Source organism: Solanum dulcamara, chromosome 11 (genome assembly GCF_947179165.1).
Source record: "Solanum dulcamara chromosome 11, daSolDulc1.2, whole genome shotgun sequence".
Taxonomy (NCBI): Eukaryota; Viridiplantae; Streptophyta; class Magnoliopsida; order Solanales; family Solanaceae; genus Solanum; species Solanum dulcamara.
In genome coordinates, this window is record NC_077247.1 from 18451571 (window position 1) to 18523659 (window position 72089).

Sequence of the window (72089 nt, forward strand, 5' to 3'; positions counted from 1 at the left end):
AATATAAATGATTGGGTATATTTTGAAGGTCTTACCCATGAAGGGTGTAGTTTAGTTTGGTATGAAAGGCAAATTGAGCCCTAAGTATTTAGGGCCTTATAGAATCTTGAAATATGTTGACAAGGTTGTTTATGAGTTGAATTGGCTTTGGAAATGGCCATTTTCATCTGGTGTTCCATGTGTCTATGTTGAGAAAATGTGTGGGTGATCCTAGCTGCATTATTTCATTCGAATAAATGAATATTGATAAAAACTTGACCTATGAAGAAGTCCCGATTCAAATTTTGGACCGGCATGTTAAGAAATTGAGGAACAAGGAGGATTCCTCCGTCAAAGTCCTCTGGAGGAATCAACAAGTTGAAAGAGCTACATGGGAATCAGAAGTGGATATTATGAAGCGATACCCTCATCTATTTTACTCTACCCAAGCCTAAGGTAGTACGTTATTCAAACTCAAATGTTAAAAGCTCCTACGTTTTAGTTATTCCTAATTCTTAATATGCATGCATGTTCATGAAGTTGAATGCATGCATGTTCATGAAGTAAAACTTTAAAGTCATGTTTTATGCTAAGTTTAAATATCTCATGTTTTATGTATTTGAAGTGTCATTGTACTCATATTGAGTTTCTATTCCTCATGCCATGTCATTTTCTATGCTAATAATTCTCATTCGAGGGTAAATATTCCCAAGGAAGATATATTGCAAGATCCCACAAATTCAAAAAGTCCTAAAACAAGGAATAAAGGATAAAATCTTAGAAAAATGCAGAAAACTAGAACCAGGTGATGACCATAGAAGGCCATCATGGGCCGTGGTATGTACCACGCCTCATGGTGAGCCACCGTGGTAGAGGTTTTGAAACCCAAAATATAGGGAAGGGACCTCAATGAGAGACCACATACTGCGGTGAGCACCACGGATCATAGTACCCTTTATGGTGACCCCTCTCCTAAGGCCTCAGAAAAGATATTCCAATGCAAGGACCATGAGTGACCACCATGGGTGGTTGAGCTCTTCATGGATCATGATATGTTTCATGGTGTTCACTCCTGTAGGTCCTGTACCACGGCCACAGTTCACGGATTGTGAAAGTCTCCATGAAGGAAGCTCAGAGACTTTCCTACAAACCCCAAGATTTCCTCCTCCAAGTCATTTACCATGGGACACCTCCATGAGCCATAGTAAACACCATGAGCCTTTATGGGTGTTCGTGAAGCCCAGTTTGACCAATTTTAAAAAGGGTATTTTAGTTTTTTCGTGTATTTTAACACCAATATATTTCCTTATTTCTTTCCCAATGACCTTTTTGGTGTCCTTCCCAAAAGAAAAGTTGATTTTGGTATCAATCTTCTTCCCGATACCCAATCTATCTCTATTACTTCTTTTCAAATAGCCCTGGTGGAATTAAAGGAGTTAAAATAACAATTGAAAGACTTGTTAAGAACAAGAAATACAATCTTCTCCCTGAGCTATCAGTTGAACAAGGTGACCATTAAGAACAAGTATCTGATTCCTAGGATAGATGATCTATTTGATCAGCTACAAAGGGAATGTCATTTCTCCAAGATAGATCCTCGGTTCAACTATCATCAACTGATGGTAAGGGAGTGTGGCATTCCAAAGATGGCATTTTGAAATAGGTATGGTCACTTTGAGTTTGTAGTGATGTAATTTGAGTTGACGAATGCGGTGGCGGTGTTGATGGACTTAATGAATATGGTGTTCAAACCCTACCTTGATAATTTTGTGGTGGTCTTCATTATGACATCTTGATATACTATCGGGGTGGAGAAGAGCATAAGGACCATTTGAGGGTTGTGCTTCAAACTTTGATGGATAGGCAATTATTTGCAAAATTTAGTAAGTGTGAATTTTTGTTGAAAGAGATGGCATTTCTTGGTCACATAGTATCTGATGATGGGATCAAGGTTGATCCAAAGAATATGGAGGTGGTCAATAATTGGCCTAGACTATTGTCTCCTTTAAACATTAGGAGCTTCTTGAGTCTAGTTAGATAGTATAGAAAGTTCGTTGAAGGGTTCTCTACTATTTCATCACCTATGATGAAATTGACTCAAAAGAAGGCAAAGTTCCTATGGATGGATGAGTGAGAAAGGAGTTTTCAAACTTTTAAAGATCAACTTACCTCCGTTTCTATTTTGACTCTACTGGAAGGGTTAAAAGGGCTCATAGTTTATTGTGATGCTTCGAAAATTGGTATGGGTTATGTCTTGATGAACAACGATAAGGTTATAGCCTATGCTTCTAGGATATTGAATATGCACAAAAGTAACTACCCTACCCATGATCTTGAGTTGGTGTCCATTGTATTTACTCTAAAGATTTGGTGGTATTTCCTCTGTGGGGTAGATATGGATGCGTTCACTTATCACAAGAGTCTCCACTATGTGTTCACCCAAAAGGACCTCAATCTATGGAAAATGAGGTTGTTAGAACTCTTCAAAGACTATCACAAGAGTGTACAATATCATCCAGGTAAACCCAATATGGTTGTTGATATACTTAGTAGATATCTATGGGGAGTGTGGCTCATGTTGGTGAAGGAAAAAGGGAATTGGTAAACGGTGTCCACCGGTTGGCTAGATTAGGGGTGAGGTTGAGTGATTATGATGATGGTGGTATGATTATTCATAACAGGTCCAAATCATCTTTGGTGGTGGATGTTAATTCAAAATACGACCTTGACCCCAATATTAGTGGATTTATAAAAATTGTGAAAGAAAAGAAAACAAAGGCCTTTTCACAAGGGGGTAGAGTACTACACTACCAAGGCTAGTTATGTGTTCCAGATGTGGATTGCCTAAGGGGTTTGATCTTGAAGGAGGCTCATAATTCTTCACACTCTATTCATCCCGGTTCAACAAAAAAGTGTCGAAACATAAAAGAGCTTTATTGGTGGAGTGGCATGAAAAAGGACATAGCATTGTTTGTGGCTGAATATCCCAAAAGCCAACAAGTTAAGCCAGAACATCAAAGGCTGGGTGGCCTACCCCAAGACATTGAAATTCCCACTTGGAAGTGGGAAGATGTGAATATGGACTTTGTAGTGGGTTTGCCTCTTACTCAGAAGCATTATGATTTGATTTGAGTGATTGTTTATAGAATGACAAAGTCAGCTCACGTTCTACCAGGCAAGACATCTTATAGTGCCGAGGATTATGCTAAGTTGTGTATTCGGGAGTTTGAGAGGTTTCATGGTGTGCTATTGTCGATTATTGCTTAACGTGGTACCCAATTCACTTCTCATTTTTGGAGATCATTTTAAAGGGATCTTGGTACCAAGGTGAAGCTAAGTACTGCTTTTCATCCTCAAACTGATAGGTAAGAGTAACGGACAATTCAAATACTAGAGGATATGTAAAGGGCTTATGTGTTGGAGTTCAAAAAGAGTTGGAATGATCATCTACCGCTCATCGATTTAGCCTACAACAATAGATACCACTCAAGCATTAATATGGTACTATTTGAGGTATTGCATAAGAGGCGATGTAGATCTCTGGTTGGTTGGTTTGAAGTAGGTGAGATGACCTTGTTGGTATCGACGTGGTACTTGATGATTTGGAAAATGTGAGAGTCATTAGATGAAGGTTGAAGATGTCTCAAAGTCATGAAAATTCCTATTCCGATACTCAGAGAAGGGATCTTGAGTTAATATAAATGATTGGGTATATTTTGAAGGTCTTACCCATGAAGGGTGTAGTTCAGTTTGGTATGAAAGGCAAATTGAACCCTAAGTATTTAGGGCCTTATAGAATCTTGAAATATGTTGACAAGGTTGTTTATGAGTTGAATTGGCTTTGGAAATGGCCATGTTCATCCGGTGTTCCATGTGTCTATGTTGAGAAAATGTGTGGGTGATCCTAACTGCATTATTTCATTGGAATAAATGAATATTGATAAAAACTTGACCTATGAAGAAGTCCCGATTCAAATTTTGGACCGGCATGTTAAGAAATTGAGGAACAAGGAGGATTCCTCCGTCAAAGTCCTCTAGAGGAATCAACAAGTTGAAAGAGCTACATGGGAATCAGAAGTGGATATTATGAAGCGATACCTTCATCTATTTTACTCTACCCAAGCCTAAGGTAGTACGTTATTCAAACTCAAATGTTAAAAGCTCCTACGTTTTAGTTATTCCTAATTCTTAATATGCATGCATGTTCATGAAGTTGAATGCATGCATGTTCATGAAGTAAAACTTTAAAGTCATGTTTTATGCTAAGTTTAAATATCTCATGTTTTATGTATTTGAAGTGTCATTGTACTCATATTGAGTTTCTATTCCTCATGCCGTGTCCTTTTCTATGCTAATAATTCTCATTCGAGGGTAAATATTCCCAAGGAAGATATATTGCAAGATCCCAGAAATTCTAAAAGTCCTAAAACAAGGAATAAAGGATAAAATCTTAGAAAAATGCAGAAAACAAGAACCAGGTGATGACCATAGAAGGCCATCATGGGCCATGGTACGTACCACGCCTCATGGTGAGCCACCGTGGTGGAGGTTTTGAAACCCAAAATATAGGGAAGGGACCTCAATGAGAGACCACATACTGCGGTGAGCACCACGGATCATAGTACCCTTTATGGTGACCCCTCCCCTAAGGCCTCAGAAAAGACATTCCAATGCAAGGACCATGAGTGACCACCATGGGTGGTTGAGCTCTTCATGGATCATGATATGTTTCATGGTGTTCACTCCTGTAGGTCCTGTACCACGGCCACAGTTCACGAATTGTGAAAGTCTCCATGGAGGAAGCTAAGAGACTTTTCTACAAACCTCAAGATTTCCTCCTCCAAGTCATTTACCATGGGACACCACCATGAGCCATGGTAAACACCATGAGCCTTTATGGGTGTCCGTGAAGCCCAGTTTGACCAATTTTAAAAAGGGTATTTTAGTCTTTTCATGTATTTTAACACCAATATATTTCCTTATTTCTTTCCCAATGACCTTTCTGGAGTCCTTCCCAAAAGAAAAGTTGATTTTGGTATCAATCTTCTCCCCGATACCCAATCTATCTCTATTACTTCTTTTCAAATAGCCCTGGTGGAATTAAAGGAGTTAAAATAACAATTAAAAGTCTTTTTAAGAACAAGAAATACAAACTTCTCCCCGAGCTGTCAGTTGAACAAGGTGACTATTAAGAACAAGTATCTGATTCCTAGGATAGATGATCTATTTGATCAGCTACAAAGGGAATGTCATTTCTCCAAGATAGATCCTCGGTTCGATTATCATCAACTAATGGTAAGAGAGTGTGGCATTCTAAAGATGGCATTTTGAAAAAGGTATGGTCACTTTGAGTTTATAGTGATGTAATTTGAGTTGACGAATGCGGTGGCGGTGTTGATGGACTTAATGAATATGGTGTTCAAACCCTACCTTGATAATTTTGAGGTGGTCTTCATTATGAAATCTTGATATACTATCGGGGTGAAGAAGAGCATAAGGACCATTTGAGGGTTGTGCTTCAAACTTTAATGGATAGGCAATTGTTTGCAAAATTTAGTAAGTGTGAATTTTTGTTGAAAGAGATGGCATTTCTTGGTCACATAGTATCTGATGATGGGATCAAGGTTGAACCAAAGAATATGGAGGTGGTCAAGAATTGGCCTAGACTATTGTCTCCTTTAAACATTAGGAGCTTCTTGAGTCTAGTTAGATAGTATAGAAAGTTCGTTGAAGGGTTCTCTACTATTTCATCACCTATGATGAAATTGACTCAAAAAAAGGCAAAGTTCCTATGGATGGATGAGTGTTAAAGGAGTTTTCAAACTTTTAAAGATCGACTTACCTCCGCTTCTATTTTGACTCTACTGAAAGGGTTAAAAGGGCTCATAGTTTATTGTGATGCTTCGAAAATTGGTATGGGTTATGTCTTGATGAACAACGATAAGGTTATAGCCCATGCTTCTAGGAAATTGAACATGCACAAAAGTAACTACCCTACCCATGATCTTGAGTTTTTGTCCATTGTATTTACTCTAAAGATTTGGTGGCATTTCCTCTGTAGGGTAGATGTGGATGCGTTCACTTATCACAAGAGTCTCCACTATGTGTTCACCCAAAAGGACCTCAATCTAAGGCAAAAGACGTGGTTAGAACTCCTCAAGGAGTATCACAAGAGTGTGCAATATCATCCATGTAAACCCAATGTGGTTGTTGATATACTTAGTAGATATTTATGGGTAGTATGGCTCATGTTGGTGAAGGAAAAAGGGAATTGGTAAACGGTTTCCACCGGTTGGCTAGATTAGGGGTGAGGTTGAGTGATTATGATGATGGTGGTATGATTATTCATAACAGGTCCAAATCATCTTTGGTGGTGGATGTTAATTCAAAATAAGACCTTGACCCCAATATTAGTGGATTTATAAAAATTGTGAAAGAAAAGAAAACAAAGGCCTTTTCACAAGGGGGGGCGGAGTACTACACTACCAAGGCTAGTTATTTGTTCCAGATGTGGATGGCCTAAGGGGTTTGATCTTGAAGGAGGCTCATAATTCTTCACACTCTATTCATCTCGGTTCAACAAAAAAGTGTCGAAACATAAAAAAGCTTTATTGGTGGAGTGGCATGAAAAAGGACATAGCATGGTTTGTGGCCAAATGTCCCAAAAGCCAACAAGTTAAGCCAGAACATCAAAGGCCGGGTGGCCTACCCCAAGACATTAAAATTCCCACTTGGAAGTGGGAAGATATGAATATAGACTTCGTAGTGGGTTTGCCTCTTACTCAGAAGCATCATGATTTGATTTGAGTGAATGTTGATAGAATGACAAATTTGGCTCAGTTTCTACTGGTCAAGACATCTTATAGTGTCCAGGATTATGCTAAGTTGTATATTCGGGAGTTTTGGAGGTTTCATGGTGTGCCATTATCGATTATTTTGTAACGTAGTACCGAATTCACTTCTCATTTTTGGGGATTATTTCAAAGGGATCTTGATACCAAGGTGAAGCTAAGTACTATATTTCATCCTCAAACTAATGGGCAAGATGAACGGACAATTCAAACACTAGAGGATTTGTTAAGGGCTTGTGTGTTGGATCTCAAAGGGAGTTGGAATGATCATCTACCACCCATCAAGTTATCCTGCAACAATAATTAGCACTAAGGCATTAATATGGCACTGTTTGAGGTGTTATATGGGATGCAATGTAGATCTCTAGTTAGTTGTTCTGATGTAGATGAGTTACCTTGTTGATATCGATGTGGTTCTTGATGATTTGGAAAAGGTGAGAGTCATAAGATGAAGGTTGAAGACGGCTCAAAGTCGTGAAAAATTCTATTCTTATACTAGAATAAGGGATCTTGAGTTTAATGTGGATGACTGGGTATATTTGAAGGTTTCACCCATGAAGGGCGTAGTTTGGTTTGGTATGAAAGGAAAATTGAGCCATAAGTATGTAGGGCTTTATAGAATCTTGAAACGTGTTGGCAAGGTTGCTTTTGAGTTGGAATTGAGTTGGGAAAGGGTCATGGTTCATCCGGTATTCCATGTGTCTATATTGAAAAAATATGTGGGTGATCCTAGCTCCATTGTTCCATTGGAATTAATGAATGTTGAAGAAAACTTGACCTATGAAGAGGTCCTGGTTCAAATTTTGGACCAGCATGTTAAGGGATTGATGAAAAAGGAAGTTCCCTCCGTTAAAGTCCTCTGGAGAAATCTACAAGTCGAAAGTACTACATGAGAAGCGGAAGGAGATATCATAAAGCATTACCCTCATCTATTTTACTCTACTCAAGCCTACGGTACTAAGTTATTCAAACTCAAATGTTAAAAGCTCCTAAGTTTCAGTTATTCCTAAGTCTTCATATGCATGCATGTTCATGAAGTTGAATTTTAAAGTCATGTTTTATGCTTTGTTTAAATATCTCATGTTTTATGTATTTCAATTATCATTGTATTCATGTTGGGTTTCTATTCCTCATGTCGTGTCATTTTCTATGCTCATAATTCTCATTCAAGGATCAATGTTCCCAAGAGAGAGATATTGTAATATCCTAGAAATTCAGAAAGTCCTAAAAAGAGGAACAAAGTATGAAATCTTAGAAAATGCAGAAAACTAGAACCAGGTAATGACCACAGAAGGCCATCATGGGCTGTGGTACATACCACGCCTCATGGTGAGCCACCATGGTGGAGGTTCTGAAACCCAAAATATAGGGAAGTGACCATTGTGAGAGATCACACACTGCGGTGAGCACCGCGGAACGTAGTTCCCTTTATGGTGAGCCCTCCCCTAATGCCATAGTAAAAACACTCCAAGGCAAGGACCATGAGTGACCACCATGGGTGGTGGAGCTCTTCACGGATCATGGTGTGTTCCGTGGTGGTCACTCATGTATGTCCTACACCATGGCCATGTTTCATGAACAATGATGTTCATCACAGGCCGGGAAAGTCTCCATGGAGGAAGCTCAGAGACTTTACTAGAAACCCCAAGATTTCATCCTCCAAGTCATTTACCAGGGGCCATGGTAAACACCATGAGCCGTGATGGGTGTCCGTGAAGCCCAGTCCAACCAGTTTTAAAAAGGATATTTTAGTCTTTTCCTATATTTTAACACCAAAGTGTGGTCATTTTTGGGATTGAATTGACTCTATCTAAAGGTCCATAAGCCTTTCCAAACTCATTTCCATCACTTATATTCTAAGAACTCAAAACCCTAACCTCTCAAGTTCTCCCAAGGTCTTCCTCTTCACCAAGAAATCTAGGGTTTTATTCCAAGAGCTTCAAGCCTCCATTTTCAAGCTTTCATTGGGATTTATTTCCCTAAGGTATGTGGGTCTCATTCATGGGTTCTTTCACCCATTAGGCCCAAGTATATTCCTAAACCTAGAAACACAATTTCAAGTGATGAATTTTATGGGTTATCATGTTTTGATTCAAAATGTATAGATTCTTGAATATTTAAGTTTATTTACCTATATTCACTTATATTGACTTTTGTTTACACGAAATGGATTATTTATCATGTTCATCTATGAAGGCATGGAAGTAGTTTTAAAGTGTATTGGTGGGTTGTTTTAAGTTATTTAAAATGATGAATTCCTTAACTCTCATGCATGCTAGGATTGATTTAAAAGACTAGAAAGTTGATTGATTTGAACCCACGTAGTTTCACTATATTTCAATGAAGTTTAAATTGAGAGCTTTGACTCCAAAATAAATGTTTATGAAAGAAAATATTTATGATCAAAAGAAGTCTTATGAAATGAAAGAATGACTGAATGATGATGAAAGGGCTTCTTAGACAAAGAATGGATTCTATGTGATAAGGACAATGCTCACATATTTTAATCAAAGAAAGGTTTTTAATGAGTTATTATACCGAATAATATTTTGATGATATAAAGCTATATAAATGGTTATGTTTGTATTATATGAACTATTCCATGGGATTGACTTAGCACTGAATGGGGCATTGAGGTGGGATTAGGTAAGGGAATACTAGTAGAAACCTCTTGTCTCATTAACTATGGCTAACATAGTAGCCCTAGTTGATGGAGCTCTACCCGGAAAGTAGTTTCCCCATGACAACGTAGAAAGTTATTTTGGATTTCATATAATAGCTCACATGGTCTTAAATATCAGTTACGATCACTTTTCCACAAAATGAATCTTTCAAAGGTTATTCACATGATTGATTATGCATGCATTGCACTATATTTCATACTACATAAATGTTCTAATGTCTCCTTAATGTTCATGCATGCCTACATACTTAGTACATTCAAAGTACAAATGCATACTTCCAAAAGCCGCTAGTGATAAAGGAAAGCTGATCTATGATATCACCATGTAGGGACCAGCGTTGCTCCCCACTCACCTCCTCATGGCTAGTTTCATCATCGAAGGCTACTATTTTAGTGACTTCTTATATTTCGGGAACAACATCCCTTTTCTTTTCTAGTTCATGTTATGTAAACACCTTTAGATTCCTTTTGGGTACTTTTGACACTTATTATGAGGGTGAGCTATGGACATGTCTTAGACCCCGCCAATTCTATGATTTAGAAGTATTATTTGACATGTAAAAGCACAATGGACTATTTTGGTTCTCATTTAAATGTTTCCATTAGTCCCATTTTCCCCTTTTTATTTCCGTTTGTTCTTGAATATCATTACCTATGAAAATCTAAATGAATGTTAAGAGGCTTGGGGGAGGTACCTTGGGGTGTCTCATTCGTCATGTCACATCTTGTCCCTAGGCTTGGGACGTGACATTAATCTCTCTTTAATCAGTCTAACCTTTTCCATAGCCTCATGTACCAACTCGGGGCCTATCAAAGAAATTTCACCAACTTTGAACTAAAAATAGAAGACCTACATCTCCTACCATACAAAGTTTAAAATGGAGCTATTTGGATACTAGAATGGTAATTATTATTGTAGGAAAATTCAATCAATGGTAGATAATCGTCCACATTTATCTTTAAATCAATAACACACATCCTCAACATGTCTTCCAAAGTTTGAATTGTCCTTTCGTCTTGACCATCAGTTTGTGGGTGAAAAGAGGTACTTAGCTTAACTTTAGTACAAAGACCCTTTTGGAAAGACCTCCAAAACTAGGACGTAAATTACATACCTCAATCCGAAATGATAGACAAACTAATACCATGAAGCTTAACCAACTCACGAACATATATTCTCATATAATCCTCGGCCGAATAGGAAGTCTTAATAGGAAGAAAATGCTCCATCTTATCATTCATTAAACAGCAACGCAAATCAAATCATATTGCCTAAGAGTATGAGGCAAACCCGTAATGAAGTTCATATTCAAAGCTTCCCACTTCCAAGTAGGAATCTCAATATCTTGAGCTAAACCTCCCAGTTTTTTGATGTTCAACATTCACTTGTTGACAATTAAGCCATTTGGCTAAAAACTCTGCTATAGTCTTCTTCATGTCATTCCACCAATACAGTTCCCTCAGATCTCTATACATATTTGTAGAACCCGTATATACCGCAAACTATGAGCTTTGGATAATATTATTTCCCTTAATCAATCAATGTTGGGGACACACAAATAACATAGATATCTCAATACACCATCTCACCCTTATATGAAAACCTCAATGACTTTTTCAACAACTATTTTCTTCAACTCAACCAATGTAGGATCACTATTTTTCTTTGCCTTGACATCCGCCACAATAGACGATTCGGAACTATTTTGAACAAAAACACCACTATCCTATGAATCTACCACGAAAAGACCCAAGCAAGCTAGTATATGAACATCACGAACCAACTCCTTCTTACCATCTTCAACATGAGTAATACTTTTCATAGACAACCTACTAAGAGCGTCGGCAACCACTTTTGCCTTACCAGGATGGTATAACATGCTCATATCATAGTCTTTCAACAATTTAAGACACCTCATTTGATGAAGGTTCAAGTTTATTTGGTTGAACACATATCGCAAGCTCTTATGATAGGTGAATACATCAATATGGACACCATAAAAGGTAGTGTCTCTAAATCTTAAAGGCAAAACCCACATCGCTAAATCCAAGTCATGTGTCGGATAGTTCTTCTCATGCTCCTTGAGTTTCCTAGAAGTATAGGCTATCACTTTACCATTTTTCATTATAATGCAACCGATACCAACCCTTGAAGAATCTCAACAAATAACAAACCCATCAAAACCTTCCGACAAGGTCAACACCGAAGCGGAAGTAAGTCTATCCTTCAAATCTTAAAAACTTTCACATGCCTCGGACCATTAGAATTTCATCTTTTCTAAGTCAAAGTAGTCAAGGGTGATGCAATAGAAGATAATCTTTCCATAAATTATCTATAATAATCGGCTAAGACTAAGAAACTCTGAATATCAGAAGGAGACAAAGGTTTAGGCCAATTCTTAATCATTTTTTTCGTCTTAGGATAAACCATAATACCTTCATCGGAGACATTATGACCAAGAAATGTAACCGACCTCAAAAAAAGCTCACACTTGTTATACTTAGCAAACAATTAATGATTTTTAAGTACTTTCAACACAATCCTTAAATGATTGGCGTGATCTTCTTTACTATGCGAGTAAATCAAATATCATCAATGAACACAGTCACAAATATGTTCAAATATTGCTTGAACACCCTGTTCATCAAATCCATAAAAGCTACAGGGCATTCGTCAGCCCAAAAGACATAACTAAGAATTTGAAATGACCACACCAAGTTCTAAATGCCATTTTCAGAATGTCACATTCCCTTATTCAGAGTTAATGATAACCCGATCAAAGATCAATCTTTGAAAAGTAACTCACTCTTTGAAGTTGATCGAACAAGTCATCAATCCTCAGAGTGGGATACTTATTCTTAAAAGGGACCTTGTTCAATTTTTGATAAACAATGCAAGTGCAAAAAAAATGATCATTCTTCCTAACAAAGAGAATCGAAGCACCCCACGGAGAGATACCCGGTCTAATAAAATCCTTATCCAACAAATCTTTTAACTAATCCTTTAACTTTTTAAGTTCCTCCATGGCCATGGGGTAAGGAGGAATCAAAATATGTTGGGTATTAGAGAGAGATCAACACCAAGGTCTATTTCCCTTACGAGAGGGACACTTAGGAGATCATCGGAGAAAACTTTAAAAAACTCAATAACAACTAAAATTGACTCAAGAGTAGGAGTTTTAAAATTTGTATCCCTAACTTGGACTAGATGATAGATGCATCCCATGGAAATCATTTACCGAGCTTTAAGGATGAATTGACCCTTAAACATGGAATTACTACCTTTCCATTCTATGACTGGCTCATTAGGAAACTGAAACTTGACAACACGAGTTCTATAACATATGGAAGCATAATATGCTTGAAGCCAATCCATACCAAGAATAACATCGAAATCAATCATATTAAGCTCTACAAGTCACATGGGCTAACTTTATAGAAAACCAAAATTGTACAATCTCCATAGACTCTCTTATCTATAACTGAATCACCAATCGAAATATAAATCAAAAAGGGCTCTATCAATAATAAATCTCATGGAAAGATAGGGAGTAACAAAAGATAGAATAGCACCCAGATCTAGTAAAGCATAAATATCAAAGTCAAAGACTTTCAACATACATATCACCATATTGAGAGACTCCTCTAAATCCTACCTAGTATGAATAGCATAGAATCAATTTTAGTGATGACCACCATCGATACCTGTAGTAGCACCCTATTGAAAATGGGCAGCTCGTAGCCTGAGTCTGAGCCTGGGATTGATCTTTACCTCTATAATCCTTTGCTTGATGACCTAGTTTACCATACCTAAAGCATGCATTCAAACCTGCTAAGCATTCTCCCTTACGATTCTTTCCAAACCTTTTGTATGGAGGAATGAACTGACCAAATAGAACTCCCCCTTAAACTTTAGGGTTAAGATACCCTCTCTTTCTTGAACTTTGGAGACGGAGTTCTTGAAGAATTTTGGGTTGAATATTTTTGGTGAAATTGAGGGAGACCACCATTTTTGGAACTTACATGTAAGAAATCACCACTATTGGTTCTCTCTCTCTTGGACTCACTCTCCCTTAGATTTTCATCCTTAATTTATTTGGCATAGGTCTTGAGGCTTGAGATATCCATCTCTCTGATCAATATGGCAGTTTTGCACTCCTTGGACATCAAGTCCGAAACACCCAATACAAGCTTACTCATTCTGGCTCTTAAGTCGGATACCATGAACGGTGTATGCTATGATAATTAGGTGAACTTGAGGGCATACTCTATCACACTCATGCTAACTTATATCAAGTTTATGAACTCATGGATCTTCGGCTCCCTTATATCAAGAGGAAAGAAACGATCAAGAAACACCTCTTTGAACTCATTCTAATTGATAGGGTCTGCCTCACAAGCTTGTTCCACATTCCATTGATCAAACCAAATCCTAGAAATCCCTTTTAGTTGGTACGATGCCAAGTCGTCCATCTCTATTAGACTAATCCCCATAATCTCCACAATCTTATGAATGCTTTCAATAAATTCTTGTGGATCCTCATCAACCTTAGACCTATGAAACTCAGGGGGACTCATCCTTAAGAAATAATAAACCCTTATTGCTATCATACCCATATTTTAGTTTAGGGAGCAACTACCTCTTGATTGGCTTGAGTGACCATCGCTTGATCAAGTACTTGGAATGTGGCTAGGAATTCCGCATGAGAAACTTGCTCATCTAAGGTATTATTTGGAGATCGGTGCTCCTCTTTAATATTTCGTCAAATGGGGTTTTTTCTTGGAGGCATCGTTCTAAAATCAAAAAGAGAATTAATTAGAAGGAAATCCTTAGAGTTCAACACTATCGCACGGTAAGATTATAAAAGAAGTGGAATTTTCTAAAAATTTTCATAGCCTCTTATTCATAGATTTGGAGTGCTTCACATCTATGAACAAGAATCTACTTGATGCATCATGTTAGACTTCCTATGACACTCGAAACCTTGTGCTCTGATATCAAGTTTATGATGACCCAAGCTAGGCCCTAGGTATGACCCGGCGATTGAAATCATGAGGGACTCTAACCAAGCCTCTTAGAATAAATTGCATACATAAGGTAACTTAAAACATCAACTAAAAACATAAGTGGAAGGTAAGTCTCGGTAAGAGAAATGCTTAAAGCAATATGGAAGAACATTAGTTACTACAACTCAATAGACATCTAAAATTCTTCTACTTTAGTCTAGATGGAGGCATAAGACATGTTTCTAACTCACCCGTAGAAGAAAAAAATTTCTAGATCAAAAAGATTATAAACTCATAGCAGTTACACCTTCGAGACATGAAGATTCACCAATCAATTATAGCAATCAATGTAACTATAGCCACAAGAGGGAGGAGTGTGATCATTTTTGTAAGACCCCATAAGCCAAATATTTGAAACAAAGGAAAACTTTGGAGAATGGATGGGATTTGAGTTCTACTACTCAACCTACGAGTCATAGAAACTCCTATGGGCTATAGGAGTGACTCATAGGTCTTATATTGAGGCTAGAAATTGATTAAATGAAGAAATAATTCATGAGTCTAGGTTACAACTCGTAGAAAGTAAGATGAGTCGTAGAAATGACTCATCAAGGAACTTCAAAACTTAGGTGCTCCAGGGAATCTTAAACCCTATAGAACGACTTGGGTCTACAAATCGTAAGCTAGTTGAAGACTCGTAAGAATGAGTCGTAGATAAACTTCATAGACTCAGTACTTAGGGTTTTCTCAGACCCTATAGGATTATTCCCTTTTAAGATTTGTAGAAGGCCTGTGATTCATAAGAGGCATTCATACGGTCAGTTCTGGCATGTTTTAAGAAGGGCATTTTTGTCCTTTTCTATGTTTTATCAGTAAAGTGTGGTCATTTTGGGACTAAATCTACCTATCTAATATCCCTAAGCCTTCCCAAACCCCTTATTATCACAGTAACTCCCCTACACAAAACCCTTTCCTCTCAAGATTTTCTCTCAAGACTTCTTCTTTTATAAAGCTGATTTCTAGGGTTCCTCAAGATCAAGTTCTCCTTTTGATTTCAAGTCAAATCTATCAAGGTATGTGGGTCTTTATCCATGGGTTTTTCTACCCATGGAGCCTAAAACCCCTTTCAAACTAAGATTTTGATTTCAAGTAAGAATTTTTTATGGTTAACTCTACCTTCTACCTAATAGCATGAATCATGATTTAACCATTGATTATTGGTCTATTTTGATGTTATGTGACTTCAAATTCATGGATTGATGGATTACAAGTATTTATCTACTTAGTTCCTTAAAGGTTCTTGAGATCCATGGTACATTCTTTGAATCATAATTTTGAATTGATGAATTACATGGTATTTCTTCATGATTTTTAAATACGTACATGTTGAAAAGTTGATTTGGCATGAGCCCGGCTAGTTTTACTCTATTTTCATGAAATTCCATTTAAATATTTATGAAAGTTAATGTTTATGGTTATGGGAGTCTTTGAATGAAAGAATGAATACTGGTGTAAGGCCTTCTCAACCAAATAAATAGATTCTTTATTTGAAAGAACAATTCTTGCATACTGGAATCACTAAAGGTTTTTACGGAGCTATTCTACCTTAATGATGATTTGATGTCTCAAAATATATGTATGTTTACATTACTATGATACACTATTCTGTGGGATTTGAATTATCATCGAATGGGGCTTGAGGTGGGGCTCGTAAGGGAATCCTAGTAACAACCTCTTATTTTGTTAACTATGTGTCAATATAGGAGCCCTTGTAGGCTAGGCTAGTGGATCCACAAATAGCCATTAAATTTTAAAGAAATAAATATTGACGGAGTTCTGCTTGGCAAGTAGTCTCCCCTTCCAATGTAGGGGGTTACATTGGATTCCATGGTATAGCTCACATGATCTTAATGTCGGTTATAGTCATCTCCCACAAATGAATGTTTCAAATGCTATTTACTTAATTTTTTATGCATGCACTCACTAATGTATTTTACCTTACGAATGTCTTAATATTTCTATCATGTTGCATGGCCTCATACTTAGTATATTCAAAGTACCGACACATACTTTTGCCTACATGTTCTCATCATCTAGGGACCGGTGTTCCTCCTCGCTCTCCTTTACATTGCTAGTTGAGTTTTTTCTTAAAGGATACTTTTGGTGAGTTCCCATGTTTCGGGAATGAGAGCCCTTTACCTTTCCAGATTATGATATACCAAGAGCTTTAGACATTTATTAAGATATTTCATTCTATTTTGTTGAGGGTTATCTAAGGATATATCTTAGCCCCTACCAATTCTATGATTTAGAGGTAATATTGGACATATGTAAGTTGAATCTTGATTGTTATGGTTCTTATTATGATGTTTCCCTTAGTTCCTCTTTTCACTTATTTTTCATTACTTTGTTTATTTTCACTACCTATTAATGGCTAAATGAATGATAAGAAGCTTGGGTGAGGAACCTCTGATTTCTTTATTCGCCTTGTCACGTCTAGGCCCTAGGCTTGGGTTGTGAAAGTAGAACCCTACATTATAACACAAAGTAGGATAAAGTATGCGTAAGTACATGAAATGCACTAAGTATGCGAGAAGCATGCATGAATAATAATAATAGGACATGAGTAATATGAATGTGGAATGCATGATAAATATCTTTGAAAGCATGAGATCATAAAATCAATGTAAGGGATAATATCATAGCATATATCTTCGTGTGGGATAGGACCTGAAATAATACTTAAGACCATGTGAGCCATAACATGGAATCCGTTGTAACTCCCACATCAAGAAGAGAGAGGCTACTTGCCAAGATAGGCTTTGTTAGAACATCTTGACAATATGAGCTATATGTGGATACATTAGCTAATCCATAAAGGCAACCTATAGTGGCAACATTGTTAGGTACTATAGATTGTTACTATGATTCTCTAGGGTAACTACTTTGGATATCGGACCAAACCCTACCTAAAATTCCTCTCGGTGCTTAGTCATTATCCCAAAGGAATACATTAAAAAATTAACATGACATCATTCTAAAATAATCATAAGAGTTACTCATTACCTGAGTGATTTATAGGAATCCATGAAATGGTGAGAAAAGCCTTTGACCTCTTAAGCATGAATTGCAAGAAAAACCTTTGACAATTCTTAATAGATTGCTTGAACCATCATAGAAACATAATTCATTGTCATCTGAGCTTTTTATAAAATATATCATTAAAATTCATAATCATAATTTCATAAGTTCCACATTTACAATTTAAAATCATAGCTTAATGCATGGGTCCATATGATATAATTTGGAAATCATGTATTATAGTAAATTCATGCATGATAATGAAGGATAACATTGGTTAAAATCAAATAACTAGGATCCATAAAGAATAGACATGAAATTCTCATAAATTGGGTGAAATTGAATTGAGAAATTTGAGATCTTTTGGGACCCAATAGACGGATTGAATCCATTAGTGAATTTCCCACATTTGTCCAACGATGCCTCTGTTACTTTCAGATGAGCAGGGGATAAGACATGTTCCTAGATCACCCTCAATAAAATGAAACATAATAAAGTCTTTTAAATTAAGAAGAAATAATTCATAACTAGTCCCTAATAGATGAGGACTCACCAAACACTTTGCCGAATAGAAGCTCTACTAGCCATGTGTAATAGGAGCATGATTCTCAAACCCAACATTATGAGATAATGTAAGAAATAATATGTGTTAGTACATTTGAATGTACTATGTATATGGGCATGACATATAATATAAATCATAAGATGCAATGATAAATTAACGTTCATGGTAAAAAGGTACGTAATGTCATGAGAAAATCATAGTGATCAAAGTATTTTAAAAGACATAGTTGAAATCATTAAAGAACATAAGAGGATATACATATGTGGGATAGTACCATAACCGACAATAAGACCATGTGAGCTATAACATGGAATCTCAATGTCTCCCTATACAATGGAAGAAAGGGGAATCTACTTGCCAAGGTGGACTCTACCCCGCTAGACAGTTTATGTACATATGCTATATGTGTATCCACTAGCTAATCCATGAAGTAAACTTATGGTGGCATATAGTTTGTGCGACTTAAGGCTGCTACTAAGGTTTTGGCAGGGCCCGCGCCTTAAAGTCCTCTTAGTGCTAAGTCACATCCCACAGAATACATATCTTAGTAATCATACTTAGCATATATCATACCTTATTCATAAACTTCATAATTTATAGAATATCTCCTTTACATGTCATGCTTGCAATGTGAGTATTAGCCATTCAACATTACAATATCATACTTGCATAATTCATATCATAAGTTTCCTAGATCACCACATAGGGCCCTAGTCACCTTACTTCATAACTTACATGTAATTCATAACTTGAATGTAGTTGCAAATCCCTGATCATAATTCATACTTGAATTTAGAGTAAAACTCATATACATAGTCAATTTGAATGAAAACCTTGATAATACTTTGAAATCATTGAACTTCATAATCATACTTCATAATGTCAACATTAAAAACAACTTCATTCATAGGCAATCATAATTTAACATGAAATCATATAATTCATGTAGAAATATACTTATAGTGATCATTAATAACAATCAAAAACGTAATTGAAATAGCCCAATGCAATTCATCAAATTAGGGTTACAAACCCAACTAAATTCATGAGATTTTGAATGAAAACCTTAGGACTCCATGAGTGAAAAGAATCCATGGATCAATTCCCACATACCTTGGTAAAATCGACTTAGAATTGAACAGGAACCTTGATGAATTTGAAACCCTAGCTTGAAGTTTGGAGAAGAAGCTATGAGAGGATCTCTTAGTCTTGCCTTATGGAAAATTTGAAAAGTGAATTGAATAGGAGTAGAATTTGAAGAATTAGATATATATATATAGTTTTTGAACTTATCCATAAAAGTATCTAGTTTTATTGACCGAACTTGGGAAAAAATGAAAATAACCTTCATTAAAAACACGAATTTTATTTCTACGGATTTACTCTATGAGTCGCGGGAATTGTGATGACTTTTCATGATGACTCATCCTGCAGGTTTTGGAAAAATCTTGAAAATTAAGTCTCATAAGTCTGCATACATCTCATGTTTAGGAATCATCATCCCTCATACAAATTGTCTTGTCGAATCATAGAAGAGCTCATGAGTCTTAGTAGTTGCAAAGGTGCAGACCCTGCACTACAAGTGGTGTCTATGAAGCATAAACCTCTTTATGAGTCATCAAATGACTCGTAGTCCCACACACTTAACTTATTAAATTTTCAGCCTCACAATCAGTCCCACAAGTCACCTTTATGACTCGTAAGAATCTCTACGAGTCGTAGACTAGTTCATATACTGGAAAACTGATCAAATATTCCTTGAATTTCTCTTTGTTCGACTTCTCAACTTTCCAGGGTCTTACATAATGAGGGAAATTCAAAGGGTTTGGGTAGTTATATCTAAGGTCTTAGGCTTGAAATGACATAGTCAAGGAATTAAATAAGCCGGAAAGGACAAAAATTCCCTTACTAAATTGAAGGAAGGCAGTTGGGAAAGATAGGTCGTGCTCCCGTTCTCCCTTGCTACCTCACCAATCTTTCTTAGTTTTGGGGGAATTCCTCTAGTCCTTTTGTCGAGCTCGGCTTTGCTCGCCCTTCTAGCTTGGTGAATCGCTGAAGTTACCTTTTCCTCACAAATCTTCCATAACTTGGCAACTTCTCTAAATTTATTGGCGAGATCATCTAGCTCGTATAACATGTTTGGAAAATTGCCTAACCTCTCTCATCCTCACCAACCTTTCCTACTCCTGAGAATTCTTCTCCATTTCAAAATACTCAAAAATTCAATAAAGTTAGCAAGGGTACACAAAGGGGTTAAGTTCGGCTTTAGTAGTCTGATCACTCAATTTTTGTGGGGTTATGGCATTGAGGAGGGGGATATGGATTTTAAACTACCTTAGAATTCAAGGGACTTAAATGTTACAATATCTAAGTAGTCAAACACTCAGCATGGGTCTACACTTACAATTGCTAAGTGCAATGCTCGGAAAATATCTATCATAGCTTTATGTAAGGCATATCTATGCTAAAACTAAGTTATGGAGGACTCCCCCTACTAAGGCAGAGAAGGAGCAGCTCCTCCGTGATTATTAATTCAATGTGAATGCTCAAAAATAATACCACATTGGCCCAAACTTTGAAGAATCGTTAGATGATCATGTTCCTACTAAGGATAAGCATATACTGGGAGACTTTGATTAGGAATCTAATGTAGAGGAAGATGATGATGATGAATCTTGAACAGAGAATGAGTAGAAAATGAGTGATTTCATCTCTTACCCCTATGTTTTCAATGAATTATGATAATGATTTTCAAGTGATTTCAATAAAATCTTTATGAATGATTACCAAGGTTTATAAATGATATTTCAATGATGCTTTAAGCAAGAATTTATAGCGTGATAGGTAAATTCTTGCACAATGATGTTAAAGAGGTGATAAGGACAATTCTCACCAACTCATGGATTCTTATAAATCAATCATGTTAATGATCTATTCTATGACTTTCTTATGATGATGCATTGGTATCTATTATAACCTTTTCCAATTATGTTAATGACTATGTTTTCATGAAGTTTCATTGGGATAATGACTATGCCCCGAGAAGACTTTAAGGTGGGGTTCATTCCGATAGCCATTATAGCTACCCAAGGAAATCCTAGTAGCAACCTTTAGTCTATAATTATGTTTTCCGTGTAGGTTTAAAGTTCTAATATGATGTACCTAGTGAATCCACATGTAGCAAAGAGTTTGAGAAAGTACCATCAAGAAGTCTACAACTAAGCTATGGAGGACTCCCTCTATTGATGCAGAGAAGGAGCAACTTTGTCACGATTATCCATTAAGTGTGACTTAGAAATTATATACTGCATTGACTTAGACTTTGAAGATTTGTTAGATGATGATGTTCCTACTAAGGATAAGCATATACAGGGAGACTTTGATTAGGAATCTAGTGAAGAGGAAGAAGAAGATAATGAATCTTGAATAGAGCATGAGTAGACAAGGAGTGATTTCATCTCTTACCCCTATGTTTTCAATGAATTATGATAATGATTTTCAAGTGATTTCAATAAAATCTTTATGAATAATTGTCAAGTTTTATGAATGATGTTTCAATGGTGCTTTAAGCAAGAAGTTATAGTATGATAAGGCAAATTCTCGCACAATCATGTTAAAGAGATGATAAGGACAATTCTCCTCAACTCATGAATTCTTATAAGTAAATCATGTTAATGAGCTATTTTATGATTTTCTTATAATAATGGATTGGGCTATATTATAATATTTCCTAATGATATTAATGACTATGAACCAAGAAGACTTTAAGATGGGGTTCGGGAATCCTAGTAACAATCTTTAGTCCATAACTATGTTGCCCGTATAGATTTAATGTGCCAATATAATATAGCTAGTGGATCCGCATGTAGCAAATGTTAGATAAAGTACCATCAAGAAGTCTACAACTATGTTATGGAGGACTACCCCTACTGAGGCAGAAAAGGAGAAGCTCCACCATAATTATCCATTTAGTGTGAATGCTCAGAAATTATATACTACATTAGCCCAGACTTTAAAGATTCATTAGATGATGATGTTTCTACTAAGAATGAGCATATACATGGAAACCTCGATTAGGAATCCAGTAAAAAGGAAGAAGAAAATGATGAATCTTGAACAAAGCATGAGTAGACAAGGAGTGACTTCATCTCTTAACCGAATGTTTTTAATGAATTATGATAATGATTTTTAAGTGATTTCAATGAAAGCTTTATGAATGATTATCAAATTTTATGAATGATGTTTCAATGATGCTTTAAGCAAGAAGTTATAGTGTGATAAGGTAAATTCTCACACAATCATGTTAAAGAGATAATAAGGACAATTCTCCTCAACTCATGGATTCTTATAAATCAATCATGTTAATGAGCTATTCTATGATTTTCTTATGATGATTGATTGGTATCTATTATAACCTTTCCTAATGATGTTAATGACTATATTTTTATAAAGTTCCATTGGGATAATGACTATTCACCAAATGGACTTTAAGGTGGGGTTCGGTCTGATAGTCATTTTAGCTACCCAAGGAAATCCTAGTATCAACCTTTAGTCTCTAACTACGTTGCCCATGTAGGTTTAAAGTGACAATATGACGTAGCTAGTTGATCCACGTAATGCAAAGTGTTAGAGAAAGTGTCATAAAAAAGTCTACCAAAGAAAGGTAGCCTTCCCCTTCTCGATGTGGAGATCATCAGATTCCATGATATAGCTCACATGGTCTTATATGTCGGTTAAAGATCCTATCCCACATCAAAGTAAAGAAAATTATAAATTTCTCAGGATGATGTTTTGATGCATTGACCAATGATTATGATGTTTTAAGATTTTCATGGCTTTACGCATATGTAAACATATTGGTTATACATCTCATTATCCATATTGATTATGTCCTATGTTCATTTTTCATGCATATGTCATGACCCAACCCCAAAGGTCGCGATTGGGGTATGATCTGGACCCCCCGTATACATACCTATCTAATATAAGAATTATACACCAGAACCCGTATGGGTGATAACATATGTGCATACATATCGCCTCTTTCATTTACATCATGTCATGAAAAGGCATGCAAGCCGACAAGGCTGCCTTAACATAAGAACATTTGCAATATGTCGCATAGGCACAACTAAAAAAAACTTATAAACAACCCACATACATATGTTTACAGACCTCTAAGAATATCAACGGTAACATATGGAGGGACAGGGCCCCCGCCGTACCCATGAATAAACAAACATATACATCAAGGGTCAGTACCAAAATCTGGGCTCTAGTATAATGGAGCGCTCCCAAACCGCTGAGTGGAAACCCTAAGCTAGAGGATCTCCAAAGTAAGTACTTGTACTTGCGGGCATGAAATGCAACCCCCTCCCTCTAAAGAAAGGGGGATCAGTACGATATATGTACTAAGTATGTAAAGCATAACACATCATAACTGAGATCATAGTTAAAACTGGGATGTATGGGACAAGTATAATATTTAACAGAGTACTGTACCTGCACCTTACAATATAAGGTCATGTATACCATTATCACATCCGTGTTTGACCCTCTTGGGAATTCAGTGTTCAAATGCATCATTTTATGATCATAGGCATATGCATATTATTAGCGTTGTGGAACGTACAGCTCGATCCATATATATAACAAGTTAGTGCCGAGGAGCGTTCGGCCCAATCCATATATAGTATAATGATGCTGAGGAACGTACAGCCCAATCCATATATAATATAATGATGTCAAGGAATGTACGGCCCGATCTATATATAATATAATAATGCCGAGGAACGTACGGCCCAATCCTTATATAGTAAAATATGCTGAGGAACGTTTGGCCCGATCTATATATATTATAATGTATATACGTGCACGTAACACTTGGTATCAAATATCCCTCAACATATTATCATAAAGTATGTCCAAGAGACTCTAGGTCTAGGAGCTTACACATCCAATCATTATTCAGTATGTAGAAGGCTCGAGGGTCGTAGTTCAACTACTTTAAGACCCTTACCATTCAAAGGTGAGTACAAGTCATGAGTTATCCCAGAACCTACAAAGGGCATTACCTCTAACTCATATCATATATCGCTTCACTTACATTAAATTATTTCAAGAGAGGAAAGGGATAGGCTTCACGTGTACTACTTTTCGTCATGTCGACGACTTACACGGCCATAACTCAACTATCGCAAGAGTTCAAACATCGAGAAGTGAAAAAGATTTACTAACCACACTTGGGGTTATAGGAATGGAATTATTCCCACATTACATATAAAATCCACTTAAGACTAGGACATACCAAAAGAAAGAAAGAGATAAGCTTTGCATACATGTAGTAGCTCGATTGTAGTCCAGCTTGTTTTGTTTCTCCTTCAACCTATTTAACATAAGAGTAATATGAAAATTACTAACTTTCAACTTTCTAGCTTCCCAATCTAAACTCAAGTATCTATAGGAACCATTTCCTTGCTCGCCTACCTCGATTAGTCTGTTGGCTAGTTTTGAAGTTAAAGGAAATCGGGCAACATCTCCCCTATAACTTGCCCTATCCGAACTTCCAATTTTAATATCTAAACTTAGAATCCATATCAAAAACAAAAATCAGCATCCATACACCATAAAATCACTACCATATCACGTAATATAAGTTCCACACAACTCACCCAAAACTATGACGCCAAAGTAGGGTTTTAGCTCTTTATTTCGCAAAATCTTAACCATATGAAATGGAGTATTAAGAGGCTTCAACCAGTGTCATATATAATCATATTTAACCATGTTCCAGACCTGAAACATAGATAAACCACCTCCAAACACAACACCATGCTAACGACAACACTAGCCAAACTTTAACTTGCTAGAATAGCGTCAAAATAGTCTCTACATGACCTGCAACATCCTTCAGCTATAACGTGCATATTTTCATGTTTCCAACTCATCTTTATGCAACCACAACATTTATAAACACTTTCCTAAATGTGGGAGAAGAGAATCAAGCCATACCTTAACAAACGACTTCCCCAAACTTGCTGAAAATTGACTTTGGGAGCTTCTTATCGTGGCTGAAAAGTTGGTGGCTGCTCGTTGCACTCTTTCGCTGCCCCAACTATTAATTCACTTTTTTAACACCTTTATCTAGTTGAATAATACCTTATATAATTAATTGACAGAATGAAATCGGAGGACTCACCTTGGAGGAGCAAGCCGTAGCTCTCCTTTCTTCTTCTTCTAGTTTCCTCTCAAGTTTCTCTAAGTTAAAAGATGAGAAAATGAATTCCTTAGTCATCAAACTAGGCATATATACCCCACTTTTAGAGATGACACATGGCAGCCCCTAGGGGTGACACATGTCCAGCCAATCTTTGGCTACCACGTGGTGGCGTGGGGCCTACCCCAAGTAGGTGCATCACCTATTTACCCCAAGTAGGTGCATCACCTACTTTTCATCTACTTGCTTCTTTTTGTAAGTTCGAAACCTAGTTTTTTCTCTTTTTCGTGGGTTCGTAGTCTCATCTCACTTTACGAATCTATATAATCTTTGCTACCTAAGCTCGACGTATAATCAAGTAGCTTAATTTTGGTAAAACATCCAAGTTGGTAGCTTATGTGAGTAAGTAGGGTTCTACAATTTTTTACTTAGCCTCCAACTCCTTCTACATCCTTCCAAATCTATTTCCAATCATTTGGGATGGTCGCATCCTCCCTTCCTTAGGATTATTTAGTCACATTGTAGCTAGTAGGGGTCACATGACAATTTTCAAAAAGCTTAAGAACATGTCCCAAGGTATGAAAGTATGGGGTATAATAGCATACTTCACATATACATAGTATATTCCATGTACTAATGCGTATTATTTCCTACATTGTATCATAATTAGGGTCCGATAATCACGCTCATCCTCATATTCGTGACTAGAGCTTATTATATTTGTACTAGTGGTGAGTCCTCATGTTTTGAGGACAAAACTTTCAATTTTATCATTTTATGAATTTTTCTTATGTTGTCATGGGTAAGCTAGTAGATTATTTTATGCCCCCATCTAGTTAGTAGAGGCATCTCAAATGTTAGTTGAGTCTATGTTTTCTTTCCTTCACATTTGAGATCTATTCTCCTTTATTGAGACTTTCATGTTAAGACTTTATTTTCACATCTATGTCTTGATTTAATTGTTTTACTTTCCTTATTTATGCTCATGTGTGATATGCTAAGAGACTTGATTGGGGTCCTGTGAGATTCTAATCGACATGTCAAACCAAGGGTCTAGATTGGGTTGTGGTAGGTGCTTTAGCATATTCTCTGCTGCGTTATAGCTTGGTGTAGCTTTTAGTAGGACATATTTCGAGTGGTATACCTTATTCTAGTGCCTGAGACCTCAGAGGCTCATCGTAGTTGTCGGTTTGGTTTAGTTGTGCTCGTTGTGAGTTGTAGTGGTATATTTGGGCTAAGGCATCATTTTTAGAGATATTTCTCCCCCTATTTGAATCTAAACCATTACTCGATCACTTCCCTTTATGTTTAGAAGTAGGCTTGTGATTTGATAATGTCTAGTACTACTGTTGTTAGGCTAGAGATCGTATTCGAGGAGCGGTTAGATCCCAAGTTAGTTTCCTTTGCCTTGATAGTGTGGTAAGACTTGGTGTTACATTTTTATTTGCGTATGCCTTGTTTGGATACTGGTGAGGGCATGCTTTTATTGACTGAGCATTTTCACATATTTTGTGGTACAATTTCGATTCCTTCATGGATCTTTCTATAATATTTGAGGAGATGTTCTCATACTTTCACTATTTTTAAATCATGTTTTAATGGGAGTCGACCACTATGATTATTTGGGAATTGGTTTTGAGACTTATGAGGCATCGAGGACATTCTCCTTTTCTATTGAAAGTATTAGAGGCATTGAAGATGCACTCCATTTTAATTGATATCCGGCGCAATGCCGTCCTTTTTCTACTTTGACTGCATCTTGGATGTTTTTAGCCTGTGCTTAACTATCTGGCATCATATTTTTCTACATGGTCTTGGATATTCACTCTTAGTACCACAATGGGAATGCTATATGTTATGTATAAGATCTAGTCTGGGCCCAACCAGCGTATACAGACTTCGCGCATCCCCTATGGGCCCCTCTGACCAGTATACCACTAAAATGAATGAGGGAGATACATAGGTCCCACCTGTTAGGCCAAAGGCCGGGGTGGATCTATACACTAGTTTACTGATGATCTCTGAGAGCTACCGATGATGTTACTAGTTTTTACTATAAATGTGTACTCATTTTGCATTATCTATCACCAATATACTTGTTTGTTATTTCGTTTCCCCGGTTTTATGGCAGTTGTGGGTATGTTTGTCATTGTTTGTACCTTTCGGGGGTATTAGAGTCCGGTTGGTTATTGTTTGATTATACGTACACTCATCTTATCATGTATTTGTAGTTAGTCAACTGGGGATCTTAGTCTGGATTTGTTGTTAGTACTCCCTACTAGACCGAGTTATATTGGCGATTATATGATTAGCAGTGATATTCTGTTCTCCATTCTTGATTAATCAACTAATAAAGAGCCTACTATTTGTAAATAGATTGTTAGTTGTCACTTTCATGTGCGTTGCTTGACTCTATTTACAATTCTCTATATGTCCTATCTCTTCTTTTTTTTATTTCCTATCTACCTTGTGTTAGCTTCTAGTTAGTTACTTGGGCTGTATTTACTTTGTTATATGTTATTTATACTTGTTTTATCTACAGAGCTCAGATGGCCTATACCTACTAAATAATATTTGTTTGGTACTCAAACTACACTTATGCACCATGCAGATCATAGAATGGGTTATTGAGATTCATGGTAGGTTGTTTAAAGCATGATTTTTAATTGATGAATTACATGGTATTTTTCCATAATTTTTAAATACGTACATGTTGGAAAGTTGATTTAGCATGAGCCCACCTGGTTTTACTCTATTTTCATGAAAGTATGATTTTAAAGTTATGAACTCCATTTAAATGTTTGTGAAAGTTAATGTTTATGTTTATGGGAATATTTTAATGAAAGAATAAAGGTTAGTGTGAGGGATTCTCACCAAAATCAATAGATTCTTTATGCGAAAGGACAGTTCTTGCATACTTGAATCGCTAAAGATTTTTAATGAGCTATTTTACCTTAATGATAATTTGATTTCTCAAAATATATGTAAGTTTATGTTACTATGATATGCTATTCCATGGGATTTGAATTAGCACCGAATGGGGCTTGAGGTTGGGTTCAATAAGGGAATCCTAGTAGCAACCTCTTGTTTCATTAAATATATGCCAACATAGGAGCCATTGTAGGCTAGTGGATCCACAAATTACCATTAAATTTTAAAGAAATGAATGTTGATGGAGTTCTACTTGGAAAGTAGTCTCCCCTTCCAATGTAGGGGGTTATGTTGGATTCCATGTTATAGCTCACATAGTCTTAATGTCGGTTATAATCATCTCTCCATGAATGAATGTTTCAAATACTATTTACTTAATTGTTCATGCATGCACTTACTTATGTATTTTACCTTACAAATGTCTTAATGTTTCCATCATGTTGCATGCCTTCATACTTAGTACATTCAAAGCATTCAAAGTACTAACGCATAGTTTTGCCTACATGTTATCACCATGTAAGAACTCGTGTTACTCCTCGTTCTCTTCTACATAGATAATTGAGTTTTCACTTGAAGGCTAATTTTGGTGAGTTCCCATATTTTGAGAACGATACCCCTTTATCTTTCCATATTATGATATTTTGAGACCTTTAGACATTTATTATGATATTTCATTCTATTTTGTTGAGGGTAAGCTAGGGATATGTCTTAGCCCCTATCAATTCTATGATTTAGAAGTATTGTTGGACATATGTAAGTTGAAACTTGACTGTTATGGTTCTTATTATGATGTTCTCCTTAGTTCCTCTTTCCCCTTGTTTTTTGCTTATTTGATTATTTTTATTACTTATGAAAGGCTAAATAAATGCTAAGAGGCTTGGGTGAGGTACCTCTAGTTTCCTCATTCGCCTTGTCACGTCTAGGCCAACGGCTTAAGTCGTGACATTTAAACCCTATATTATGATATAAAGTAGTATAAAGTATGTGTTAGTACATGAAATGCATTAAGTATGCGAGAAGCATGCATGAACAATAATAATAGGACATGAGCAATATCAATGTAGAATTCATGACCAATATCTTTGAGAGCATGAATAAAACTTGAAATATTTAAAATATCGTAATCATATAATTAATGCATCATAAAATTAATGTAAGAGAAAATATCAAAGCATATTTCTTTTGTGGGATAGGACCTGAACCGACACTTAAGACCATGCGAGCCATAACATGAAATTCGATGTAACTCCCACATTGAGAAGACAGAGGCTACTTACTAAGGTAGACTTTGCTAGAACATCTTAACATCATGAGTTATATGTGGATCCATTAGCTAATCCATAAAGGCAACCTACGGTGGCAACATTTTTAGGGACTATAAGTTGCTACTAGGATTCCTTAGGGTAGCTTCTTTGGATATCGTACCAAACCTCACCTAAAAGTCTTCTCAGTGCTTAGTTATTATTCCAGAGAAATTCATTAAAAAATTAAATGATATCATCCTAAAATAATCATAAGAGTAGCTTATTACATAAGTGATTTATAAGAATCCATGAGTCGGTGAGCAAAGCCTTTCACCTCTTAAGCATGAGTTGCAAAAAACCTTTCACAATTCTTAATACATTGCTTGAAATATAATAGAAACATAATTCATTATCAGCTCAGCTTTCTATAAAATATATCATCAAAGTTCATAATCATAATTTCGTAAGTTCTACAATTACAATTTAAAATCATAGCTCAATGCATGGGTCCATGTAAAATAATTTGGAAATCATGTATTATAGTGAATTCATGTATGATAATGAAGGATAACATTGGTTAAAATCAAATAACAAGGATCCATAAAGAATTGTCATGAAACCCTCATAAATTGGGTTAAATTGAATTGAGAAATTTGAGATCTTTTGGGACCCAATGGATGGACTGAATCCATTGATGAATTTCCCACATACTTTGTGCAATAAAGCCTTAGTGAAAATACTATGGAGACTTGGAGCCTTAGAATCCTTGAACCCTAACTTGCTTTGAAGATGAAACCCTTGGGAGAAAGTTGTAGAGAGAAGAGTCTTACAATAGAGGATTGGGGAGTGAATGAGGGGAGTTCAAAGTATTTGGGTAGTTATATTCTTAGGTCTTAGGCTTAAATTGACGTAGTCGAAAAATTCCCTTACTTAAAACTAACGGAAGGTACTAGGGCAAGATAGGATGTGGTCGGCGAGTCGCCGTTCTTCCCTGCTACCTCACCAATCTTTCTTAGTTCTAGGGGAATTCCTCTAAACCTTCTGGCGAGCTCGACTTTGCTCGCACTTATTGCTCAGTGAATCACCAAAGTTACCTTTTACCCCCACAATATTCCACAACTTCCCAACTTCTCTAAACTTATTGGTGCCGACCTGCCTTGCTCCTAAGAACCCTTCTTCATTAGTTAGAGTGCTCAAAAATTCAATAAAGAGAGAAAGGGTAAACAAAGGGGTTAAGTTCGGCTTTGGTAGTCTAATCACTTATTTTTTGTTGGCTTATGGTGTTGAGGGGAAGGATATTAATTTTAGACTACCTCAAAAATCAAGGGACTTAAATGTGACAACATCTAAGCAGTCAAACACTCAGCATGGGTATACACTTACTATTTCCTAGCATAATGCTTGGATACATATCTATCATAGCTATATGTAAGATAAAGCTATGCTACAACTAATTTTTTTAGGACTCCCCATATGTAGGAAGAGAAGGAGCAGCTCCGCCATGATTATCCATTCAGTGTGAATGCTCAGAAATTATATCGCATTGGCCTAAACTTTGAAGATTCATTAGAAGATGATGTTTCGACTAAGGATGAGCATATACAGGCAGACTTTGATTAGGAATCCAGTGAAGAGGAAGAAGAAGATGATGAATCTTGAACAGATCACGAGTAGACAAGGAGTGATTTCATCTCTTGCCCCTATGTTTTCAATGAATTATGATAATAATTTTCAAGTGATTTCAATGAAAAATTTATGAGTGATTACCAAGGTTTATGAATGATGTTTCAATGATGCTTTAAGTAAGAATTTATAGTGTGATAAGGAAAATTCTCGTACAATCATGTTAAAGAGATAATAAGGACAATTCTCTTTAAATCATGGACTCTTATAAATCAATCATGTTAATGAGCTATTCTATGACTTTCTTATGATGATGGATTGGTATCTACTATAACATTTCCTAATGATATTAATGACTATGTTTTCATGAAGTTTCATTGGGATAATGACTATTCACCGAGTAGACTTTAAGGTGGGGTTCATTCCAATATCTATTGTAGCTACCGAGGGGAATCCTAGTAGAAACCTTTAGTCTCTAACTATGTTATCCATGTAGGTTTCAAGTGCATTTCATGAAATAGCCTAGGGCCTAGTAAAAACACGATGATCGAAACCTCAAAGGGCTCTAACCAAGCCTCTTGACATATCATTTAGCATTCATAAGGTAAATTAAATGCGGAAATAACATAGAAAGAGTCAAATCATGAATCATAAAGATGAAAGTAACTTGATGAAATAGACTTTATAACATTTGTCCAACTAGTGTCTCTACTAGCTAAGAAGGGCGGGGGCTAATACATGTCCCTTGCTCACTGTAAATTTAACAAAACATGACCAGCTTTTTTGAAGTAAGGAACAACAACTCACAAGTAGCCCTCGATAGATGAGGACTCAGCACAACTCCATCTATAAGGAAGCTCAACTAGCCACATGTATGAAAGTTATCTTCAACCCCTACATTATGAGACAATGTAGGAAATAAATATGTGTTAGTACATTTGAATGTACTAACTATGAGGGCATGACATGTAATATAAATCATAGGATGCAATGATCAAATAACGTACATGATAAAAAGGTTAAGAAGAGTCAAGAGAAAACCATAGTGATCAAAGCATTTTAAAAGCATGTTTGAAAATCATGAAAGAACATAAGAGAACATACATATGTGGGATAGAACCATAAATGAAAATAATACTATGCGATCTATAACATGAAATCTCGATGTCTCCCTATACAATAAAAGAAATAGGAATCTACTTGCCAAGGTAGACTCTACCCTGCTAGGCGAGTCATGTACATTTACTATATATGGATCCACTAGCTAATCCATAAAGGCAACCTACGATGGCACATAGTTTGAGAGATTTGAGACTGCTACTAAGGCTTTTGGTTGGGCCCTCACCTCGAAGTCTGCTCGATTCTAAGTCACATCCCATGGAATACATATTATAGTAACCATACTTAGCATATATTATACCTCATTCATAAACTTCATAATTCATAGAGTAACTCTTTTTCATGTCATACTTGTTATGTGAGTATTCGCATTTCAACATTATAATATCATACTTGCATAATTGATATCATGAGGTTCTTACGTCACCACATACGGCCCTAGTTACCATTCTTCATAACTTGCATGTAATTCATAACTTGAATGTTATTGCAAATCCTTGATCATAATTCATACTTGAATTTAGAGAAAAACTCATAGACATAGTCAATTTGAATAAAAACCTTGATAATACTTTGAAATCATTGAACTTCATAATCATACTTCATAATATCAACATTGGAAATAGCTTCATGCATGGGCATTTATAATTTAACTTGAAATCATATAATTCATGTAGAAACATACTTATAATGATCATTAACAACAATCAAAAATGTAATAGTAATAGCCTAATGCAATTCATCAAATTAGAGTTACAAACCCAATTAAATTCATGAGATTTTGAATGAAAACCTAGAGACTCCATGGGTGAAAGGGACCCATAGATCAATCTTAACAAACCTTGGTATGATTGACCTAGAATTGAAGAGGAACCTTGATGACTTTGAAACCCTAGCTTGAAGTTTGAAGAAGAAGCTTTGAGGGGATCTCTTATCTTGCCTTAGGGAAAATTTGAAGAGTAATTTGAATAGGAGGGGAATTCAAAGAAGAGAATATATATAGACTTTAAACTTGACCATAAAAGTGTCTAGGTTTATTGAACTGAACTTGGGAATAGACATGAATACCCTATATTAAAAAAGGAACTTTAGACTTATGGCATGGACTCTACGAGTCATAGAAATTGTGATGATTCATCAAGACTACTAGTCGTGCAGGTTTTGGAAAAACCCTAAAAATTTAGTTCTTTGAAATATTTGTATGAGTCGTGTCTCAGACTCATTCTCGAGTCTATGATTCATAATGTCCACTCATCCTGCAAGGTGAAAATATGCCAATTACTGAGCCTCTTGACTTTGACTATGATTTAGAGTTACGACTCATTATCGTGTAGACGACTGGTCATCATAGGAGTGTCCTGAAAAAATTTGAAGACTTACCTTTCTCCTTGGTTTTGACTTATCAACTTCTGGGGTCTTATAGTGCCAATATGATATTGCTAGTGAATTCACATATAGCAGAGAGTTAGAGAAAGTAACCATCAAGAAGTCTACCCTAGAAAGGTTTCCATCCCCTTCTCGGTGTGGGGATTATCGAATTCCATGTTATAATTGGATGGTCTTATATGTCGTTTAAAGGTCCTATCTCATATTAAAGTAAAAAAAAGGTATAAAGTTCTCATGATGATGTTTTGATGCATTGGCCAATGATTATGTTGTTTTAAGATTTTCATGGATTTACTCAAGTATAAAGATATTGGTCATGCATCTCATTACTCATATTGATTATGTCCTATATTTATTGTTCATGCATACTACGCACATACTTAGTGCATTCCATGTACTAACGTATATTTTTGCCTATATTGTATAATAATGTAGAATTCAACGATCACGCTCATCTTCTCATTCATGGCTAGAGCTTATTACATTTTTACTGATGGTGAGTCCTTATGTTTCGAGGATAATACTTTCAGCTTTATCATTTTATGATTTTTTTCTTAGATTGTCATGGGTGAACTAGAAGCTTGTCTTATGCCCCCATCTAGTTAGTAGAGGCATGTTGGATGTTAGATGAGTCTATGTTGTCTTTCTTTCACGTTTGTGATCTATTCTCCTTTATTGAGACTGTTATGCCCCATACTTTTGTACTTTGAAAAGCTTTCTTAAACTTCTTAAAAGTTGCCACATGACCAAGATTATCGATAATGTTATCAAATAATTCTAAGAAAGGGAGGATGTGATGCGCCATAAGTGTGAAGGTTGGAAATAGGGTTATAAGGATTTGAAAGGAGTTGGGGGCCAAATAATAAGTCGTGGAACTCGACTTACTTGCGTAAGCTACCAATTTGGAGGTGTTATATAATTAAGCTACAGGGGTACATGTTGAGCTTAAGTAGCAAGGAATGCATATGCTCTTAAAGTGAGATGAGATTATGAACTCACGAAAGAAAAATAAAGAGATGACGCGCCTACTCGATGCAAAAAGGTGATACACCTACTTCTAATAAGTAGGTGATGCACCTACTTGGACCAAGTAGGTGACTCACCTGCTTGGGATGGACCCCACACTGCCACGTGGAAGCATATGAGTGGTCGCATGGATGAGCTGGTGCCCTAAGGGGCTTCCACGTGCACCTCCTAAGGAGGTGTATATATGTATGTTATGCTGAAGTATATCTCATTTTCAGCTTCCTTAGCCAAAAAAAAAGAGAGAAAAATGTGTGAGAGGAAGAGGGCAGCCACGGCTTGGAGGAAAATAAGGTAAGCCCTCCGATTTCGTTCCGTGAATTAATTATTTAAGGTATTCCTCAACTAAGTGGGGGGTTTTAAAAATGTAAATTGATAGTTGGGGAAGCAAGATAGGGCTTCAAACAGCCACCAAAGCTCAGCCACGTCAAGGAGTTTCCAAAGTTAATTTTCAGTAAGTTTGGGAAGCCGTTTGTTAAGGTATGGCTTGATTCTATTCTCCCACATTTTGGTAAATGTTTAATCATGTTATGGGTGTGTAAATATGAGTTGGAAACGTTAAAATATGTACATTACTGCTGAAGAAGGTCGCAGGTCATGTAGGGACTGTTTTGGCGTATTCTATTTGGCTTAAAGTTTAACTAGTGTCGTTGTTATTGTGGTGTCGTATTTGGAGGTGGTTTGTAATGTTGCAGGGATGGAAACATGTTGAAATAGGGGTATAAGTTCTGCTGATTTCAGCAATGTTATGCTCCGTTTTGTGTGGTTAAGATTTTATGAAATAAAGATTGAAAACTATATTTTGGAGTCGTAGTTTTGAGTGGGCTGTTTGGGACTTGTTTGGTGTGATATTGAGGTGGTATAATTGTGTATTGTCTGATGGTTGTTGTTTTTGGTTGGCTGTACTAATTGAATATATAATTAGAAGTTCGGATAGGGCAAGTTATAGAGGAGATGCTGCCCGAATTCCGTTAACTTCTTAACTAACTAATAGACTAGTCGAGACTAGTCGAGAAAGGCGAATAAGGAATTAATTCATATAGGCGCTAGGTTGTGTATTTAGAAGATGGAAAGCTAATGTTTATTAATATTAGTATTACCTTCATGTTAAATAAGTCCAGAGGATGACGAGACAAGTCGGGTTAAAAGCAATCAATAAGAGGTATGTAAAACCTATCTCTTCTTTCTTTTGGCATGTCTTCAAGTTAAGTAAGGAATGATATGAGCTTGAGGGTAAATCTACTCATAAATGCCAAGCATAATTCACGGTCCTTATTTATTTCTTAATGAAATCACTCTTACCATAATTGAACTACAGCTTCTCAAACCTTCCAAATGTTAGGAAGTGATGAGTATGTAAAGCTACCCTTTCTTTTCTTTTGGCATGTCTTAGATGTAAGTATTATGTATGTGAAATTGGGAGTTATTCCATTCTTAAAGCTCCGAGTATGAGTTAAGACTCTTGTTCACTTCTTACTAAGTAGAACTCCTGTAATAAGTTGAGTCATTACCTTTCGAGTCTCCCATGTGATGAAAAGTAGTACATGTAAAGCTTGTCCTTTCCTACTTCTAGAAAGACTGGACTATAGGTAATATAGGACATGGATTTATAGATAACTCCATTTATAAGTTCTGGGTATAACTCATGACTTGTAGTCACTTTTGAATATTAAGGGTCTGAAAGTAGTTAAACTACTATTCTCGAGCCTTCTATATAGTGAATAGTAAGTGGAGATACCAACTTCTCTTCCTAAAGGCTCTACAAGGGTAAAAGTCTCTGATTACATAAACTATATGGCATTACCTTGATACATGCCTCTGATGCTTGAGACTTCACTTGATATGATTCTTACTGACCGTTAGAGGGTACTTAAGATGATTACTACCCTGATCTTCAAGTGATAGTTCGCTTGATTCTCTGTTGAGCCTGGAGGATGATTTAGTTGCATATAGTTACATGTTGCTTTGCTCACACATACTGTAATACATCTTTTACCGAGTCCCGAGCTGGCTATAATAAATATATACGATATATGGATCGGGTTGTCATTCCTCAGCATTATTATATGATATGTATGTATATGGATCGGGCCATTATTTCTCAGCATTATTATACTATATACGGATCGGGCCGTTATTCCTCAGCATGTATATGAGATACGGATCGGGCCATCATTCCTCGGCGTGTATATGAGATACGGATCGGGCTATCATTCCTCAGCATTATTATACGATATGTGGATCAGGCCATCATTCCTCGGCATGTACTTTCTATATACATGAATTGGGTTGTACGTTTCACAGCGCTAATAGTACATATAGGCCTATGATGATAGAATGATGTATTTGTAACACCGAGTCCCCTAGCGGGCCAAGTACAGTGTATGATGAGGGTATACATGACTTTATTTTATAAGATGTAGCAATAATTTATTAAAGGTTACACTTGTTCCCTGCATCCCTATTTCAGCTATAATCTCATTTATGCTATGTTATGTTTTATATACCTAGTACACATATCGTACAAACCTCCCTTTCTTTGGGGGGATGCATTTCATGCCCACAGATACAGATATTCATTTCAGGGATCCACCAGCTTAGGATTTCCACTCAGCTATGTCAGAAATGATCCACTGTTCTAGAGCCTAGCTTTTGGTGTTGATCTTCTAATGTATATGTTTGTTTATTCAGGGGTACGGCGGGGGCTCTGCCCTCCATATGTTGTTGTTACTATTCTTAGAGGTCTTTAGTCACGTGTATATGGGTTAAGTATAAGTTGTCTCAATTATGCCTATACGACGTGTTGTAAATATTTTTATGTTGTGGCATCCTTTTTGGCTCGTGTGCCCTTTCATGATATGGTACAAATGAAAGAGACTACATGTACATGAAAAAGTTTTAACCCATTGATGTTTTTGGGTGTAGTATCACATTACGCATAGTTCAATTTGGCTACATTTGACAGTTATGTATACGGGGGTCCAGGTCGAACCCCAGTCGTAGCCTACGGGGTTGGGTCGTGATAGAGACTTTCATGTTGAGACATTATTTCCATATCTATGTATTGATTTCATTGCCTTAGTTACCTTATTTATGCTCATATATGATATGTTAAGATGCTTTTTTAGGGTCATTCGAGATTTAAATTGCCATGTCATACCAAGGGTCTAGCTTGGTTTGCGACAGGTTCTTTAGGATATGCTCTATTGGGTTATAGCTCGGTGTAGCTTTCGATAGGACTTATTTTAAGTGGTATACCTTATTATAGTGCCTAAGACCTTAGAGTCTCGTTGTAGTCGTAGGTTTGGCTTAGTTGTGCTTGTTGTGAGATGTAGTGGTAAATTTCGGGTAAGGTATCGTTCCTAGAGATATTGCTCCCCCTATTTGATTTTGAGACATTACACGATCACTTCTCTTTATGTTTAGAGGTAGGCTTGTGATGCCATAATGTCTAGTATATTATTTTTAAGCTCGAGATCATATTCGAGGAGCGATTGGATCCCAAGTTAGTTTCCTTTGCGTTAATAGTGTGGTAAGACTTTTTGTTACCTTTTGGTTTGCGTATGCCTTGTTTAAATATTGGTGAGCATTCTTGCATTGACTGAGCATTTTCACATATTTTGTGGTACAATTCCAATTACTTTATGGATTTTTTACTATAGTTTTTGAGAATGTGTTCTCTCACTTTCACTATCTTTAAAACATGTTTTAATGTGAGTCATACTACCTGGATCATTTGGGCACTGGTTTTGAGATTTATAAGGCATCGAGGACATTCTCCTTATCTATTAGAAGTATTATAGGCATCGAAGATGCACTCCATTTTTATTGATATTTAGCATGACGTCGTCCATTTTTTATATTCTGCAACTGGGATGCTTTTAGCCTGTACTTGACTATCAGGCATCGCTCTTTTCTACATCAGCTTGGACATTAACTCTCGATACAACAATGGGAATGTTATATGTTATGTATAAGACCTAGTTCACGCCCATCCAGTATATACAGACTTTGTGCATCCCCTATGGGCCTCTCTAACCAGTGTAACACTGAACTAGATAATAGAGATACATGGGTCCCACCTGCTAGGCTGAGGGTTGGGATGGGTCTATACACTAGTTTATTGATAATCTCTGAGAGCCACAGATGATGTTATTGGTTTTTAATATAAATATTCACTCATTCGCATCGCCTATCACAAATAAACTTATTTGTTATTTGGTCCTTGATTTTATGGCAGCCAGGGGTCTTTTCGTCATTATTTGTACCTTTTGGGGGTATCGACGTCCGGTTGGTTATTATTTTTTTATACTTACACTCATATTATGGTGTATCTATAGTTGGTCAATAATGAGTCTTAGTCTAGATTTGTTGTTAGTACCCCCTGCTAAATCGAGTTAGATTGGCACTTTGATGATTATAAGATTAGGATAGTCGGTTCTCCGTTCTTGATTAGTATACTCCTATAGAGCCTACTATTTGTAAATAATTTATTGGCTGTACTTTTAGGTGTGTACCTTGACTCTATTTCCTATTCTCTATATGTCCTATCTCTTTGCTCTTATTTCTTGTATACCTTGAGTTAGCTCCTAATTAGTTACTAGGGTAGTATTTACCTTGTTATATGTTATCTACACTTGTTTTCTATATGGAGCTCAATTGCCTTTTGCCTACTAAGTACCATTCATTTGGCACTCATGCTACACTCCTACACCATATAGATCATAGTATGGGTTATCATTGATGATTTGGACCTGGTATGGAGCAGCTTGTATTTGGAGATTTGCTGAGTTCCTGGCGTCAAGAGTTGCTGATTTTCATCTATTTTGGGATAGGCCTTGTCTTTACTTGCTTTTGAAGACTATTTGTATCTATTTTGTAGTTGTATAAGCCTTGTACTCTTATTTTTTTATCAGATGCTCAAATATTGATTGATGTCAGGTGTTAGGGATGGTTCCTTATGGATGTATGGTCGACTTGTTTGTTTTTTTTTACTATCTTTTGCTTGATAGATCATTACTTCTGGCTTCGGGCTATGGGTTAGGCTTACCTACCGGGGGTTGAGGTAGGTGTCATCATGATCTGAGAAGTCGAGTCATGACAAGTTGGTATTAGAGCCATAGGTTGTCCAGCATCGTTGGTATAAGCGCAATGCTTAGAAGATCCGGCGGATCGGGGTGGAGACGTCTATATCCTATCTTCGAGAGGCTATAAGGCATTTTTAAGAAATTCTATTCTTTGCTTCTTATCAGATGTATTGCTTTGAATAACCTCAAAATTGATCATTGGGATCCATTCTCTCTTAGATGGATATCACAAGATTTCCGATGGACACATCAGAGAATCAGCGGGTTCTACCAAAGTTTTGACAGATGGTTCTCAGGCCAGAGATAGGTTGATGGTTCCCCTTCAAGGTTCGTTATCAGTATTAGAGTATGTCTTGGCATTCCTTGAGTGGGTCAGGCATAACCCCATATTGCTCATTATGGATCAGGATATGGGTCAAGAGTTCATCAAAGCATTATGGCATCGAAGCATATGTTAGCAGCTGGTTCTACCTTTCCCAAAATTGTTAGTCATGCCAAGGTCGTAGAGAACGCATGCCTTGAGGCTTACAGAGACAGTGGTAGGATGCCTCATCATCAGTGTAGCAATGGTAGCATTCTACTTCTAGACAGTTATTAGTTCAGTGAGGGTCATCTTCATTCTCGACCCATCGATCCTATGCTGGCAGTACCCCAAGTTCTAGGAGGTTCGAAGGCAGGTTATGGTGCCCGTAGTGGAAAGATTTTAGGTTTGGGTTCCCGAGGTTTGCATTTTGGAAATTCATGTCAGAGGACCCTTTCTGCTGTAGTAGGGTCTTCTCAACATGTGGCTTTTGGTGGAAAGTGTTATGAGTGTGGTATGTAGGGCCACTGTGTTAGAGATTGTCCAGTGATTAAACGTTTCTGGCAAAAGTCTCAGAGGTTTTAGGCTTGTGGTACCTCGATACAATCAGCTAGGAGTGTTCCATAGAGTGTCAGAGATTGTTCACGGATTATAAGAGGGAGCTAGAGCAGTTCATCACACTCCTCACGTCGAGCTTTAGCCCATAGAGGTTGGTTTTATTGCGGTGAGCTTGGGCACTGGTACAAGGAGTGCCCTAGGTGGGGGTTGATCATTCAAAAATTGCCAGTATTTATTACTCCCTAGGCTAGGGTGTTGAATGTTGTCGTATGTGTGGAGAGCTTAGGCACCAATCGAGATTGTGTCCCCTGTGTGTACCATGGTGCGGATTATTCAGCCAGGTCAGTTTCATGGGTCTACAACATATCGAGCCAGTAGTAGTGCCTCGGGGGTAGCAGTGGTAATATAGGTTCTCAATTTGAGGTTGGTCACGGTCTGCCCCATGCTTCTACAAGTCAGCAAAAGGCCGAGGATCCAGGTACCGATTGAATTTGTGCAAATTTATTATGATGTTATTATCACAACCCGACTGAGGGCCTAGTCATAACATGGCGATTGAAACCACGAAATACCCCAACAAAGCCTCTTGACATATCATAAGCATGCATAAGGTAAAGTAAAGAAAAAATTACATACGAAAGAGTCTAAATCAGAATCATAAAAGAGATATAAACTTGACTACATAAACTCTATAATATTTGTCTAACATGTGCCTCTACTACTCAAGAAAGACAGGGGCTAAGACATGTCCCTATCTCACCCTCAACACGAATATAACAAAAGTCTTTGGGATGAAATAAATGCATAACTCACCATCGATAGATAAGGACTCACCAATCTTTACCACATGGAAACTCTACTAGCCACGTGTGGATGGAATGTGATCCTCGACACCTATATTATGAGACAATGCAGGCAATAATATGCTTTAGTACGTTTGAATGTAATAATTCTATGGCATGCTATGCAATATGAATCATAAGATGCAATGATCAATTAACATACATGATAAAGAGGATAAGTAGAGTCATGGAAAGCCATAATGATCAAAATATTTAAAAGACATAGTTGAACTCATAAAAATACATAAATTGAGTATACATATGTGGGAAACAACCATAACCAATAATAAGAACATGTGAGCTATAACATGGAATTCCGATGTCTCCCCCATACAAAGGAAGATAGGAAAATTTACTTGCCAAGGTAGACTCTACCCAGCTAGGCGGTTCATGTACATACGCTATATGTGGATCCACTAGCTAGGCCAAAGGTCAATCCTATGGTGGCATATAGTTATGAGACAAGAGACTTTATATAAGGACCCCATAGGTCGAGCCCTCACCTCAAGTCATTATTCGGTGCTAAGTCAAATCCCATGAAATACAAAACATAGTAATCATACTTAATATTTATTCATATACTTGTTCATAAACTTCATAGTTCATAGATTAGCTCATTTTCATTTCATACTTGCAATGTGAGCATAAACCTTTCAACATCCAATATCATACTTGCATATTTCATTTCATTTGGTTCCTAGGTCACCAATTAAGGATTCTAAGTCATTCTTCTTCATAACTTGTATGTAATTCATAACTTGAACATAATTGTAATCCATGATCATTATTCATACTTGAATTTAGAGTAAAACTCAAGTACATAGTCAATTTGAGTGAAAACGTGAGAATACCTTGAAATCATTGAACTTCATTATCATACATCATGTAAATCACATTAAAAATAGCTTTGTGCATGGGCATTCATAATTCAACTTGAAATCATGAAATTTATGTAGAAACTTACTTATAATGTTTATTGATAACAAATAAAAATATAATTGAAACAATCCGATGCAATTCATCAAACTAAGGTTACAAACCCAATTGAAATTAATGAGATTTTGAATAAAATCCTTGGGACTCCATGGGTGAAAGGAACCCATGGATCAATCCCCATATACCCTGAATGAATTTGAACTTGAAATTGAGAAAGGAGAATTGTTCTTGAAGAAACCCTAGCCAAAACTGTGAAGAAGATGAAGATCTCTTGAGGAACCTTGGGAGAGAAGTCTTAAAAATGATCTTAGAGTTTATGAGGGAAAAGAGTAGACTTAGGTGTATTTAGGACAATTACGTAATGAATCTAGTCCCAAAAAATATCTACATACATTAATGAAAGTATAGAGAATGACTGAATTACCCTTCATTTAACTAAAAATAGGGACTACATGGAGGATATGTCATGTTCCATGATCCTCACTATGGCCTGTGGTGGTCATCTATGATGCTTGACTTGATCTTGAATCTTGGGGTTGCATAGAAGAGTTTCAAGGCTTCCTTCACAGAGGCCTTCACGGTATGTGGAGGTCATTATGGTCCGTGAATGATGGCGTGGTGCAGGACCTACTGGAGGGTCTGTAGAAGTGACCACCATAAAACCCACCACTATCTATGAAGGGAAACACGATCCGTGGTGGTGAGGCATGGTCCCTACCTTGGGAGAATATTCTGAGGGTCTTAGGAGAGGGGTCCCTACGGACGGCACCATAACTCGTGGTGCTCACCACATCCCATGGTCTCTTTTCTGTGGGACTGAGTTTCAAAACCACCACCATGATGGCTTACCACGATCCGTGGGGCTGACTATGACTTATGATGGCCTTCGTGGTTATCGCCTGGTGCCAAAAGATGCATTTTTCTTGGATTTCATATTTTATTCCTCGCTTTACGACTTTCCAAATACCGGGGTGGTCTTACAATATATCCCCCTATAAAACATTCGTCCTCGAATGGGACTCAATCTAGCATGAATGGAATAGGAAAAGAATATGACAACCCCACATGAATGCAAAACATCTCGATAATGCATAAAATATGAAATCTTTAATCTCAAAAAAAACATAACTTTGAAACTCATTTCATGAATATGAATGTATATGAAATCATGAGAACAACTAAAATACATAATTTGGGATGATTGGATCATGAAGAGACTAAATAGCTCAACTAGGCATGGAAGAAAAGAGATGATAATATCAAGACATCATATCAACTTTCGACTTCCCATGTAGCACCCTTAACATCTTCATTCCTCCTTAAAACTTTAACTGAAGATATAACTTCATTTGTCAACTTTCTAACTTTCCATTCCAAGATCTCAACTAGATCCTCTTCATATGAAAGACTCACTTTGATCTCAATGTTGTCCAAAGGCACAATGGAGCTAGGATCACCAACGAACTACCTCAACAAAGACACATGGAACACTGGATGCACCAATGCTAAATCAAAAGGCAAATCAAACTCATAAGCCACCTTTCCAATAACCCTCAAAATCTGATATGGGCCAACATAGTGGGGACTTAGCTTTCCTTTCTTACCAAATTACGTCACACCCTTCATGAGTGAAATTTTAAAGTAAACCCAATTGTTAACCTCAAATTCAAGTTCCCTTCTTCTCACATCTGAATAGGACTTTTGTCAGCTTTGGGCCATTTTCAATCTTTCTCTACCTCAAACCAATCGATAGAGGATCTACACCATCTATCATATGAAGCCTCAAATAGAGCCATCTTAATGCTAGAGTGATAACTATTATTATAAGAAAACTCTAGAAATGGCAAATAATCATCCTAATTTCCTTTAAAATCAATCACGCATGCTCTTAACATATCCTATAATGTCTGAATGGTAGCTAAGCCTGACCATTCTTTTGTGGGTGAAAATTTGTACTAAGCTTCACTTGGGTATCAAGACCCTTTGGGAAAGATCTCCAAAACTGAGTTGTAAACTGAGTACCTCCATTCGAAATGATAGACAATATAACACCATAGAGCTTAAACAACTCTCGGACATATAATCTAGCATAATCCTAAACTATATATAAAGTTCTAACTAGGAGAAAATGAGCTGACTTAGTCATTCAAACAACAACCACCCAAATAGAATCATATTGCCTACGAGTACGCGGCAAACCTGTAACAAAGTTCATATTCAATTCTTCACACTTCCAAGTAGGAATCTCAATGTCTTGAGCCAAACCTCCTAGTTTTTTATGCTCAACTTTCACTTGTTAGCAATTGGGACACTTAGCCATGTATTCCGAAATAGCCCTCTTCATACCATTCTACCAACACACTTCTCTCAAATCTCGATACATCTTTGTGGAACTGGGATGAATAGAGTACCGTGAACTATGGGCCTTGGACAATATCATATCTTTCAAACCATCAACTTTTCAAACACACAATCGACCTTTATATCTCGAAACACCATCTCTCCTTTAGGAGAAAGCCTCAATAGCTTTTTTGGCAACCGCTTTCTTTAATTCAACCAAAGAATGATCACTATCTATCTTTGCCTTTACATCCACCACAAGAGATGATTCAGAACCATTTTGACAATAACACCACCATATTTGGAATCGACCAATCGAATACCCAAACAGGCTAATCTATGCACATCCCAAATTAGCTCTTTCTTCTCATCCTCAATATGAGAAACAATGTTCATGGACAACCTACTAAGAGCATTGGCAACTACATTTGTCTTACCTGAATGGCATAGCCCACTCATGTCATAGTCCTTCAACATCTCTAGCCATCTCCTTTGTCGAAGGTTCAAGTCCGTTAGAGTGAAAACATATTGCAAACTCTTGTGATCGGTGAAAACATCCGCATGGACACCATAAAGATAGTGTTTCCATAACTTCAAAGCAAATACCACTGCCGCCAACTCCAATTCATGAGTTGGGTAATGCTTCTCATGTGCCTTGAGTTGCCTTGAAGCATAAGCTATCACTTTACCATTTTGAATTAGAACACAACCAATACCAACTCATGAAGTATCACAATACACAAAAAAACCCATTGGAACCTTTCAATAAAGTCAACACTAGAGTGGAGGTAAGCTTATCCTTCAACTCTTAGAAGCTTTTATCATAAGCTATGGATCATTGGAACTTTACCTTCTTTTGAGTCAAATTAGTCAAGGGTGATGCATTGGAAGAGAAAACTTCCACAAACCTTCTATAATAACCAACTCAGGCCAAGAAACTCCAAATATCAAAAGGAGTCAACAGTCTAGGCCAATTCTTAACCACCTCGGTCTTCTTTGGATCAACCATAATTCATTCTCCAGAAACAATGTGACCAAGGAAAGCAACTTCCCTTAACTAAAATTCACACTTATTAAACTTTGCATACAACTAATAGCCCTTGAGAATTTTCAACACAATCCTCAAATGATTGGCATGTTCTTCCTTACTTCGAGAATAGATCAAAATATTATTAATGAACACAATCACGAACATATCCAAATATTGCTTGACACCCTATTCATGAAATCCTAAAAGATGCAGGGGCATTTGTTAGTTCAAAAGACATAACCAAGAATTCAAACTGATCGTACCAAGTTCTAAAAGCTATCTTCAAAATGTCATATTTCCTTACTCAGAATTGATGATATCCCGATCAAAGATGAATCTTTGAAAAGTAGCTCGCTTCTTGAAGTTGATCAAACAAGTAATCAATCATCGGAATTGGTTACTTGTTTTTTATGGTAAACTTATTCAATTGCTGGTAGTCTATACACATTCGGAGTGACCCATCCTTTTTCTTAACAAACAACACAGGAGCACCCCAAGGTAAAATACTTGGCCTTATGAAACCCTTATCCAATAAATCCTTCAATTGCTCTTTTAACTCCTTAATTTCTGCTGGAGCCATACGGTAAGGAGGAATAGAAATAGGTTAAATCTCTAGAAGGAGATCTATGCCAAAGTTAATTTCCTTTTTAGGAGGAATGTCGGGAAACTCATTAACTATAGGGACTGACTCAAGTGTAGGAGCTCCAGAATCAACATCCCTAACTCTTACTATGTGGTAAATTTACCCCTTTGAAATCATTTTTTGAGCCTTAAGACATGAGATGAATTGACCCTTAACCACCGAATCATTATCCTTCCATTCAAGAATAGGCTCATTAGGAAATTGAAACTTAACCCTATGGGTCCTATAATCAATTGATGCATAAGAATCATGTAACCAATTCATACCTAGAACAATGTCAAAATCGGTCATTTCAAGTTCACAAGATCACAAGGGATAAGTTTATGCAAGACCGACATGGGACAACTTCTATAAACTCTCTTCACTAACACAGAATCATCAATAGAAGTATAAACCAAAAGAGGTTCTAACAAGACTTCGAGGAACATATCAAATCTTATAGGAAGATAAGGAGTAACGAAAGAAAAGTTGGCACTCGGATCAAGCAATGCATAAACATCAAATTTAAAGACCCATAACATACCCGTGACCATATTGGGTTTCTCATCCATATTTTGCCTAGCATGAAAACCATAGAATCGGTTGTTGCATTGGCCAACCTTTGGTAAATCTTGGACACCTTGTTGGACTTTCCCTTCATGAGCTACTTGTCCTTAAGGATGACCTTCTCTATCTTGGGCACTCAGATTGCTTATAGCCCACCTTGCTACTGTCATGACCCAACCCCGTAAGCCGTGACTGGGGTCCGATTTGGACCCCTCATACACGTATCTATTACATGTGTTCACATTGAATCGTAAATAAGATAATATCATGCAATAGAGCCCCACTGGGCGATAATATTTTCATAAACCTGTAGCCGTTTTCGTTTGTGTCATAACATGATAGGGCACGCAAGCCGATAAGGGTGCCATAACATAATCACGTATATCATAGCTCAGGTAGACCCTACTGAATCAAACTGACATACACAACCCATATATACATGTCTGCAGACCTCTAAAAATATAAATGACAACATATGGCAGGACAAGGCCCCCACCGTACCCCCAAATGGACAAAACAATGTTATACATCAGTGGACAGTATTAAAAACTAGGCCCCGATTCAATGGAACCTCTTCTAGCTGAGCTACGTGGAATTCTAAGCTGACGGACTCCCAAAACTTGTATCTGTACCTGTGGGCATAAATGTAGCCCCCTAAGAAAGGGGGTCAGTATGACATATGTACTGAGTATGTCAAACGTAACATAGTACAACTGGAGGTATATCCAAAATAGAGAAGCAGTGGAACCAATTATCAAATCAGAAATATGTACCAGTACTCTGTGAATCACAAAATATGCATGCTCAAATTTTCAATATAGCCGGCCCCGTCAGGGGTCCGGTGAATCATATGTGTAGTATCAGTATCAGGCTCCGTGCTATCGCCACCTTATTACAACACATTATTATCATATATATACATACGTACCCGGCCCTCTAGTGAAGGGCTCGGTGGACAATGCAGTGAATTGCACGAATCTGATAACCGGCCCGGCACTCGAAGAAAAAGGGTTACAGTATACATGAGTAGAGTAGTGAGAAACCAAACACAGTTTAAATCATTATCCAAGACTCAACTATATAAGAGGACTAAGTTATTGTTTCAGAATTCGAGTAATAGTATAGTCATTCTGGCTGCCCTCTAAATGCAATTAGGGGCTACATTGATTATATCTCGAGGTTTCTAGACATATACCAAAGTAAGACTATTCACTTAAGAATTCCAGAGTATTTGTCTTTGAATAGTTTTATGACTAGGAGTTTGTACAATCATATCTCTTTAACATATAAAAGTTTCCAGGGAAATAGTGTAACTACCATAGAGTTCAACATCCAGTAGTAAATAAGAGATACTTAAGAATGGAATTACCCCGGATCTCGTATCACATTCAGCTTACAACTAGGACATGCCAATAGAAGAAAGAGAATGAGCTTTACTTACCTATGCCAAAATATGTCAAGAGAAAGCTTTACATACCTTGTCTGAATTATTCCTTATCCTGTTTGCCTCGCCATCTTTTGAACCTATTCAACATGAAAGTAATATGAATATCAACCCCTCTTAAATTTCCATCACCCTAGGTTACAACTTAGTATTAATGGAATCTATTTCCTTAGTCGTTTCCCCAACTAGTTCTATTATTTGCTAAGGCATCGCTGAAAATTGGGCAGCACCTCCCCTATAATGTGCCCTATCCAAATTTTCCAACCATGTACTTAACACATGCATCCAACCAAAAATACAACCAGCATCTCATATATATATAACATGGCAACATTACATAATATAAACTCCAAATGACTCGCCCGAAGTTACGATACCAAAAGAGGGTTTCTAGTTTCTATTTTGTGAAACCTTTAACCGTACGAAGAGGGGGTCATGTGGCTCTAACCATAATATTCCCCACCTTATTTATAGAACTCTTAGACCCTGCAACACGCCATAACACAACCAGCAGCATCCCCCACGCGGACAACACCTTACTTCGACAACTATTTAACTATAGCGATTCCAAATTCGTTTATTTCGAACGCCGAACTTTTCAAACATTTTCCCCAACTTCCAGAAGCCCCTAAGGTGTTTAATACACCCTAATTTAACATCATAAACTTCTAATTAGAGGGTAAGAACTTACCTTTCCCGAAATTGGCTAAAACTCACCGAAATCGCGCCTCGGAATATTTTTTTAGCGTGCTGAATCGTCGTGGCAGCTTGCTGTCCGTTTTTTGGCTGCACCAAACTCTAATTTTATTCTACTAATACTTTCATATCATCGTGTTATACACGATATAATTAATTTACGGAACGAAATTGGGACTTACCTTATTTTTCTCCCAAGCCGTCGCAATTTTCTCCTTAGCTCTAGGGTTTGTTTTCTCTTATTTTGGCTGAAATTTGAGGAACAAACTGAAGTATATGATTCATATACATACATATATGTGTCTGTAGGGTGTGACACGTGTCAGCCCAAGAGGTGACACATGTCCATCCCCTATTGGGCCACCGTATCTATATGCTGAAGGAGGGGCTGCCACATGGCAGTGGGGCCCACCTTCCCCAAGCAGGTGGGTCGCCTACTTAACCCCAAGAAGGTGGGTCACCTGATTGCTTAGGTTCTGCCATGTGTCACCCTCCCATTGCCTGTCTTGTGCAATTTTTTTTCCTCCTCGTGGGTTCATAAACTCGTTCGTAATCTCGTCTCACTTTAAGAGCCTATGAAATCCTTGCTACGTAAGCTTGGTATGTAATCAAGTAACTCACGTATGTAAGACTTCTAAATTGGTAGTTTACGTAGATAAGTTGAGTCCTACGACTCGTTACTTGGCCTCTAACTCCTTTCGACTTCTCTTGACCCTATTTCCAACCTTCCCTACCATGGGGTGTCACATTCTCCCTTCTTAGAGTTGTTCAATAGGGTCGTAACTTAAGTGGATCACATACTAGCTTCGAAGTAACTTAAGGAACCTTCCAAGTTCAAAAATGTGGGGTGTAACAGCCACGTCCATAGAAAGCACTCGTTCCTATCAAACACCTTCTTCCATGATTCTTTCCACACTTAGAAAACTTTGGAAAAGTGGGGCTACTAGCACTTACACCTCTACCTTGACCCTTAAGGTATGGCACCATATTCTTATCAAACTTCATTCTCGAACCTTGTCCTTGTTGAGAATGGCTACTAATACCACCGGTCCTAGTATTTGAGAACCCACATTCATACTAGGCCCTCTTAGAGTCTCACATCCTTATCTTCTTGAGTTTCTCTCCTTCAATTTTCTCAGCAAAAATTATGAGCCAAAATATGTCTATTTCCTTAATAAGCATAGCGGTATGACATTCTTTTGTAACTAAGTCAATACCCCTGATATGAAATGGCTCATTTGGGCACGTGCATTGGCAACCAATGAAGGAGCATACTTGGATAGCTTGGTGAACTTAAGAGCATAATCCCTCATACCCATGTTGCCTTGTCTAAGATTGATGAACTCCAATACCTTTGCCTCCCTCATCTCAAGAGGAAATAAGCGATCAAGAAAAGCAAGCTTGAAGGCTTCCAAGTCAATGGTACCTTCATCCACTCTTTCTAACTTCCATTGAGTATACCAAACTTGAACAACACTCTTGAGCTGGTAAGTCGTCAACTCCTCTTCCTCTTCTGAAGTCACCCCTATAATACTCACTATCTTATAATCCTCATCAAGGAACTCTTGAGGATCCTCATCAAATTTCGAACTATGGAACTCGGGAGGGTTTATTTTTGCAAAGTTCCTCACTCTACAAACAAGAGTAGGAGCATTAAGAGGAACCACAACCCCTTGGTTAGCTACAACTTGGGCTAGCATGGTAATAGCAATCTGAAACTCCACATTAGACACTTGATCGGGTAGGGGACTATTGTCCTAGGGGACCAGTGTGGATGTGTCTTTATTAGCATTGACCCCTCTTTGCATAGGTGGTATTCTTGGAGGCATTTCTAAAAATCACAAAAGAAAAATCGTTAGGGAAAGAAAATCTTAAAGTGTACCCTATCACATGACATAGATCATGAAAGAAGTAAGGATTTCCTAAAACATCATATAGTCTCCTATTCATAAATATAGAGCACTTCGCACTCATGAATAAGACTCTAATTGATGTGGCATGTTGGACTCCCTAAGACACTTGAACTATATGTTCTGATACCAAGTTTGTCACAATCCAACCTAGAGCCTAGTCCTAACACGGTGATCAAAACCCCGAAGGGCCCTAACCAAGACTCTTGACATATCATAAGTATGCACGACATAAAGTAAAGTGGAAACTACATAGGAAAAAGTCTAAATCATGAATCATAAAAGATATATAAATTTAACTACATAGCCTCTATAACATTTGTCCAACATATGCCTCTACTACTCAGGAAGGATGAGGGATAAGACATGTCCCTATCTTACCCTCAACACGAATATAACAAAAGTCTTTAGAATAAAATAAGTGCATAACTCGCTCTTGATAGATAAGGAGTCAGTAATCTACACCCGATAGAAACTCTACTTACCATGTGAGAGTGGAATGTGATCCTCGACGCTTATATTATGAGACAATGTAGGCAAAAATATGCATTAGTACATTTGAATGTACTAAGTCTGTGGGCATGCCATGCAATATGAATCATAGGATGCAATGATCAATTAACGTACATGATAAAGAGGATAAGTAGAGTCATGAAAAAACCATAATGATCAAAATATTTAAGAGACATAGTTGAACTCATAAAAATACATAAATCAAGTATACATATATGGGATAGAACCATAACCGACGATAAGACCATATGGACTATAACATGAAATCTTGATATATCCTCATACAATAAAAGAAAGTGGAATCTAATTTCCAAGGTAGACTCTACCCCGCTAGGCGAGTCATGTACATACACTATATGTAGATCCACTAGCTAGGCCAAAGGGCAATCCTACGGTGGCACTTAGTTATGGGAGAAGAGATTTATATAAGGACCCTGTTGGTCGATCCCCCACCTCAAGTCATCATTTGGTGCTAAGTCAAATACCATAAAATATATAACATAGTAATCATACTTAACATATATTCATATACTTATTCATAAACCTCATAATTCATAGATTAGCTCATTTTCACATCATACTTGCCATGTGAGTATAAGCCTACTTGTTTATAAACCTCATAATTCATAGATTAACTCATTTTTATGTCATACTAGAAATGTGGGTATAATTCTTTCAACATCACAAAATCATACTTGCATAATTCATGTCATTGGGCTCCTCGGTGACTAATGGATCCTAAGTCACCTTTCTTCATAACTTGCATGTAATTCATAACTTGAACATAATTGTAATCTATGATCATAATTCATACTTGAATTTAGAGTAAAACTCGAATACATAGTCAATTTGAGTGAAAACATGAAAATACCTTGAAATCGTTGAATTTCATAATTATACTTCATGTAAATCATCATTGAAAATAGCTTCGTGCATGGGCATTCATAATTCAACTTGAAATCATAAAATTTATGTAGAAATATACTTATAATGGTTATTGATAATAAATAAAAACATAATTGAAATAACCCAATGCAAATCATCAAACTAGGGTTACAAACCCAATTGATATTAATGAGATTTTGAATAAAACCTTGGGATTTCATGGATTAAAAGAACTCATGAATCAATCCTCGCATATCTTGAATGAATTTGAACTTGATATTGAGAAAGGAGACTTGTTCTTGAAGAAATCCTAGCCAAAACTTTGTAGAAGATGAAGATATCTTGAGGAACCTTAGGAAAGAAGTCTTAAAAGTGATCTTAGAGTTTATGAGGGAAAAGAGTAGATTTAGGAGTATTTAGGATAATTACATAATGAATATAGTCCCAAAACCATTAATATATATTAATAAAATAATAGGAAATGACTGAATTACCCTTTATTTAACTGAAAACTTGGACTATATAGAGGATCTGTCATGATCTGTGATCCTCTCTACAGCCTCTAGTAGTCATCTATGATGCTTGACTTGATCTTAAATCTTGGGGCTACAGGGAAGAGTTTTAGGAATTCCTCTATGGAGGCCTTCACTGTCCATGAAGGTTATTATGGTCCATAAATAATAAGCATGGTGCATGGTCTACATGAGTGACCACCATGGAATCCACCACGGTCCATGAAGGGAAACACATCCCATGGTGGTGATACTTGGTCCCTGCCTCAAGAGAATTTTCTGAGGGTCTCAAGGGAGGGGTCACCATAGAGGGAACCACAGCTCGTAGTTCTCACCATGACCTGTGGTCCTTTGTCTTAGTCCCTTCCCTATAGGATTGAGTTTCAGAAAAACCACCACGGTGGCTCACGACAAGTGTAGTTCTGACTATAGCCCATGATAGCCTTCGTGGTCATCACCTGGTACCAAAAGCTGCATTTTTCTGGAATTTCATCTTTTGTTCCTTATTTTCTGACTTTCCAACTTCTGAGGTCTTACAATTATTCATTTTCTATATTATTTAGTTTTGGGGTTTTTATAATCGTACGTCCCTTTTTAACTTGTTATTTGTACCATGACTGTGGTAGCAGCCTTACTTGGACTTATGTGTATATGCTTCAGCATAGTAGTTTATTTCTTTTAGTAGTGGATCGAGTAGGTTGAGTTTTTTTATTTATAAGTGATGATTGAACAACTCCCTATTCCTTTTCCATGGTGGTTGTGTTATGAGTTTGTAGGCAGGCTAGTTAGTTGTTCTCTTTTGTCTCCCTTTCCAGTTGTTGTTATTTTGGTATTGATCCATATTAGGTAGGTGGCCAGAACAGATTTGTTAGTTCTTGGAGTGGTGGTGATGGTTGATCTAGTTGGCTTAGAAGGTCACCTTAGTTGTGTGTTGTTCCGCTATATTAGTGGTTTAATGGACCTTCTTACCTTTGTTCTTAGCTGGATTTGCTTTGATTAGTATTTCTCTTCTGCTATTTTGGTTTTCTTGGCTTAGACAGCTACCTTCATTGCATGGAATTATTTGGTTCGTAGTTGTAAGGTTGGTTGTTGAGCCAGTTTTTGAATGGAGGTGTAGCATCTTTGGAGTTATGATAGATCCTGATTGTTGAATTTTCCCTATATCTTATCATTATTTTTAGCTCTAAGGCTGCAAAGTTGAGGTTTGCAAAGTTGAGGTTTTCTCCCTTTAACCTACCTGGTTGGTTCCCTTATGGCAGTCTTAGTGTTTAGGTTTAATGGTAGTTGAGAAATTTGTGGTTGTTGGAGTTTTGAGAAATGTAGTATCATTTTTTGTGGTAATGCTAGTTGGTCGTCTCTTTCCTTTTGCCTTAGGCTTATTCTCAGTTGTGAGGTGGTGGTCCATTCGTTCAATCTTTTGAAGTTGTCTCTTTTTGAGGGTTTTGGTGCTTCGTTATGGCTAGTTGGGAATTCGGGAATTATGATCTCTTATTGTTCTTGTGACTGTTGTTGTTAGTTCTTTGCGGTTGTGTTGGTAGCTCTCGAGGCTTTGTTTTTCATTTGGAGTTGGATTAGTGGTGTTCATTTTTGTCTTTAGATGTATACTAAGCTGGAGGAAAGAAAGTTGTTTAAAGGGTTCACCTACAGGATGGGCTTAAAGTAATTCGTAAAATCTATAATTCTAAATTATTTTAGGATGCGAGGTTTGCTCTTGGCCTATTTGGTATCTTGCGGTGTTTATGAATTGGAATTGGTGTCCTTAGACTATTATTGAGAAGCTATCTATGTTTATATGCCTCCCACCAACTTGGTTACCCTTGGACTAGGATAGTTGGCTTAGATTTGACATGAAAAAGTGGTTTACGTGCATATAGTGTCGGCTTTTTGAAAGTTCCTATGGTAAAAATAATTCACTGGAGCTGGGCTCAGTATGGCCTTGTCGTTTGTTGGATAATCTGCCTTGGATTGGAGTGTTAGCTTTAAAAGATTGAGCTTTAGCTTGGATTGTTGGTTTTTGAAGTTGAGATTAAAATTTTGGGCTTTGCCCGGGTTGTTTTCCTTGTTTTGGTTATTATCATCCCTAGAGGTTCAGTTAAAGTATGTGACTTCTTTGTGGTTTATATTGTATGGTTCTGTAATAAAGTTTAGATTTAGTAGTATTCAGAAAGGCTAAGGACCGATAGAACACCATTGGTGGCTAGAAGAAGATGGACTTTAAGCAAAAGGCAAGTCTTTTGAATTATGAATTAAGTTGCATCTGCCATGGTCCTCTGTTTCTCATTTTGGTGGTTTCGGTGTAGTTTTGGTTTTCCTTAGATGAATTTAGTGTTTTAAAGTAAAGTACGGGTTAAACAAGTGAGAGTTGGAGCCTACAAAGGAATTGGGGTTTGAAATGAATTAGAGGATTTTCCTCTCAGCCTGAGTTCTATGATGGTGTTGTTTGACCCGAAAGGGTGTCTAAGGGTATGGCAGAGCATGCGAGTCTGGTACCCTCATCTTTTCGCATATGATAGTTCTTTTAGGAGTGTTGTAATGACCCTTTGGGTCATTTCCTCCATTTTATAGTCTTTTCAGCATTTAGAGCTTTCTTGAAGTGATTCAATTCATTTATGACTTTATGGAACTGACTGTTTGATCATTTTTTTATTCTTTAGGTTTTATGCTTGTTTTCCTATTTTGGAGATCTTAAAATTTAAATAGTCGACTTCGGTCGATACTATAGGAAAATGAACTCAAAATGGAATTTTAATAGTTCCATCAGCTTCGAAAGAGACATTCTAGGCTAGTAGCATGGTTGTCTCAAGTCTCGAGGCTTTTAGTTCGAGTTTGAACCATTAGACATTTTAGCCTTTAAGCTTTAGCCTACATTTGACTTTAGTCAACATTCTTTCTCAATATGCTTGGATTGGAATTCTGTTAGCGCGGTTAGGTTCAAAATGTTGAGTTTGGTTAAGAATGACCTTGCGTGTTGTTTTCGAGGCTCTAGTCTTATTTCTAGCTTCCTTATAGAATTGGTCGAAATGGGACATGGGTGTGAGACCCATTTTTTATAGAGACAATCTCAGATGGAAATTTTGGCTATGTCGTTGAGTCTGGAATATCGAATTTAGTAGGGTAGTATAGTTTGTTTGCATGTACGGAGTTCTGAACGAATCCTATGCACCCTATCGAATATTTCAAACTTGGCCAAAACCAGCTGATGCAACTCAACTGGTGCAAACCCAACTACCCTTCGTATTTTAGAAACCCATTCTTCTAGGCCTACCTGTTCGCAAGGTCCCATCTGCGATCCCGAGGGTCTAGTTGTAACACCCCCAATTATATAAGCTAATATTCACACTTCTATGGAACATTCCTTATGAACTAGAATATCTGTTCTCACAATTTAGGGAGTTGAAATTTTGCAATATTTGAAAATGTGCTTACCATAAATTGCGATTGTAATTTAAGGGATTGTATTGGGGTATTTATGTAATATACTAATTAGAATTACTCTTAAATTGATAAAAGGAGGTGATATATAAATATATGTGCATATATGTATGCATTTAGGCAACCCACTTTTCACTTTTTGGGCTACCATCCTTCTAGTAGGTTTTAAGTGATAAATATCACTTTAGTTCTCTCACGATTTCAGTTTCTTAAAGCTAAGGAAATACCTTGAACTCTCTCTCAATCATATTTTCTCTCAACATCACCATGAAAAGTTGTTTTTCCTACTAGAACACAAGACAATATTTCCCTCGTGGTAAGTAACTCAAACTCGTTTTTGACGTTAGTGATTCTTCGATATCTCATTGTGTATATCTTTATTTTTAGATAATAAATATGTTTAGAAAATCTAACATACATACCTAAAACTCTTATGCTTATGTTGGAATCTAATTATATTGTTATAGATTCGAAAAGGGGGCATAATAAAGGAAAAGTTATGTCTAGATTCTTGATTTAAAAATCTCCTATTTGCAATTGTTAGTGTTTTAATATATCTTTTTTTACAAGACGTATTTTTCAATGATTCTTGATTTTTTGCAAACTTAAGATATATATCTAAAACTTTCATGAAGGACATAAAGTCCAGCTTTACCATTTGTATTTTCAAAATTTAGTTACGACATGATGTACTAGGCTGGCCAGGTTTATTGAATTGGTAGCATAGTGTTGCTTACACATTCTAAGCTTATTTTTGATGATAAATCTTGTTTTATGTTAATATGATGGAGATGCTGGAAATTAAAAAAGGTATTTAATTGTATTTTCAAGGTTATTTATACTCGTGAACAAGTTGAGGAACTTGAGACATTGGTTGGTCTATGATTTGAACTCTTGAAGTTGTGTTGGACTGTTTGTATGATAAAAGGCTGAGGTTTATGTATAAACTTGTACTTTTACTCTTGGTACCTACTGGTATATTTGAAAACCTATCTTGGTGTGTTGATTATTTTTTGTTACTTTGTATTGTCGTGTTGGTATCTTTTGAGACTTGCAAGGCACTTGTTTAACTCACCCACTTGTATGGATTTCTCAATCACTCAAGATTCTTGCGAATTTATCCTTCTTATGGATGTGACATTGTCCCTATTTGCATGCTTCTTGATTCGGACCTTTTTCCATCTTGATTCTGTATTTTTGATTCGTCTTAAGTACGGAAGTTGTCCATTTTAAGTACGAACTAGAAAGCCATTTTTAACATGGTTCTTGATTCTCTTGATTATTGGGTATTTACCCTTTTTGATACGAGGCTCTGGTCCTTCTTCATACTTGATTATGTTTGGTGTGACGGCATGATGTACATATTGAGCGAAACTTGTTATTTAATCTCCTGTAAAGGTAGTTCTATGAATTCTTGACACTTAGACCTTTAAATATCGAACTTGATACTCTGGATGATATATCTTACTTGATTTATTTATTATGTTTCACTTTTCCTACTAATGACCTGAGAAAAGTAATTGGAGAATCTAAAGGCTTCAATCTTGTAGTTTTTACACCACTAAGCTTTATGCTTAGCAATATTTATTTCTATCATAGGAAATGTCCGAGGAAATGCTTGAAGTTGGCCATTGGAGATAAAGTTTTTGGAGCTTTAAGGAAGATCACATTTTCATATAGGCATATATATTTTGTAGTAGTTTTGGGACATTTATATGATGCATGGAGTGCTTGTGTATATGTATTTATTTTTTTGTGAGCGGATCCATTCATGACACCATGGTTTTTAACTTAAATTTGGTTGCTTGTTTTGTTTTGGGGCGTGTAAATTCAATTTTTGTTATGTACTAAACTTAATGTTTGATTTGGAATACTTGTATGAAGCATGAACTAGTTAGCTTTGGTATTCGTAAGTTGGTAATAGTTTATAACATGAACTGCAGTGGTATGGAATGATACATTGAAGTCTCGTAAGGTATTTTCATAAATTATTTTTAAAAGTCATTCCGTCATAAATCGAAACTTTTATTTCGTTATATTGAGATCAAATGAATTTTTAAATGGAAAAATCTTACACCTTTAACTATTTTGAATGGGTCAAATTTCACTACTATGTTATATAAACATGTCTTACGTTAATCTCTTTAAATGTTGTAGGTATTATATACGTTCTCTTTTTAAGTAGTAGCATCCTCCCAAGAAGGTTGCTACAAGTGTTGGTATCAGAGCCTAGGTTTGTGGTTCTAGGACTTTTGTTATGATTTGTTAGTATTCTTGCCTCCTTTTTTAAGGCTTGGGCTAATATTATTTGCTCACCTATATGGTACATAGTATCTTTCATACATGTAGATTGCATATGCATCATGTACATGTACCTAATGCAATGTGATCTTCCCTTTTGAAGGAATTAAGTTATGGCCTCTTTTTCTAATAGACCTATAGAAGCTGCTCGTGAAGGTACGGATAACTCTTATTCCCAACCTCGTGCACTAGAAAGGGTTGGCGAACATTCCTCCAATCAATATGTTCCCCGTACTAGTGGTTTTGAAGTGGGAAACCAACAAGGTGTAAGAGCTGTTCCACATCCTCACATTAGCCATAGTACTCAAGCTATGAATCCTCTTTTGCAATAGATGGCTGAATTCTTCCACCACATGGCCAAAATGATGCATGATCCAATGAGATAAACTTTGAAAAAATGAGGAAAATGGGTGGAGTTGAGTTTGAAGGCACTGTTGATCCCACTGATGCTGAACAATAGCTTGAGTGCATGGAGAGGTTGTTTGAGCAGTTGGAGTGTTCAGATGTTGCCAAATTCAAGAATGTTATCTTGCTATTACAAAAGGATGCCTACGATTGGTGGGAAAGTGTTACAAATGCCAAGGTAAAACCTCTGGTTCTTACATGGGATGATTTTGTTAAAGAATTTTGTATTAAGTATGTCCCGCTTGCTTATTTTGATGCTAAGAAAAAAGAGTTTGTAAATTTAACGCAACAGGGCATGTCTATTGATGAATATCAACAAATATTTCTTAGACTTTCTCATTATGTTTGTGGTATTATTAATGAGGAAAAAGATAAGTGCATGAGATTTGAAGACGGCTTATGTAAGACCCCAAATGTTGAAAAGTTAGAATGAAGGAGAAATCTCAAGAACAGGAACAAATTTTAGGTCTACGACCCACTTTACTATTCGTAGAAGTTGCTACAACTTATAGAAACTAGTCGTAGATGTAGTCCTTGGACTTGTTCAGGACAAGTCTCTAAAGGAGTTCCTATGACTCAACAGGATGAGTTGTCTTCCTATTGATGAGTCATAATGATGACGCATTTCAAAACTTCAGAGACTTACAAACTTGTAGGTTTTCAGGCTTGTAAGACGAGTCTAGATGATGAGTCATAGGCACAATGATTAGTCGTAATAATGACTCCTAGGTGCACTTCAGAAGCTCCTAAAATCTAAGAAATCAGGGCCAGCAGGAAAGATCAAGTCTAAAATTCATAGACGTGATTATGAGTCATAATGACAACTCATATAGAAAGTTTAGAAACCAAATTTCTAGGTTTACTCAGAGACCTTCACTACTACTCAAGTCTACGAAGCGTAGGCTGGAGGATGTGTCATCGGAGTTGATTCGTAGGTCCAAAATTCCAATTTTAATGCAGGGTAGTTATGTCATTTCCCAACTTCGGTTCAATGAACCTAGACATAATTATGGCTAAGTTCAAGCCTATATCTACCCAATCCTTTGAAATTCCCTCATTTTAAATCATTCTTCTAAAATTCTCTCAGGCAAGAATTCAATTCTCTCAAGGTTCCTCTCAAAATTTCAAACTAGGGTTTCAGATTTCACCAAGATTTCTTCTTCAATTCTAAGTGCATTCAATCAAGGTATGTGGGGATTGATTCATGGGTTCCTTTCACCCATGGAGTCCCAAAGTTTTCTCAAAGTATTCTTCAATTTTCAATGGTTTATGAACCCTAGTTTTGATGAATTGCATTGGATTATTCCAATTTGGTTTTAGATGATTATTAATGATTTTTATAAGCATGTATTCATATGAATTTCATGATTTTAAGTTGAATTATGAATGCTCATGCATAAAGCTATTTCCAAGTTATGATTATGAAGTTAAAGATGATTTTCATGAGTTGATTTTGAGTTTAATAATTTTTAAGGAAAGTTCTATGATTTAAAGATGAGATTATGATTTTAATGATGAAGTTATCATGATGATCAAGTTATGATCAAAGATAGTTATTATGGTGTGATAAGTACAATTATCACACAATCATGTTAAAGATAGTGATAAGTACAATTCTCACTAAAGTTATGGATTCCTATGAATCACTAAAGTTAATGAGTTATTCCTAATATGTTTTCTAAATATGGATTGATAGGTAGTTTACTTATTTCCCTATAATGTTTATGATCATGTTTTAATGAATTCCATTAGGATATTGACTAAGCACCGAGAGAACTTCTAGGTGGGATTTAATTCGGTAATCCAGTTAGTTATCCAAGGGAATCCTAGTAGCAACCTAAAGTCCCAAAATATGTTGCCCTCGTAGGATTGCCTTCATGGCCTACCTAGTAGATCCACATATAGCATAGTTGAGTTGAGTTGAGTATATGACGGAGTATACCCCGGCAAGGTAGCCTCCCCTTCTTGATGAGGGTTACATCAGATTCCATGTTATAGATCGCATGGTCTTAAGATGTCGGTTAAAGGTCTTATCCCACACAAGTTGAATTTTAAGCTATGAGATCTTACTACGAAGTTTATGATGCATTGATCATGAGTTTCATATGTTTTCAAATGTTTTTAAGCTTTGCTCATGTTCATTATGTTGGTCATGCATCTTATGTCATATTGCTCACGTCCCTTTTATTTGTTCATTTATTTCTCACATACTTACTACCTTCTATGTACTAATGCATATTTTTCCTACATTATCTCATAATGTAGGGGCGAATGTCAATCATCTGATCCGTGGCTAGCGTGCTTAGATATTAAAAAGTTGGTGAGTCCTCACTCTACCGAGGACATGACTTTCATTCTCATTATTTTTCTTAAATTCTCTTCATATGAATTGAGTGAGCTAGGAGCTTGTGTTAAGCCCTAATTAAATATTAAACTAGAGGCATGTTTAGACACTATGGCATGTAGTCCGGTTGGACATCTATTGAGTTTTCTATCCCTTAGACCTATTCCCTTGAGTTGTTACTTTTACTTACTTTGCTATGTTTCTTTAACTTATATATGTATTGTATGCTAAGATGGATTGGTTGGAATACTTTGTAATCCTGATCTCGGTGTCATGGCTTGGCCTTAGTTTAGGTCGTGATAGCTTGAACGATTCTATCAGGAAGAATGTGGAAATCTTGCAATGTGAGAACATTTGTAAATTAGTTTCTGCTTCTTTTATTTGGGAAAGACTTAATAAGGAAGAATCTAGTAGATATGAGAAAAGATTCTGAAAGTCGAGATCAGATTTTAGAGGTCCACCCAAAAAGGGAAGGTTTGATGAGTCTAAGGCTGGAAGTGTTAACAGGTTCGCTTAACATAAGCAAAACAAATTAGATTTACTCGCATTCCCACTAGTGCACAATTTGGAAAGAACCATTATGGTACTTGCAGGAGAGCTTCTAATGTATGTTTTAATTGTGAGAGTTTGTATCATAAAGTGAAGAATTGTCCTAGTCCTAATAATTTCCTTTCTTGTGCACTGAGGCCTCAGTTTAGAAATCTCCTACTAATCCTCCTCAAAACAATAGAGGTGTAAGACCTAAAAACACCCAAGCAGTAGAGGCAAGTGGAGTAAATTAAGATGGCGATTCAAGATCTACTATATTTGTAAATGCTCAAGCTGGACATGACGTGGTTGTCGGTAAATTTCACTTATTTGGCTTATATGTGTTTACACTATTTGATCCTGATTCTACACATTCCTATATTTTTTCATCATTTGTTCTACCTAAAAATATGAAATTGGCTAGACATAATTGTGGTGTGCTGGTTAAAAGTCCTTTGGGTTACCAAATTATTTTTAATCGAATTTACGAAGCTTATTCCTCGTGATTCAAAACTTAGTCTTTCCTATCGATTTGATTGAAATTATTATTGGGATGGATTGGCTTTATAAATATCATGTAGTAATGGATTATAGGTCAAAGCATGTGATTTTTAAGGATCCCACATTTTCACAGGACATTGTACAAAGTGAAAGATCATTGACATCTAGTATTATTCTTGTGACCATAGAAAAAATGATGATTCATCAAGGTTGTGGTGTATATCTTGCTCATATAATTGATACATGTTTGGAGGATCCTAGTCTTAAGGACATTCCTACTACTATGTTTGATTTTCCTAAAGTGTTCCCAAAAAATCTTTCGGGGTTGGCACTGGAAAGAGAAGTTGAATTTCTAATTGAGCTTATTCCTAGATGAATGGCTCCAGCAGAATTAAGAAAATTAAAAATTCAATTGAAAGAACTTCTTGAGAAAGGTTATATCCGTCCAATTTTTTCTCCTTGGGAGACCATGTGTTGTTTGTTAAGAAGAAAGATGGCACTCTTAGGCTTTGTATTTACTATAGTCAATTTAACGAACTAACAATCAAGAACATATATCCACTACCAAGGATCGATGATTTGTTTGAATAGCTAAAAGGTGCTAATTTATTCTTAAAGACTGATTTGAGGTTTGGGTATCACCAGTTGCGTGTTAGAGAGAAAGACGTTCCTAAAACTTCTTTTAGAACCAGGTATGGTCATTTTGAATTTTTTGTGACTCCATTCGGATTGACTAATTCTCCTGCAATATTTATGGATCTAACGAATCGAGTATATAATTCTTATATTGATCAATTTGTGGTGGTCTTTATAGATGATATTTTAATATATTTCAAGAGTAGTGAAGATCATGAAAAACATCTTCGAATTGTTTTACAAATTTTGAAGGAGAAAGAACTTTATGCTAAATTTCCAAGTGTGAATTATGGCTTAATGAAGTGTCTTTTCTGGGACATATTCTGTTAACCGAAGGTGTGAAGGTGTGAAGGTGGATCCTAGTAAAATTAAAGTCATTGTTTAATGGAAACCTCTCAAAAGTCCTACAGAGATAAGAAGTTTCTTGGACTTAGCAGGATATTTAGAAGGTTTGTGAATGGCTTCTCCATTATAGCCTCTCCTTTGACTAAAATCTTGAAAAAGGAAGTAAAGTTTACTTGGGATGACAAATTCCAAGAGAGCTTTGAAATGCTCAAATCCTTGTTGACACTAACTCATATACTTATCTACCAATGCCGGGGAAAGAGTACGTGATATATAGTGACGCTTCTCATTGTGGTTTGGAATGTATTTTGATGCAAGAAGGGAAAGTTATTTCGTATACCTCTCAGAAATTAAAGCCACATGAATTGAATTATCCTACTCATGATCTAGAACTTGTTTTTTTAGTGTTTTCCTTAAATATATGGAGGAATTTTTTGTACGAAGAAAAATGTCATATAGTCACTGATCATAAGAGCTTAAAGCACCTGGGTACTCAGAAAGAGCTGAACTTAAGATAACATAGATGGCTTGAACTCATCAAAGATTATGATTGCATAATTGACTATCATCCAGGTAAAGCCAATGTGGTTCAGATGCCTTAACTTGCAAAATCCTTTGCAAGCTTATCTCTGAATTCTTTGCGTTTTCTTCTTAAGTTAAGAGAATGAACATCTATTTTGCAGTTGATTCTTATGATTAGATTGTTTTTAATTTGCAAGTCAAGCCAATATTACTTGAACACATGAAAAAAGTGAAAAAGTAAGATGAAAGTTCGTAAAATTGACCAAAGAAGTTCAAAATGGGGAAAACTTGATTTTACATTAAAGGAGGATGGTGTCTTGTTTTACCAAAATAGGTTATGCGTTCCTAATAATGACAAATTAAGGAAATAAATCTTGAATGAAGCATATGTTTCACCATATGCAATGAATCGTGGAGGTAAGAAGATATACGAAACTATCAAAGAATACTATTGGTAGAATGGTATAAAGAAAGACATTGCGGAGTTCATTTCAAAATACTTGGTTTGTCAATAAATAAAGGCAAAACATTAGGTTCTAGTTGGTTTGCTACAACCCCTGTCGATACCGAAATGGAAATGGAAGAGAATAACTTTGGACTTTGTTTCTGGATGTCCTTGCACTCAAAAAAACCATGATGTAAAATGGGTGATAGTGGATAGACTAACAAAGAGTGCTTACTTCTTGGCAATCAAAACGGATAACCCACTTGAGCTTAGCAAAATTGTACATTAATGAGATTGTAAGACTGTATGGGATCCTTGTTTCTAGTGTATCTGACTGAGACCCAAGGTGTATATCTAGATTTTAAGGTAGTTTGTAAGAAGCCTTGGGTACTAAGTCCAAGTTTATCACTTCATTCTATTTCCAAACATACGGATAGTCGAAAAGAGTGATGCAAATTTTAGAGGATATGCTTCGAGCTTGCATTATTGAGTTTGAAGGTAGTTGGGACAAGCACTTGAATTTGATAGAGTTTGCTTACAATAATAGCTATCAAGAGAGTATTGGAATACCTCCCTATGAAGCCTTATATGGAAGAAAATGTTAGACCCCTCTTTGTTGGAGTGAAGTTGGTGAAAGAAAACTCATTGGTCCTGAAATTGTGCAACAAATGGAAGACAAGGTAAAAGTGAGTAGGGATCGTCTAAAGATTGCTTCTGATAGACAAAAATCATCTGCTAACCTTAAAAGGCGCGATATTGAGCATCAAGTTAACGATAAAGTATTCTTAAAGGTTTCTCCATGAAAAAAGAATATGAGATTTGGCAAAAAATAAAAACTTTGTCCTCAATTTATTGGACCTTATGAGATACTTGGAAGAGTAGGACTAGTTTCATATAATTTTTTGTAGCCTAAGTTGGACAGTATCCACAATGTCTTCCATGTTTCGATGCTCAAAAATTATTATTCTGATCCATCTCAGGTTCTTCCAGTTGAATATATTGAGATTAATACAGACTTGACATATAGCAAAGAACCTATCCTAATTTAAGCTCATGAAATAAAGCAACTTAGAAATAAGAGAATCACCTTAGTAAAGGTTCTTTGAAGGAATCATTCTGTAAAAGAAGCCATCTGGGAGCGAGAAGAAGACATAAGGATCCAATATCCACACTTGTGTTGGAACTAGCGTAAGGTAAATTTTAAGAAGAAATTTTGTAAGGGGGGAAGAGTTGTAACAGCCCCAATTATATAAGCTAATATTCACACTTCAATGGAACATTCCTTATCAACTAGAGTATATGTTACTAACAATTTAGAAACTTAAAATTTTGGTATTTTTGAAATGTGCTTACCAAAAATTGTGATTGTAATTTAAGGGATTGTATTGGGGTATTTATGTAATATACTAATAATAATTAATATTAAATTAATAAAAAGAAGTGATATATAAATATATATGTATGCATTTGGGTAGGCCACTTTTCACTCTTTGGGAAGCCAACCTTCTAGTAGGTTTTAAGTGATATATATCACTTTGGTAAGACTTTTTCTCACACCACCTCTCACAATTTTGATTTCTTAAAGCTAAGGAAACACCTTGAAATCCCTCTCAATCATATTCCTCACAACATCACCAAGAAAACTTAATTTTCCAGCTAGAACACAAGACTCTCTTGTGGTAAATAACCCAAACTAGTTTTTGAAACTCTGTAACTGTTAGTAATTCTTGAATACCTTATTGTGTAGACCTTTGTTTTTAAATAATAAATATATTTTAGAAAGACAAAATACATGCCTACATCTATTATGTTTATGTTAGAATCCAATTTTGTTGTTATAGATTCGAAAGAGGGGGCATAATAAAGTATAGCTTTTATCCATATTCATGATTTAAAAATTCCCTATGTGCAACTGTTAGTGTTTTGAATATATCTTTTTATAAAAAATGTATTTTGCGGTGATTCTTGATTGTTTATAAACTTAAGACACACATATATATACAACTTTCAGGAAGGACATAAAGTCCATCTTTTCCATTGGCATTTTCAAAATTTAGTTACGTGAGGTGCTAGGCTGGTCAGATTTACTATTTTGGTAGCATAGTATTGTTTACACATTCTAGGCTTATTATTAATGACAGATCTTATTTTTATGTCAATAGTATAGATATTCTAGAAATTAAGTAGGGAATTTAATTGTATTTCCAAGGTTGTATACACTCGTGTACAAGTTGAGAAACTTGAGACATTGGTTGGTCTACAGTTTGAACTCTTAAATTTGTGTTGGACTGTTTGTATGCTAAAAGCCTGAGGCTTGTGTATAAACTTATACTTGTATTCTTTTTACCTACTGGTATATTTTAAAGCATATCTTGGTACGTTGGTTATTTTTTGTTACTTTGTATTGTCATGTTGGTATCTTTTGTGACTTTCAAGACACTTGTTTAACTCGTCCACTTGTATGGATTGCTCGATCACTCAACATTCTTGTGGAATTTGTCCTTCGTATGGCTGTGACTTTGTCACTATTGGAATTCCTTTTGATTTGTACCTTTTTTTCATTTTGATTCTGGATTTTTGGTTCATCTTAAGTATGGAAGTTGTGCATTTTAAGTACGAACTAGAATAGCCATTTTTAATATGGTTCTTGGTTCTCTTGATTATTGAGTCTTTACCTTTCTTAATAGAGGGATCCAGTCCTTCTTGATACATGAATATGTTTGGTGTGACAACATGACATACATATTGGGTGAAACTTGTTATTTAATCTTTTGTAAAGGTGGTTAAATGAATTCTTGACACTTAAACCTTTAAATATAAAACTTGATATGCTTGTTATATTTTCTTACTTGATTTATTTATTTTGCATCAATTATGCTACTCATGACCTGAAAAAAGTAATTGGAGAATCTAAAGGCTTCAAACTTGTAGCTTTTACACCACAAAGCTTTATGCTTAGCAATAGTTATTTCTATCAGAGGAAATGTCTGAAGAGATGCTTGAAGTTCGCCATTGGAGAGAGTTTTTGGGAGCTTTAAGGAAGATCACATTTGCATATAGGAATCTATATTTTGTAGTAGTTTAGGACATGTACATGATCCATGGTGTGCTTATGTATATGTAATATATTTTTGAGAGTTGATCCATTCATGACACCATGGTTTGTAACTTAAATTTGGTTGTTTGTTTTGTTGTTTTGGGGCGTGTAAATCCAAGTCTTGTAATATACTAAATCTACTATTTGATTTGGAATATTTGTATGAAGCATGAATTAGTTAACTTTAGTACTCGTAAGTTGGTAATAATTTATAACATGAAGTGTAGTGGTATGGAATGATACATGGAAGTATCATAAGATATTTTCTTAAATTATTTTGAAAGGTCATCCCATCATAAATTGGAACTTTTATTTGGTTAAATTGAGATCAAATAATTTTTTAGATGGGAAAATCTTACACATTTAACTATTTAAATGGGGCAAATTTCACTACTATATTATATAAATAGGTGGAATCTTTCGGTGGCCCCCTAAAGTTTGCACCAACTTTCACTTAGACACCTCAACTGAGCATTGTTCATTTTAGACACCTCAAGTAAGGTCCCGATGTGTCATTTTAATATTTTTTTTACAATCACCCAAATATCTAAAGTGTGTGTAATACACTTGTTGATGATGTGTCAAAGTGGACAATTAAATGAAAACATGTGGCATATTTATCAAAAATAATTTTAAAATAATGACTTTTGAGTAGAAAAAAGTGTCCATTAACTTGATGATGTGTGGCATTTTTTACCCAAATAATAATTAAAAAAAGAAGAAATCATCACTTCTAAAAAGAGTGACTTTCAAAAAAAAGAAAAAAAAACACCCCCCACCTAGTCGTCTTCTTCATCCACCCAACCCATCGTCTTCTCCACGACTCCACATCCACTCAGCCCAACCCCCACCTAACATAAATTATGCACTTCACTTGTCATTTTTTGTCATCTGAAAGCAGTCACTTTAAGAATATATTAACTTTATGGGCAGAAAAAGTATGGACGAAGGAGATGGTGGTTTTTCTGATTGTGTTTAGAACTTAGCCAGTATAATTGCTGCTAGACTCTTTGGAAATCTAATGCTTATAGAAACTTTTATGTAGATTGCACCATTTTCTTTTTCTTTTTAGTTTTCCTGCCCAATGACAATGAGATTACAAAATTAAGGTCCAAAGTTATGAAAGAAAACATCAAGAAGATGGAAAATCAACTATAAAATTACATGAAAAATGATGTATAAATGGACGATTTAGGCTGGAAGCTTGATATTCTGATGAATTGTGCCTAACGATAATGGAATTTTACAGAGAACTCCCATTGAAACCCAGTCTGAAAGGTTTGATTTTGTAAAAAAATTAAAGCTTGGAAAACGGTAGCTAGAATATGGACAAGAAGAAGAACAAAAAAAATTCAAAAAAATGCTCTTCACGCGCTCAAAATGGTTACAGCACACGCAACGTATCAGGTCAGCACAAAGTATCAAAATGACACATTGGGACCTCACTTGAGGTGTCTAAAATGAACAAAGCTTAGTTGAGGTGTCTAAGTGAAAGTTGGTGCCAACTTTAGGGGGCTACCGATGGGTTCCGCCATATAAATATGTCTTACCTTAAGCTCTTTAAATGTCACAAGTATTATATACGTTCTCTTTTTAAATAGTAGCATCCTCCCAAGAAGGTCGCTATACTAGTCAACTGACCCTTGCATTTGCGAGGATAGTCTCCACGATTACGAAGGTCGACTCTCTTGTGGGCTGCATTCGTGAACCTTTGGCTTCATGATTACAATGGCTTATGGAACTAGTCTTTTAAATAAAGACCAGCCTTGAATCATCCCGACCTCTTTTAGTGTTTTTGCCAGCTTCATTCAAAGCAATTTCAATAGTTGGTTATTTGTTCGGATCGTGGCTATGTTGTGGAGTGTTTGGGGAGCTTCATAAGTCGTTGTATTAGGCTAATTTATGCCCCAAAAGGAATGCTCTATCTTGGATTAGAGATTTAATAGAGATTTAATTCATGGGCTGATTTTTTCACTTTCGAATGTCAAATTGTGTCATAAATTTGGGCACAAGTTTAGTAAGCTCAAATCAACTTTTCTGCAGAGTCAATTTTGGGATTTCCGATGTGGTTCTCATAATTTTATTTTAAACTCAATTTTGGGTCCATCTCCGAAGATGCAATTTTTGTATTAAAACATCTGCATTGATGTCGTGATAAAAATTTGTTAGCGTGGTGGCAATTAGAGGTGATTTGGAGGTGGAGATCTTCAATTAGTAGATTTGGAGCCCGCACAATTGGCTTTGAGGTAGGATACGGTCTCCCACTTTACTAAGCTTTATTAGATATCGTTTAGTATATACATTACATGTGATTTAGGTTGGTACTTGCCGACGATAGGGTTTGCCTCCTCCTGTTCTATGTTTTTGGTTCCCGGATGAGCCTTAGACTAGAATAGCCCCCGGGAAATCCTTAGTTTTGGCAATGGGCTTTTGTTATGGTAATGCCTTAGCTTATATATCCTTTTTAAGATTGTTATTGATGGTCTTAGGCTAGGTTTAAGACTTAGGTGCTTTAGCGTATGCTCTGTTACCTTATAGCTAGGCGTAACTTCTAATAGGGCTTGTTTCGAGGGTAAAGCATTGTTCCTAGAGATATTTCTCCCCCTATATGATTCTGAATCATTACTCTATCAATTTGCTTTATGTTTAGTGGTAGGCTTGTGATGCCATATTGTCTAGCATTATTGTTGTTGGACCGATGTCATATCCAATGAGCGATTGGATCCCAGGTTAGTTTCCTTTGCCTTGATAGTGTGGTAAGACTTGATGTTACATTTTGATTTGTGTATGCCTTGTTTGGATGCTGATGATGGCATGTTTGCATTGATTGAGCATTTTTTACATGTTTTGTGGTACAATCCGAGTTCCTTCGTAGATTTTTACTATAGTTTTTGAGAAGGTATTCTCACATTTTCACTATCTCTTTTTCTACTTTAGCTACATCTGGGATGTTTTTTGTCTATACTTGACTATTCGGTGCGGCATCACCCTTTTTTACATCGGCTTGGATACTCACTCTCTCGTACCATGAAAAAATGTTATGTGTTATGTATAAGACCTAGTTCGGACATAAGCAGTGTATACAGACTTTCCGCATCCCCTACGAACCCCTCTGACTAGTGTACTACTAAACCGAATATGTATATAGTACGTAAAGCATAGACATCATAAGGAAATACCAGTTAGCGTAGGGATGCAGGGGCAAGTGTGACATCTAATCATTTATTGTACCTGTAGCTTATAACATAAGGTCGTACATACTATTATCACGTACTGTACACGTCCCATTTGGGGACTTGGTGTAACGACTACATCACTCTGTTATCATAAGCATTTGTATACTATTAGTGTTGTATCATATAATAATGCTGAGGAACGTACGGCCCGATCCATATACCATATAGTAATGCCGAAGAACGTTTGGTCCGATCCACATATCATATAGTAATACCGAGGAATGTTTGGCCCGATCCGTATATTATATAGTAATATCGAGGAGCATTCGGCCCAATCCATATATTACTTAGTAATGCCGAGAAGTGTTTGGCCCAATTCGTATATTATATAGTAATGCAGAGAAACATTCAGTCTAATCCACATATCATATAGTAATACCGAGGAACATTTGGCACGATCCGTATATTATATAGTAATGCCAAGGAACGTTCGGCCCAATCCGTATATTATATACCATACCCGGCCTTTTATGAGATTCGGTGAAAGATGTATTACAGTATACACGAGTAAGGTAGTGAGTAACCATATACAATCTAAATCATTATCAGAGACTCGACAATGTAAGAAGATTAAGCTATCGTCTGAGGACCAGAATAGTAGTGTAGCCATCTTGAGTGCCTTCTAAATGCCATTAAGGCCTATACCACTTAGGATCTTAAGGACCCTAGACATGTACTAAAGTAATACTAACAGTTCATAGAATCAGGGATACCCATCGTCACATCGTCCTTAGGACTAGGAGCTTATGTATCCAGTACTTCTCAACCTATGGAGTTCAAGGAAAGTAGTTCAACCTACTACAAGAGTTTGACATTCAGAAGTGAATAAGAGATACGAATTACATTTAGGACTTAAGATTGGAGTTACCCTAGAGCTCATATCACATTTTACTTACAATTAGGACATGCCAAAGGAAGAGAAAGAATAAGCTTTACCTAGTCTCTACTTTTCCTCAAGGAGTCATCATTTACATATATCGTACCCGGCCCTTTATGGGACTCAGTATCATAACCTTCTTATTGCATTACCTTACCATCCTAGCACCACACTTATGTCAAAGACATATCAAGAGGAAAAAAGGGTAGCTTTACGTACTTATGCCAAAACATGACAAGAGAAAGGAGATAACTTCACATACTAACTACTCTCCATCATATAGAAGCCTTGAGAGGCAATAACTCAACTAGTATAGGAATTCTACCATCGAGAAGTGAATAAGACTTATGAGTCATACTTGGAGTTCTATGAATGGAATTATCCCCATATTTCATATATCAATCACTTAAGGCTAAGACATGCCAAAAGAAAAGAAGGATAGCTTCACATACCTCTTACGGATTACTCT